The sequence below is a fragment of the Anarhichas minor genome, unplaced genomic scaffold (assembly GCF_050575085.1).
Source record: "Anarhichas minor isolate MPS153535 unplaced genomic scaffold, ASM5057508v1 ptg000045l, whole genome shotgun sequence".
Lineage (NCBI taxonomy): Eukaryota > Metazoa > Chordata > Actinopteri > Perciformes > Anarhichadidae > Anarhichas > Anarhichas minor.
Window position 1 is genome coordinate 8109912 of NW_027466491.1, and position 71251 is coordinate 8181162.

Here is a 71251-nt window from a genome sequence, read left to right on the forward strand (position 1 = left end):
TAATGAACTACTTTTTTTTGCTCGATATAAGAGGGGATCCATCTCTATAATCATGGATGGATGGATGGATGGATGGATCAATTTAGCTAATCATACTCGCTCCGTTCCTATTTTCTACTTAAGATGTTGAACTGACTCGGAAAAAAACTGATGAAAGTGATATTGTCCTGCGAATACCGTTAGGAGTCCTTTAGGAGGCTATTATAAGAACGATGTAAAAGAGCATGGCGCTGAATACAATAGTTAAATCTCTCCTTATTCAACAGCTAGAAATGTTTCATACTTTTACTTTAAGCCTGAAGGTCACAGTGTTTCCTTTAACTATACTACCCAAACTACAAAGGAAAGAGAAAGAAGTAAGCAGAAAAAAAAGGAAAAAGCCTCAGTGCTTGGCCTTGCCCACACGGATCTCAAATGGAGCCCCGTAATAGAGCAATTTCAGCTCTGCCTGGAGCACGCCAGTGCCTTTATTCATGTAGTCTGTGCACAGGCACAGGGAGAGAGATTCCCCCTCCCTGATAGGGTAAAATGAAAGAAGATGGTCGAGCCGCGAGGTTTCTGGATAGGCACAGCACAGAGAGCAGAGAGCATTACGGATGCTAATGGACTGTTTGTGTGCCCGGCTCCCTCTCTGCTCATTCGGCGGGTTCTCAGGGCGCCGCACCTCACTCCAAGGTCACAGGGGCTTAGCGCTGCTCCATCCGGAGAGTTGAGAGGAGGAGGAGGACAAAAGAGAGCTGTGGCCTGGGATTCAGAGCGTGGCAGAGGGATGGAGGATGTGTTGTTGAGACAAATGTTTGGAGAAATACGTGTAAAGAATCAGAAAACCTGGGGGCGAAATAAAATATCTATTTATGCTGTAGTATATATGTTTTTATTCCAACAACCATATCATTGGAATAACCCTTTTTGTTCCGATAATTATTGTGCATTAGTTACTGCAAAGACGCAATAAAGAAACAAAACTAATGTTTACGGCTCTCCCATTTTACAGCACGTAGTCAAACTCTTACATTCATTTATTATTGATTCACGTCAGAGAAACATATCAGACACCGGCTCTGTTGGTTTCATGATTTGTTGTTTGTTTATTTGTTTGCCTCCCCGGTGGGTCCAGACCACTGAGGGGGTCTCAGTCTGGAGCACAATAATCCCCAAAGGTTTATAGACTGAAAAATCACATCTACTGTAAAGAAATATGAAATACACAAAATGCAGTAGGCAAGAGATGCCACGGGCAAGTATGGTCACAAAGAAACTAGAGCAGGATGAGCTGTTGTGTTGGAAATCGATTGAGACAGCAGCGAGCAGCAGGTAGAGGCAGCGAGTCCATAATCAGCGCCGCTGGTATGATGAGTCAGAATCTGTTTATTTATTTGATCTTTCTTTAACTAGGAACTCTCTTTAGACTCGAGGGACCTGGCCATAACGAGTTAAGACGAGACTCTGGGGACATTATAAAAGACACTAGGGACTTATGACAGTATGTGATAATTAAAAATGCCTCGCTGTCTTCATTAAATGATGCTTGTCTACGTCTGGAAAAGTTTCAGAATGATTCATTTCCAGACCTTGAGAAGTGTAGAAATGTGTGTGAAAGTAGCCCCGCTGCTGCAGCCACACGAGTCCTGTGAGGATTTGGACGGCGTGCTCGTGTGTGCTCTGACCTCCACTGGGCTCCGGAGTTTGGCTCTGTGTGGCGGCGGTCCGCCGGCCTCTTCTCTGTCTGATCGGATTGGGCCGCGATTGAATGACACAACTGCTTGCCGGTGCCCAGCGGAGGCCGACTGGCATTAAGCTCGTGCCAAACTGGCTCTCCGCGGAGACGTCTCACTGGGAAAATGTCCCTCCAATCCAGCTCCACCGCTCAAATCTCCTGCTGTTTACCAAAAATAAGAATTATCACAGCTGCACATCCTGCCTCAAACTGTCACCTCTCATAATTTGAATTACCAAATGGCACTTATGCTTAGTTAATTACATTTTTTATTTCCAAGTCCTGATTTTAATAAGACGTTTATAAAAATCAGGCCGAAACTGACAGGGTGGTAAACAGCTAAAGAAAGCTGCTCTTGCTTACGCTGCATTTGCTCATAACGGATCTATTCTGTGCGTTATGGTGTTGGGAACTGCTCAACGAGCTTTTGTGGATCTGCAACCCCTCTGGACTTCCTTTTCCTTTGTGTTGTTGTTTCTGTGAGTTTTTCCAGCTGGCCAGCTGCAGCGCTTTTCGAACCAGAATTCGGGAAATGAAGAGCATCAGTGTCGGCTGTTGCTGGGGACGGATGTCAGGAAGGATCGCACACTGGAGCTGGCAAGCCCTGACATGCCATCCTCTATAAGAAGAAAGTAATTGGCCTCCTAATTGCTCTCAGAGGCATGTTTCACCGACCGAGCCAGTTCCCGGGCCTGCCTTCAGCCTCGGTACAAGTCCAGTGTCAGCCCTGTGTGATCTGACCTGAACACCAGACAGAAAAAAAAAGCGTCTCTTTCTTCTTCCTCTGGCTTCCTCGTTTTTTCTCTCCACCCATTATACTCCACCAGCGCTGTCACTCTGTGTCCGCAGCTCTGTTTATCTCCCTCAGGGGGCACTCTCTTCTCCAGCCCAACACCCCAATCAGTGAGCTGACTTGAATCAATAGGAGCTCCATTTCTACCGCCGCTTAAAGCGTCCTCGCTGGAGACACACCTTGAGGATCTTGTCTTCAGCTTTCCTGTCTCTTTAAACTTAAAAAATACATTAGATAATCTCTGATATAACTTGTCTTTTCATCTTGCCGGCTAATTAGAGCTGAAATCCAACAGAAAAATAAACTTTTGCCGTGAATTTCTTTGGGTTTATGGGTAACAGGTGGTTAGGAAGATAACGTTTTATGCTTTAGAGCATAAAAAAGGTAAGTTTGAACACCTGGAGAAACGATATTTGACTTGTCATTCACCATCACATTGTTGATTGTCCCCAGGGCAACAAACATGTTTTACTTATTGCCCCATTAATCAGCAGCCCGTTGACTTTTATACTGTGGGTGATTATTCCGTTCTGGATTTGAAAATGTAGACAAAAGGCTGAAGTGTTTGCAGCATCTGCTCGTCATCTCGTAGCTTTAGTCATCTGTGAAAGCTTTTTGCGCTGCATGTGAATGAGCAAACGTCTCATTTGAATCCATGTGGAATCTTCATGCTTGTTCCTTGTGGAAAAAAATAAAAATAAAGTGTTGATGGAGCAGCTATAAATGGGGGATCGGTGAAGTCAGAAGGCTCAGTGACTCATGAGAAGCCATGACAGAGAGCTTTATACGGGTGTGGGGGGGGGGGGGGGGGGGGGGGGGGGGGATTTCAACAGCCCACTTGGGATTAAGACATGCAGTGAAATTGGATGTGTACGGGGGTTTTGGTCCTGGGCCTGATCCACTCTGACAGGGTGGTGTGTCAGATGCAGTTCCCTGCAAAGTTGCGCAGATTGGAGTTTACTTACTTACAAATTCTGTGGCAGAGCTTCTCTGGAGGCAGGAATCATCTCAAGTGTTGTGTAACTGAGCTGGCAGAGCCAACAAAAAAAAAAATCACAACTTAGTACAAGATGGCAGCTGAAACGTTCCCCTTCTAATATCCAGTCGTTGTGTCCAAGAATGCCTTGAAAACTGGACGGCTCATATAGAATTAGATAATGACTAAATATATTGACGGATAGTGTGGGTGATTTGGATTTGGCGACAGGCTAAGCTACCTAGCGGATAATGTAGATTACTTGTAATAAAAGTGAAAAAAGAACTGTGTAGGATTTAAATATTGCTAAACCGTGATTGGAGCACAAAAGTATGTGACACACCCCTTTTTTCATTTGAGCCCAGCCCACTTCAACCCAGTGAGAATAGGTGAGGCAAAACAGTAAAGACAGAAAATGAATGCAAAGCTTTGCAGAGAACGGCAGGTTATGTAGGACCCGTAACTCAAATGTATAACTGATTGTGGTTTCAGTACATTTACACCTACGTCTCGCTCTGTGCCGTGTAATGTCTGCTACAAACATATAAAATGGTCATTGATGTTTTAATTCACCCATTAGTTCTAAGTAGCTCTTCCTGTTTAACGTAAAGTACTTTATGCCTCTTCAGCACTACGGACAGCTCCCGTGACAGTGCTCATAGTATCTGCAGTATACAAACACGTTCAGATTACTCAATGAAGATAAGTTTACCAAATTAACGAGAGGCAGTCTTGATTTCAAATAACATACACCCCCACAGACCTCGTTTATTTTAATCACAGGACCATGCAGTACCCAAAACTCACTGGAGCGTTGAAAGGACATGGCAGCGTGAACGGCTCCGCCACAGCCAGCAGTGATAATTATCTTGTGGGCCGTGGGAGGTGGGAGGTGGGAGGTGGGGAGGCTTCTCTGTTGTTGCCTGGAGGTACGATTACAGCAGATGTTTTGGTTTGGAGCCGTGTCTGCCAATACTGGGATCATCATGATTATGATTATGTCTCCAAGTGTCAAGACCAGTAAGTCGGTCGTAGAGGTCGGAGGTCGGTGGCTGGTTGTGGAAGAGGAGCAGCGATACATTACCTTCTAATGTGTTTCTGATATGCCTCCGTCTGTCCATCCGTCTCCCTTGTCAAGCGAAAGCTGACAGAAAAGGCTTTTGAATGTGAAATCACGGGCAATTAATCGACTGATTGAGCAACAGCAGTTTTTAATGGTCGCCCAATAATTGCTTTAAGCCATTTCTCAAACGTTCAAAGTGTGAGCTTTTTAAATGTCAGGATTTGCTGGTTTCGTGTGTGTTGTAACACCATTAATTGGTTTCGCCGGTTCAAAACAAGCAATTTAATGACATCAACATTTGACATTTTACAGCCCAAATAATAACTAGTTATTTAAAGATAATCATCGGTGCCAGCCGGAGTTGTCTTGTCCTGTCTGCTTAGAGAAAGCAGTAAAACAGGGTCAACTGCAAGGGACACCTCTGTAAGCATGGAGGCAGTTAGCATATTGTCCTATTCTTACCCTCCGTATGCCACCAAACGTCCATCTTAGTGCTCCATCTCTCTATCGCACAGCAGACTGTAGAATCCAAGAGCAATTTCAACCCAATTTCATGATATTGCTGCATCTGATCCAAATCTACACACTTGATGCTCACAGGAACAGAAATCTCTTTGATGGTATCAAGTCGCTGAAACCCAACATCACCTGTGCTATGCCCCTCATCTGAGCTGTGAGGATGAGATATATCAAAGCACTAGAAAGAAATATATACGACTGACACATCTGTCTCTTCTCTCCTTTCTCTTCCTGCTCCGTCTCTCTGCGCCTCTGGAGCTTTATTCTCAACCTGAGGTCACGACAATAACAGCAGCATGCAAATGAGAGAGTCGCTCTCAGAACGGATAAAATCAGAACTCGCGCTGCACGCCTGATGGCAAACGATAAGCTGAAAGATTGTTGGTCAATGTCACCCTCACAATGTTATCTTATCAAGCTGCCACCACTGTCAATGAGTTCAGTCTCACTCTTCATGCCACCCTGCCACTGTGGAGTATGATTTAGGGAGGCTGTTGTGTTAAATGACAGCGCCAGTAAGATCCCATCTGATAGCTCACTCTGGTTCAATGATGGAAAATGATTGCATCTTTTTATTTTGCCGCCTCTCCAAAAAGGTCAAATTCCCATTCACTGGATATTCATCAGATACTTCTGATGTCAATTTCTTACTTTGTGCTGCTGGGAAGAAAACTGAGCACAGCTAAATTATTATTTGTGACAATTATTGAGCTAGTTGGACATTGGCAGGCATGCTGCTTTTCAAACAAAGTGTGTGGGTGGAAACGTTGCGAGAGGCTGTAGGCGTATAAAAGGATGCCCGGGGGGGGGGGGGGGGCTTTCTAATGGACGGACAAGGAGAAAGGGACAACATCAAAGTGTGCGATGGAAACAGACACGATGAGGAGACACATGAATTGAGGGAAAAGCGAGCGTGTGAAGCTTCATATCCTGATCAGCTCATTCTCCCCCATTGTGCCGCACCGATCTATTCACATCTGCTTGAAATGGCAGATCGGTGACATTTGGACTGTTATTTCTCAAGCTGAATATTTTGTCACCTTCCGATCACACGCTCGCATCGCACCTTTATGGGATTAGGAATATGTCACCTTTGTGTGTAAGTGTGATTGTGTGTGTATTAAAAAAATAAGGGGTTCAGACATCCTGTGACTCAAATGTGAAATCAGACCACCAATCTGTTGCAAAGTGTCAATTAGACTCAGGAAGTGGGTGTTTGTGGCGAAGGCTTCCTGGACGAGCTGATTTATTCCGTCGCTGAGTCGAATGCGGATGTTTGGTGACCCGAAATTCACCCCGACTCAAATGGGTTCTGACGCTGTGTGATTTAGCCCCTCGGCATAAACTCTTGAAACTCACACAGTCCGTCCATTTTTGTCAAGTAGCGAGTCAGAGAAGGCAGTGCAGGTTAACGTTTTATTTTGGACTACTGCTGAGAAGGAAGTTTGAGTGAGGTCATCGCCAAGTGTGGGATGAGAACGGCCTCTTCTCTTAAACGCACAACTTAGCCGAAAAAAAACCCTCCTCTTTGCATTTTGAATCACTTTTTCAAGTGAGAACTGTGATGAGACGGCGCATATTCATCGGCTTAGTCACCGGGTGCTTAAACCATTCCTTGTTTGAGCCAGTCCAGGGCGACATCATCAGTAAACTGCACACACTCCACTCTCTCAACAGAATTAAAAGGTCAGCTGCCAAGTGTCTGGAAAGAGCACTTGAAGGTCCGTCTGTTTGAGAACATTAACAGCTGTGGGGACGTGTCTTTTTGACACGGACGCAGAAAAGGGGTGTGCAGCGGCTGAGTCTGCTCCGTCATCTGTAACCAAAGAAGCAACAAACGGGGAAGAAAGAACAGATCGCTTCCTCCTCATGGAAGTTTCCCAGATCTCCAAACATTTACCGCGTCCATCTCTTTATTTGTATTGGCAAGCAAAAGAGTATTTTTAAAATTTGGAGACTCTTGAGGTGATAGTGACCCTTGGTGTTCTTGAAATGAGTTGCTGCCGTTTGAAGTCCAGACTTCACGCAATAATTCCCTTCCAGATTATTTGCCTTGATAAACCGCGTCAGTTGTGATATCTGTGGCGGAGCCCTGCGGGAGGCAGGGTGCTGCGGAGGGAGGTGTGAAGGAGTGGGCAGGAGGAAGAAGAAGAAGAAGAAGAAGAAGAAGAAGAAGAAGAAGAAGCTGGAGGGTGGAAGCTAAATAACATCAAAGCTGCAAGGCATTTATTCTACGTTGTCCCTGAGATGAAGCACTCCAAAAACATTCATGTCTTTCTAATCACAATTAGATGGAAAGATGTTTTGAGTTTGGATTATCATAGGTTAGCAGCACAGTCCTACATCTTCAATGACGTACTCTATTACTCTGTGGAGTATCTATTGCCCCGCTCAAGGGTTAGTCTCGCTCCTTGACCTTTAAAACCCCGTCATTCACTCTGTGCCTCTCCCAGTTTGTCACAGAGCCAGCGGTTGCCGGGCAGATTTCCCTCAAGGGTGACCCTGCAGGCAGGAAGTGGTTGAGCTACTAGCCTCCCTTTATCTGTGTGACTCACCTACCAGTAGTCCCACCATGGCCCCTGGCATGGCCTCCCACATCAGCCTGATTGCAACAGACAGGACTCCCCAGGCACTGCTGTATGAGACCTGGTCCTCAACCTCCCCTCCAGCCTCGCAGCCAACTAAGCACGCAACCAGGGCTAAGGGTCGCTGCATGTGGGAGGTGGGTTTTAAAAGTCCTTCAAACTGTATCTGCCAACGTAATAGAGAACAGAACAAGTCAGCCAGCCGACTGAAGTGTTTGATCCCTGTTTAACGAAGGCTGGGGCCGAGAAACGGTGGACCATTACAGATCTCCAGCAGTTACTGTGTGAGTAATTTGTGAGTTACGCGTCTTTGATGGCCAATCCGAAGCTCAAGGCTCAAATACAAAGAGAGATATCCCTACAGTATTTTCTCCTCATTACTGCAGGCTTTGCTTTTTGAATCGCACATCAGTGTGTGTGTGTGTGTGTGTGAGTGTGTGTGTGTGTGTGTGTGTGTGTGTAGCTGCTCAAATCTAAATAACAAAAATCACATTGAAGAGAAGTAGAGTGGTGTAACCTTGACCATTGAGGCTCATATTAAATCGAGTTCTCCTCTAATAAAGGCCACAATAGTCGCAGTATTCAAATCACGGCGACATCATTTAATGCCATCTGAATGTACGAACGACCTCATCGGGTTTACTCTACTCCCCAGCCTCTCATTTAGCCCCGGCCTGACGGGCCCATTTGCCAGTGGGTGTGCCTTCCTTGCGATGTTTGTCGTATAAATAGACTGAACGTATCCACCGACAACTCAGGCATTGTGTCGGACCTGCGCTGTGTGAGGAACAAGAGAAGACGATAAGAGCTGCTGAGATTTGAGGCCCACGAGTCTTTCTCTCCGGCTGCTACTTCTAACTTTCCTCACTGCTTCGGAAGCAGTAATTGAAAATGGGGGAATCTTTGTGCACTGGCTTAATAGAGCTGTCATGCCTTTGCTGCAAAGCGGGGTTAATAACTTTTTCCAGTTCCATTACCCCCTGAGATTGGCTTCAGGTGAGTAAAGAGGCTGCGCTGGACAAGGGGAAGTGGCCACGGGGGCCTCCTCAGCCTCCTCTTATCTCGCTGCAGGCAGCTCACCTAACAATCATTTATTTGACTTATTATATACAAAGAAGACCCCCCCCCCCCCCCCCCCCCCTTGTGTGTATGTGAGTGTGATCCCAATGTCTGGAAGTACACTACCCTGTTGCAAATGACTGTCCGGCAGATTGTGGTGAAGACTTGACTGACATTAATGTGCCAGTTCACTAACTCGTGTCCTCCTCAAACACTTCCACAAAGTTTAGCTGCACTGTGAGGCTTTCTGCCTGCAACAGCACTTTGGAGTTTATTGGGCTGAATTGGTTTGATGTTCTTACGTGCGCCGGTGCCAGTTGACTTCATGGAACTTTTCGTTTTTTCTTGTGAAGCAGCAGTGACACAGCAAATGGTTTGATGATGGTTGATTGGAAGATTGCCGACTGTGCTTTACGCATGAACGGCTTTTTCTACCTGGATGACCAAACAGACTCATTAGTAACATTTATATGCACAAGTACAACAGCTTTTGGCTTAAACTTTGGTTAAGGTCTTTTTTCCTTACAATAATCGCATGGTTGCCATTAAGAAACCAATTAGTACTAACCAGTCTATCAGCAAATATGAGTGAAGAGACTCAACCCCTTTGTATTTGGAGTTTGGAGTGGAAATAACTGTTTCTAAAGTAAAGGGATTCTTTTGTTGTTTTGTTAAATTGTGCCCTTCATCTTGTAGGAGTGCAAATTTGTGCAGACTGTAAAATACAAATACAAATAAGTGGAAAGATTGAGATGCAAAAGCTGTTCTTTGTTATCCAAGCATGTCTCAGCCCAAAACAAGTTCACGATCTGAACCGTTCACAAAACAATATACTGTTAAACATCACAGCCGTTAAATGACATTGATGACCAAGACCAGACCTGAATGGCACTTGTTCTTCGACACGTTATATTGAGCCACATTCATTCAATAAAGATCACGTGAATCATTACTGTTGGATAGTGAAATGGCCTATAAAGCATTGAATTACTTTTTCATTTCAAATTCATCTGCAGCACTTTATTATGCACGCAAACACAAGCTTTAATTCGCTTAGAGTTTATTTTGTCTAATTCATTGTCAATTACACTGTTCGCGTTCCCTTCGGATCAAAACAGCGTCCTTGTTAGTGTTTGAGTGTCTTCCTCAGGATTACTTTAAACATCAGGAATTCCCATGCTCTCCACCTGCGACTGGTTTTACATCTCTCAGCAACTGTTACAAGTCGCAGTTATGTGTCGGAAAGCACATAATGTGACTTCATTAGCATTTAATTGTTATGAAGGGAATATTAACCACCGATTCTGGATTCAAATCAAATGTGCGCACTTATTTCTGGCTCCTGTATTTGCCTAAGACTCAAGAGCAGAGTCTCTGTTTGCTGGTTTAATCAAAGCACTTCCCTATTGATCCGGACCGTTGATCCCTGCACTACGGCAGCATTTGTGAGTCCCGCGCTGCTTTTGATTCGTCTTTCACGAAACATTTACGCCCACTATTAGTCTCCTCCTGTTTAAAAAGTAAAAAAAACAATATACAGACTATTTCCCTTCGGAAGAAAAATAGCTGTAATTGCAGATAATGGTTTTAAACACATGCTTCTTTTGATCCTAACTTTGATAAGCTTCAGGCTAAAACACGATGACCTAACAATCTTAACCATGTTGTACATGTAGATGATAAGCTCTCTCATATCGGCTTCATCGCTTTCTACTGTGGCGTCTCTGCGTACATGTATTAAATTGGTTAGAATTAGGTTGATATATAACAACTGTCACGTCATTTTGTTACGATTAGCAGATAATTCTTGATAAAATGGGTTTAATTTGTGATTCACTGGATGATTAACTTGTGGAACCCGATACAATTAGAAGAGGGTCGTGTTATTGGCTAAAGGCCACCTCTGTGTCTTGCTCTCCTTACTGTACCACACGGCTGTGATCTGTGAAATATATTGAATTTGATGATGAAAGGGGAAGCATTGCTCCTGGGTGGGGCTGACTTTTTGGGAGCTTTATCACTTCGTCTAACAGCGTGTACCCGGCACTCTGAGAATGCACCAACACCGTGTCCAAATGTGGACTCAGGAAATCTTTTACGTCTCCAGGTTAGCTCTTAATCTATCCATTGTAATGGTCATGTTAATGCTACTACAAATGCCCAGATTGGGAAGACAAAATTCCATTGGTGAGGGGTGGAAAAAACATTAAAGGATGACGGAGGAGATAGCAGGAAGGGTAGAAGGAGGTAGAGAGCGAGGGAGCTGACCCAGTTAGAGGTAGAGAGAGAAAGATGAAGAGAGAGAGAGAGAGGTGATTGGAGGGAGCTGAGTGCCAGCCTCGCTACTGCATTGGGGACCTGCTGGGCCATCTGGCGGCCCTGTAATTAGGTTGGGGTTTTGCACCTGAGCGGCACACCTCCAAAGAGATGGTTGGAGCAAAAAAAAAAGAAAGAAAGAGGAAACAAGCGGTGTAGTGAGGGTGGGTTGACAATAGGTTACATGTAGATCAATTCATACCCTAGTTTCTCCTGAATTTACATTCATATTTTATATCAAATTAGCTTTTAGATCAAAGGTCACAATATGGGAAGATCCAATGTCATTGGATTGGAAAGGACATGCTGCAGTCTGACTGTGAGAGGAAAGCGCGGCCATTTTGTGCTAAAACAACATTATTCAAAGCTGTCTTCCAAGTGGGTCATAATAGTGACAGTACAGATATGAATACCTGTGTTGCAGTGGATATACTGTACAGTATGATTGCATACTGTCGCGATAGAAAGGGAAAAAGGTCAACGGGGCTCTCAGGTTTTCCATAAAGATAAATGAAGCCAGATCCACTTGCTCTTCGAGTGGGCCGCCTGCTGTGAGGTACTGCAGACAACGCAGGTCATACGGAGGTTGTTCTCTTATTCTTGAAGGGGCCAAGTACTCATTAGGTGCAAATATTGAGCTGAATTAATGTTTCATTTTTGCCAGTGATGTGAGGCACATCACACATACTGCTCACATGTTGGCAGTCTCCCGTTTGACATTTCGATTCGGAGATTGAGACGCATCAGCCTCGCACAATCCTCAGGAAAACGATGTGATTTAAACATTATCTCATTCAGATGCATGTCTCAGTCTGAAAGGGCTCTAATTCACTGGAATGGTGTCATTAGCATCCACTGCCTGCTGAATTCTTCAGGGCAATTATTGTCTTTTCAGAATGTAGCTCCTTGTGTATTACACATCCTTGTGCAAACATGGGAAACCATCATGTTTGCATTTTTGTCCCTTAACTTAAACCAGACGCTCGCTTGGAAATATTGAGTGAAAGCCTACGTGAACCCCCCTCTCGTCACAGCGTGATCAACTCTTTTTCTATAGAGGAAGCCTCCCACATGCGCTCTGCAGAGCGTCATTGTGCTCCCTAAAAGTCCTCGCCTGTGTTGAAGTATCTCTGTCACTGCCTCTCAATGGCTCAGCCCCCACACTAACCTTGTAGCATTTCAAAGGGAGACCAAGGGGAGGCTGAGTGAACATGGACATGCGTAGGTGTCCACGCAACACAGGGGCTGAGAGGGCCGAGTTCACCAATGGCTGCTTTGTCAACAGCAGCAGACGGTTCCTTGAAACTCTCAACATTAAGTTAAATGCACTTTAATTAATTATTCCTGCTCAGAATCTAGTTTTTTTTAAACTAGTTACTGCATTTTTTTTGTCTCTCCTTGGCAGTATTTTTGCAGCGGCAGCAGCTAACCGCATGACACGTCTTAAAAATGCTGACAGACAAAGATGAGGGAGCGAGTATTGGTTGTTAGCCTATTACCTCCTTATGTCAGTTGTGTAAGTACACAAAACAATGAACTTTCATCAGCAACCAGTGATTCATATTAGCTTTGCTACCTAGCGACTGTTACCAAGTTATAAACAGAGCAAATGATTTACAGTGTTACTACGTCACCGATCACACGACCACATGTGTTTTATGTCACAGTCATTTGTTTCTCTTGGCAACAGCTGCCCTTCTCTTTCCCCTCTGACCGTCCTTGTGTGTTGTATCTCCGGAACCTAAAAATACAATTCATGCAAAACAATTCAATTCATTCATAAAGTTGACATTCAAATTCTTCATCAACATTCAAACACTACCTCATCTTTGGAGGCTGGTCTGGATTGTTGCTTCACTAAATGTGTTTTGGGATTAGGCCACTATTAGTCTCCTCCTGCTTCCTCTCCAGCCGGTGTTTGTATTGGAATAATGGTATTGGCTCTAGTTCTTTGATGTTGTGTGTTCTTTGCTCCGTATGCGTCTCCCTGAGTGATTTCTGTTGTACACCATGTAATGGCCGTACATGTAATGTAATGTCTGTGTTGGGATTCAGACCTGTTCACACAAAGACTTTGATTTAAGTCCTTTCCTGGAAACAGTTCACCTCGTACTGCTGATAATTATACTTGCAGAACATTGTTCTCCATATGTATACACACACACACACACACAACTATAACTACATTGATGTCATTGCTGGTCATTCATTACTGTTGAAGCAGTATGTTGGTTTGATGTGTCCGTGGTGCTGACTGGGAGGTTGTTGTGTGACATTTGCAGCACTGACGTCTTTCTGCTCTTTGATAGATATGCATGATCTGCTGACAGAGGAAATGGCAGTGTGCATTAGTGTCCATTAATGTCATTCATGTCATGTTGCTATACGCTTGCTAATGCACATCCCAAAAAAACACCTCTAAAATCTGTTTATACCACTTTCCCAGTGTATAGTCCATGTCGACTGTGTGTTCAGTTTGATGTCAATGTAGCATCAGATGACATCATCGTCTTGTGACGCACAGATAAAGATATTCTAGACATTTTGACAGCTTTTTTTACTTGTTGTCTTCAAACTACCAGGTAAAATATTTACCCACTTTTGCTCCAATAAGTGGGAATAATTCCTTTATATCGGGCCTTTTCTCCAGGCAACAGCTTTAATAAAGGCAAATCATTTCGCTCAAAGTTTCTCAAGAACAATCTTTCATGTTGGCGATGGCCGATTGATTGGTGCATGAATGACTCTTTCTAGATCAGAGGGCGATAGGAAATATCTGATTTGGGAGATGGAAGCGACACAGTGGCAACATTAGCTCAGAGTATGTTTCTTCATTTTTAAATGATTGTGAATCTATCAGCACGACATCTGCTTTGTCTTGATGAATTCAGGTAGACTGAAACTGTGTCTGAGGAGCACACACATGGAAAAGACACTTCGTAGCTCTGCTGTAATTCAGTCGAAAGTGCCTCGCTGCTTCTGGAAACCTCATTTTATACATTCAGAGAAACATGAATTGGATTTCAGCTCTTTGAAGCTTTCTTTTAAGATAATATAAGAATGATTTGCCACCACATTCTGAGCTGAGCTCTCTGAGGTTTAGAAACAGATATCACAGATTGAGATTTTTCAATTACATAGAACCCTTTAAAAGAGTTTTTGCTGGCAGCAGTGAAATGCCCCTCGTGACACAATACTATAATTGGAAAATGCGAGTTTCATGAGCACTGTACTGTGGCAAAGTAGGAGAATTAGGCCGTCAACCTCCACTGTGTACTGGTGGAAGCACTCTACAGCTTTAGTGTGCCATTATCCTCTTTGATTGCTCTGGTGACAGAGCCAAATTACAACCTGCACAGAAGGAGTGGACAGTATATAGATCCTGGTTGCAGTAGATATGTCACAATGATGCAGCTTTTATCAACGGTTGTGTATCACGATACTAAGTACACAACACTGGAAAAACAAAGAAAGATGCCTGTTTTCCTGTTTTCCATTTTCATAGAAGTTACATATTGTAATGATGTATATTGTAAGCATGAAAGGCATCGGTAATACAAATACTCTCACAGTTTGCTTTACTCGTTTGCTTACAAAGCTCAAACAAACAAAAAATTAACTATTTTGCTAATTTATTTTAGCCTTTTAATCATCTTTTCAAGCAAAAATACAAAACATTTACTGGTTCCAGCTTCTCAAATGTGAAGTTTTGCTGCCTTTTTTTTTGTCACATATGACAGAAAATGAAATCTCCCTCGGTTTTGGACCGCTGGTCAGACAAATCAAGACACTAGAAGATGTCAGCGTGAACTCTTGGAAGTTTCTAGACATGACAATACTTTTAAAAAGAAAGCTTGATTTCAACCGAAATGATGACCAACATGCTGCTATATACTGTACATTAAAGCATTGCACATGCATGGACACATGACTGGATCCACACACACACACACACACACACACTCTGGTTAACATAAGCGACACATTGTTTCCTTCTTCCTCCCTTCACAAAAGACCTGACTGCTAAGTAAATACACCTGTTGTGTACAAAGAGCTCGGTGTGATAAGATAGTGGGTGAGTAATCCTCTGTGCACCGCGACATTATTTACTGTACTTGTTTCGCTTGACTTCTAACAGCCCAGAATTTAAATTAAGCCCGTAGCAGTGCTGAGATTTGCTGCCTGTGTTGTATGAGAGTAATAAATAATCATTTTATCTCTGCTCTGTGATGCTAATCTGGAGTTTAAGCAATGAGTGAGTAGCTTTGTTCTGAATTCAGCTGCTGGCCAATTCATTCTGGACCACAGCTGATGTTTACCCAGGCTGAGCCCAGCAGCTGCTCACACGGTCTGCGTCAACTCAGTCAACTGACAAGGCGAGCGCACTGCCTCTGACATGCATCTGTCACAGCGAGGAGGGAGGGGGGGAACAATAATCTAACCCACTCTGTTGTGTCTTTCTCTTTCTCCACTTGTTCAGCATCTGCCTGGCTGCCCAGCATCGGCGCAATGAGTGAGAGTCGAAGGGAAGCGCTGGCGGCGCCCGAGCCCGAGCCCACCACCGCCTCCTCCTCCACGGCCGGCTCCAACACCACCAACATGGCCGGCCCGGGCACCGGCGAGAAGGACGAGGCCTTCTCCAAGCTGAAGGACAAGTTCATGAATGAGCTGAACAAAATCCCATGTGAGTGTGTTTACACTACTTTTCTAGAGCTGAAACAAGAAGAGCAACAACTTATATCGTCAACTAATCATTTTAGTTATTTGTTTTTAAGCAAAAATGACAAAAATATTCTTTGCTCCAGTCTTTCAAAATTAAATATCTGCCTTTTTTTTCTCTCTAGGGAAGCCCTGAGAGGCAAAAGATTAAAAAAATTCTGGCGATCCATTTTCTAAGTTCCTTAAATTATCTATTTTTCATCTATGAAACAGGTCTGTAAAATAATCGTAAGTTGCAGTCCTGGACAACTTTCAATACATGATGCGTTTGAGCCGCTGCAAACACTGGAGTTTTATGCAACAACCAGGTTGTGTTGATTATCGTGCATTTATTAAGATGGATGCTGTGATAATTAAGGAAGTGTCTGATTTGAAATAAGCTAATCAAGTGTAATACTTGACATGTAATGTATAAACCAATAGGCTGAAAGTAGAGATGTTCTCATTTCTCCTTCCCAATAAGATACAGAGTACCGATCTGATACCAGCACAATAAAAACAACATATAAAGAATGAATGCCATAGATCTTATTATCTAGTTTGACCGTTTTAACTGTAAAACATTGCCAAATTGCTGACATTTAGCTCGCTCTGGCTAACGTTACACTCTCTGCTAGCACCTGCCCGATCGGTATTTCACATGTGCAACTCCCTACAGAGATGAGAAAGAAGCAAGATGGCTCAACCTTTAGCTCCTTCCATCATCGATTTTTGGATGCAGATGCAACGAGCGAGCCATCTTGCTTCTTTCTCATCGCTGTTGAAAGTTGCACATGTGCAGGAGTGATTGGGTGTACGGATCGTGTGGTGAGTGACACATGCTGTGGTTCCTGCGTAGCATAAATGAGCTTGTAAATGATATCATAGCGTGATACCTGATCGGTTCGTAGACTTGCGATCCAGTATTTAAGGCTGTATCAGTGGCATTTACAATACTGGTATCGGTATTGGAAGAACTCCAGCTGATAGGCTCTGAGGTTACAGGCATGGTTAACCACCCAGAAAGAGAAACGTCTAAGAACTCAAGCACATTGATCTCAAACAGAAAGACGTGATTGCATTGCAAGGCTTCACACCTTTTCATAAACGCTGTTTTTCAGTCGCCGTGCAACAACATGTGATGTGTCTGTAATTGCACTCCCTCTGGTTCGAAACCACTCAACCCATTCAGTGGAACCATGACTCAAAAAATAATCGGATGTGCGTGAACTTTTGCCGATGACGCACAAGAAACAGTCAGTGTTCCTTCAGCTCTGATAAGACTTTCAACGAATCAGGTGAACAAATGATTCACCACATCTTTCATTTCGTTGCTCGAGTCAACAGCAAATTCAAGTAGTTAATGCATTGAACGGTTTCCATGGAATTGTCTGAATGAATTACTTGAAGTGGAGAATAAACATCTGGCAACAATAAGTCAAATGTTTGACATGGTAAATTATGCATAACTGGATTTATTATTTGCTGTTCAGTTCAGGTTTTCTATCTTACTTGTGCTTTCAGTCAAAACTGTGTCTTCTATTCCACATAATAAAAACACATCATCCCCCTTTTTATCACCAAACGTTCCAACCAAAAACCTCCTCAAATGTGCATTTGTCCACAGAGGAAGCTTTATTTCTACTACATCCGGCCCAAACCTGACAACTCTTCCACATCATCTTTAAAAGTAAAGGACATGAGTAATTACTTCTTCTACATGTTGGCATTGTTATCTGGAGAAGAAAAATAAATGTGCGCTTCTTTTGTTTACCCCGGGCAGAAAAATTTTCTGAGAACAGACAGAGTTTTAAATTACTGTTTTCTCACCTCATCCCCTCAATCAAAAGCAATGTTTGCTCCCCGGTGCTGCCAAGCTGATGATGAACGCCCCGGGTCTGCTTTACTCCGCAGAATATCGATACTGTCTGGAGAGTCGGTCCGGCAGCAGATTCAACAAGAAATGTGTGAGAAGAAGAAGCTGCATGCTCAGCTATTGCTGCTGCAGAAGGCAGAAGGCTTATAACCTGGTTTAAGCCCCCGCGGGCTTTGAGGCTGGTCGCATGGGGCTGTCAGACTGGCCAAACTTGTTGGAGAATTTTTCTGTCCATCAGGATCTGCAGGACATACTGTATCTCTGAGCCGGGGATTTCACCTCAGCCACAGCTGCTGGCTGATGGCTCAAGCCTCCAAAAAAAGCAGAAGGCTTTATCGCAGTCTTACATTTACCGTGCTCGCTTTTTTTCCAATTTAAATTTTTCAAGGAAAAGCCACAAAAATATGTTCGCATGCATATTTCATCCGGTTATCTCACCTATTCTGCATTCCAGTTTGGTAAATATTGATTACGAGGTAGTTTGGTTATGGTGGAGCTAACGTTTTTTTGAAATGTATTTTGGGACAGCAGTTTATAGTTTACAGTTTTATTATAAAACATACATCAGGAAAAAAGGCAGTTTTATTTCCTCTGGCTCTCTTCAGGAGGGACACTTAAGAATAAAAGTCAATAAGGTTTCCTAAACATTACAGGGTCATTTATTTAATACCTCCACAACATCGTATTTGACCCACTTGGTCTAGAATTTCATGAAACAGAGACAGAGAAAAAGAGTAATCTTTTCCATAATGTCATTTACTATTTCCATCTGCTCCTGTACTGTGCAAAAAAAACAAATCTTAATATTTTATTGAGCATTTCTCCATTAGTCTGTCAATAGCTAGTGTATAAAATGTATATTACGAGTTCTTAGAGCTTGTGTGACGTCTTGAAATTGCTTATTTTTTTTGTACAAAACCCAGAGATATTCTATTTACAAAGAGTTAAAAACCAAGGACAGCACCAAATCCTCACATAAGAAAAGCCCAAGCAACTTTTTTTGGCTGGATATACAAACTGAATTAAATATCATTTGAAGAAGTAGAGCAAAACACCCACTACTGCGATGGAAATCAGAGGCAATGAATGGTAATTAAATTGATTGTTTTGCACCAAGTGTGTGAAGAGTAGCTCCTTAAACAAAAACAAAGCCGTCTAATTAATTTGTGAATGATCCCTCCACGTCCACAGAAACATGAGCACACACTCCCCGACACACACACACACACACACACACACACACACACACTGAGGTCTGACTTTTAATCACACTAAACCATATTGTGACTTTAGAGCCGAGAGGTTGCCTCAAAGGAAACCAGTGTATTGAATTTCTCCGTACGTTATTTAAACACCCAAGGCTTTACTTCCCGATAACAATTAACCTCTGAGCACAGAAGCTGTTTGATCCATGACTGTTGGCTCCACCGGCCGTTATTTCAAATAACACAGACAAGCGATTGACATTTCAGGGAAATAAATCTCTTCTTTTTTTTTAAATCAGCGTCTTTCTGCTTTTAGGCAGCCAAAGGCACTCACAAACATTTTTAAAGCTGCAAAAAGGTTTAATTAAAAGATATATTTCCCCTCTAGTGGAGCAATCCGTCATAATTAATACATTTTATTTTAATTATTTTTTGATTTGACAAAATCCAGGCAACATTTAACTTAAGTTTAAGTTGTCTTTATACAACAAAGCTGTTTCTTGAGCACTCTGGGACTGATCTGTCGGTGGTACGAGTGTCGTACAGCTGCTGGTTGCAGCTAATAATATAGTAATATTAGACTACATGACTAAAATACTTTGTGGTGTAACTTTAGACAAAGAAAAACAAAGAGCTGAAAGAAAAATAGGAAGCGATGCATCAGAAACTTGACTTTGTGGCTGCTCACAGTCAACAGACAGCGAGTTAGTGAAGGGGGGGATTACAGTGGTGGATCAGCAGAGCCTTTCGTCAGATGGGGAACAGATCCTCCATCTTCTCTGAGATTTTGTCGGCATTCGAGGGTCACGTATATGTTATGAGTGGAGCTTTTGTAAGCACGATGATATATGATATAGAGCTGTCGCACTCTTCTTTGTGCAGCGCATTAAAACTGCTCTACTTTTCTTTGTGCCTCGAAATTACAATCAGTGCTCTTCTCTCTGCTGTCGTCTGCTGTTGTAACTCCACCTCCTGCACTCTTAATGTAGCGTCACTTCAACTCAGGATGCATTGTGTCGCTGCGTCTACATGTTCTCATGATAATCTGAATAATGGAGCCGACGAGACAGAATAGAAATAATTTAACCAAATCACAAAGAGATAGACCGGCCCTTTCTGGGGACAGTTTTCATTATCATCAGCTCTCATTGTTGCAGATAGTTATGAGATGCTCCCTGCTGCAGACATTATGTTTGCTTAAAACAAGCCACAGCGCAGACAGAGTGTTGCTCTCATAAGCGTAACAAGATGTAATGTCAAGGTTAATTGACCAACAGGGTCCTGCCACATTGGATTAGTGTGCGCTGCTGGAAGTGGATATAACCCAGATGCTATATATTACACACACACACACGCGTACCCTTTTAAATGCATCCATCAAACTCTGTCCAGTTCATAAAAGCTTTCTGTCGAATGTAAAGTGCTGTATATTACCAGGGATGGAGCGGAGAAGCTCCTTTTTAAATACAGAGTTGAGTCAGAGCAGAGGCATCCTGGGGCGCTGGCATCAATCTTCATGGCATTCATCTGAAGGATCCATCAATGTAAGTGACAAACTAATGCTGATCACAGTCGATATATATATTAATGCTTTTCTTCAAAGGATGCACAATCGCACTACAAGCTCTATTCAGTAGCTGTTCTGAGTAACTGTCTATGCAGATGGAGGCGCCCAGTAATGGAAATGATGGATGTAGGTAGATGTTGAGCACCTTAATAACTTCTCATCGACGTTGGATTAAATGCATTCACAGCAAACACAATGCAGAGACTTCATTCATTTGACCGTAATACACTGAAACGGTCGTTTATCAAGTTAAATCTACTTCATTTAAAATACTAATAAAGGTTTATTAACACTTGGGTCTCATTTTCAGAGTTGTTGCCGTCATTTCTATTAGTAACACTTTGTCCTACACCCCTACGGGCTAAATGCATGTGAAGTTGATGTATGTTGGATGATCTGCATATTCATCTGCCATCACTCACTATGGCACAGTCCCAAATACAGTAGGAATGACTCATAGATGACTCATGCTTATTAATACTTTCCTTTCTCTTACTGTATGTATATTTCCACGTTATTCAGTGGAATGAATCCGTCTACTGGTATACCAGGAACCACTTAAATGTCCTACGAAGTAATATTAATGTATATATGTTACTCACTGTGTCTGAAGTGTTTTTAAGGTTTCTCAGTGGTTCCTGCTCCAGTGCCAGACACCATTTCAATGACAGCGTTGAGCTTTGAGGAACAGCAAACGTGGGTTCCATCATGCGCAGCCCTCCCGTTAGAGAAACTCCATTTTCCTTGACATGCCGCTCAGCGGAACAGGAGATAAGTGCTGGGAGTTGAAGTGCAGCGCGCATGCTGCCAATACTCCCTCTCGCCTCTCTCTCTCTCTCTCTCTCTCTCTCTCTCTCTCTCTCTCTCTCTCCCTCCCTCCCTCTCTCTCTCTCTCTTTCAAGAGAAGACACTCACACAATGTAGTTAATTAGGAGATGCTTTTACAGCTTTTTGGGACTCAGGTTTCTTTGATTAAGGAGCACAGAAGTTTCTTTCACTGGAAGACGCACGCTTGATGAATAAGATATAAGGGCTGGATTTATGCACTGGTTTCCACTGTAACCGGCTAAATGACATTCCATCAGACGCCGTGGGCTTTGTATGTTGGAGATTTGTCTCAGAGCCACTGTGACACTTTTTCAGAAGGTCAGCGGCCAAACAATCCAACCAGTCCGTGAGTGTGTTATTAACAATTAACAGAGCTATTAGGTATAGTTACTTCAAAGCCCTTTATAAATTGTGTCAAATTAAAAAGCGTCACCACAAACCTGTATGACAAATCTAAATGTAAGTGCAATAGTTTGACTTTGTCTGTCTTTTAACATTGAACTGCTAAATAACAAGGATCCCAGTGGGATTCAGTCTCTTTTTCATGTCTCTAAAGCCCAAGAAACTCGACCTGACTCAGTTTATTCTCAGTATAGTTTCAAGTTTTCAGAGGAAATGCTGTCAGTTGTGGATGGCTCATTGTAAACGAGACCAATCCAGTGTCACCTCCATCAGTACACCGCTCCGGGGCAAGGCCAAAGCTGGAGATCCTGAAGTTATTTTAGAGCATCACTCACTGTTTTTCCTCGGAGGAGAGTGCTTATTGATTTTGTCAACAGAGCATCGATTTCCCTCCTCTCTCTCTCTCTCTCTCTCTCTCTCTCTCTCTCCCCTCGGCGAAGAAACCACAGCTGAATGCTGGCGAGCAAAACCCCAGAGTGATATACTGTAATATACTTTTTCTGTTTTGATGGGTCTTTTTGGAGTTTTAGATAAAGTCTTCAAAGGACCTATTTGATCTGTTTTGTTGGATTTGTGACCCCCATCGGGCTGCTTCCTAAAATGAACCATGACGAGAACTATATGTTGTCTTTCTCAAGAAGAAGATGGATATTTGTTTCTTCAGTATTGCATATTTTTCAGATGTGGCAAATGTATGGAGGCCTTTTTTTCCCCTTACAAAACTTTCCTCTCAGGGATTCCGTAAAATTACAGTCAGAAGTTGTCCTTATTTCCTTTCAGAGTATAAGCACCGAAAAAAACAAAATCATGCTCCAAAATTGGCTCATTTGTCTGTTATTCCTCTCTATTAAAATGAAGGGTGGGCTGACACGTGCTTGGTGTCTGCTGAGTAGAATAAAGGAACAGCGATTACGAATGCTGAAGGGAGAAGTCTGTTGCGAGGTCTCTCATTATTTTCAGCCCATCTGGACTGTACGTCGTCTCTCTGGTGCTTAAAGCAACCCGCTCCTCCTTCCGTCAGTGTGTGTGTGTGTGTGTGTGTGTGGTGTATACTGTAGCTGTATGCATGCATCAGGGAGCACTAGCTATAGTCTGCTGATTATAGCTGAGAAAGGTGTCACTGTGTTTGCAGCAAGCTGCTAGAGCTGTCTGACGGTCTGTAGGTGACCGAGTTAACTGCCGGTCCAATAGCTCCAGTCAGGTCCACACAGTATAGGGCAACAACATTTGGTGGAGGAAACAAGAAGAAATGTGCCTCTTTTAATTATAATAATGTAGCTGAGCAGCGTATCTTCGGGTCTTGAAAGGTCTTAAAAAGCCCAGACTTCGTGTCCAACAATAACTTTAATAAAAAACACACCACAGATTAATGAACATGTCTCTCCGACCTTCCAGCAGGCAACTGAATGCACCATCAAGGGAGAGTTGGCCTTTGGCATAAACACAATAAAGTGACATTGTCCAAAGTAAAAGAAGACGTCTAGTTCTGGATTTAGTTTCAAGACTCTTGGTTGATTTTTATGTTGCGTTGAAGGTTAAAAAAACATACAGATGTGAAAATCAAAACTTAAATCCTTACGGTTATAACAACACATGTCAAGCTGTGAGAGCAGCGGCTGAGTTCTCGTCACACAAACACAACGTGGCTCAGCTGGAGGGCATAAAACAAATGTTTCGACTGGAAACATTGATTATACGGCTGTGGGATCACACTATTTTAAATTAAAGAAACCCTCTCACTCTTGTTCTCTAACTTCCCCTGGCACTGAACTCTAAATGTTCAGGTTTAATTCAACCAATAAGATTAGGCTTCTTTCTTTCAAGCAGCTCTGCCTCTGAGAAAGGTTTTTCTGTAATCAGTAAGAAACTCAAAGCCTTAAATCTCAACACAAAAGACTCATTTCATGCTGTTTTTATTAAAGGTAAAGCAGCAGCAGAGATCATGTGAACGATGTGTGTCAAACCCCCGTGAATCTGTTTGATTTTACTGCGTCATTGCCTCGTCATGGTCGTACCGCCGCTAATGCCTCTCAAGCCCACCCGGTAAAATTACCACCGCTCTCGGTCCCGGCTCGAGTTCTGTGTCGCCGGTGATTGCCGTGAAAGTGTCAGCTGTCCGAGAATCCTTTGTTTAAATGGCAAGTGGAAAATGCCAACATCTGTTACCTCCACTAAATTGGCTGAAGCTGTTGAGTCGGGTCTTGTCCTGCTGGTCGGGGACCGATCGTTAGGAGTCTGCCACCTCTTGATGGACCGAGACGCTGGCTTAGGTGCTGATCCAGTGTCCCAACTCTGCAGGCCGACACCTTTTATCTCACCTCAAGTGAAGTTCTAACCCAAACTCTTTCCCGTTTGCTCTCTCCCCAGTGCCGTCATGGGCCATCGTCTCGATCGCCTTCGTGGCCATCATCCTGGTGTTAGCATGCTGCTTCTGCGTCTGCAAAAAATGGATATTCAAGAAGAAAAACAAAAAGAAGGGCAAAGACAAGGGCAAAAATGCCATCAACATGATGGACGTCAAGGATGGAGCCAAAACCGAGGTAAAGACTTTGACCTTTTGTCGCTTAGAATTTGGAAACATATCCTCGAACAATTAGTCTTTGCTGGATCTTGCACGATGTTAAGGTAAAAGTAAAACTAATATTTGTCCAGAAATATATCCTATGACGTTTAGTGTTTTTAAGTTTTTTTTGCTCTATTCGACATTTTCTTTTAATATTTTTAGTGTTTCTAATGCTGTATTATGACAGATTTGATTGATCACATTTGCAGTTGCATCAACACAATAAGGTGTGTGTCCACCAACAGAATGAGAGTAATGTCGCTGCAAATGTGGCGATCAAAAACCTCCCTATTTTTTTCTGCATTTACTGTTACCGTATGTATTTTGTATGTCTTATGTATTCATTCTTGCCAGAGATATACATACAGTATTACTTACTATGATATTTCACTTACTTAAAAGTAGAATTCAGTCTAATTACAGGAGAGTCAATGGAAGCCATTTAAATGGCTTCAGATTGAAGAGAGAGTGTTTCAATCTCTCTCTTTTTCTCCTACTTTTCGTTTCCTGTGAGTGTTCCTTTTTGTCATATGAGGACCTGCTCACATGTTGAAGAGTGTGAGTAACGTTTGCCGTGTAATGAAGTGGTATCCACCCAGAGAAATGACATCACCGAACCATAAACAAACGGGAGGGGAAAATGTAATCGAACCCTTTCACCAGTACAGAACGGGGAGCGATGAAAAGCCCCGACACTTCAAATGGCGTTAGTGCACTAATTGCTGAGGCGGCGCATCATTATACCGCCGTCTTCAGTGGAATCATGCACAAAGTGTGTTAAATTTGCCGCAACACCTCTTCTATTAGAGGTGGATCCGAATCGTAGACGGAAACCGCTGATTACTTATTGTAGAAGAAAGCACGAATTAAGATGTAGATGTTAAAGACTCGTTTATTTTCTAACGTGACAGAGAGCAGCTTTAACAGCCAGCGTGGTCGAACAAATAGCTGCACTACAGCACATCACTTGTGCTTGTTAGAGGAGAAGATTTCCCATTAATTTCCAATATTCCGGCCGCCTTAGAAGCATCCATCTTTTTCATATTTTCAAATAGCCATTAATCAAAATAAAAGACCCCAGTTATTGGTCGCCCCTCGTACCTAATCTCTGAGATCGGTGAATATGCCACTTCCGAGGCAAGCGGTCATTTCTCCTGGTGTGCCCAGACTCTGGTGTGTTAACTCCTGCGTGTGGTTGTTTTAATTTGTGTTTCTTCCTTCTATGTCCTCCTTATCTGTGTTGTGTCTGATGACTGTTCGGGATGGTCACTGGCGGTAGGTTCCAAATTGCTGTTGGATCTTCTTAAGCCTGCTGCTCTGATGTTTTATTTTTTTATAGCCTCTTGACAACAACTTACTCCCATAGAACCAAATATATGTAACTATGCATACAGTACATGTATATCTGCTGTATATATATATGTGTGTACAACCTGCACATATATATGTATGAACGAAACACTGGGTGCGCATTGACAAGGTTGAACCGTGCTGATTGTTGGTGCCAAGCTAAAGTCTCCTGCCTTTTGAATCTTTAATTTACATTTCAAACGAGGGGCGGCGAGCGACCGTAGAATGATTGAGAGGCTCTACAAGTAAACGCTCCTTTGAAACTGCGGATGAAAAGGAAGCTTTTGACGTAATTTGCATTCACACCTGTCGACCCACGTGAAACGGATCGCACCTTTCCTGCAGCACTGGATGCGCAGAAATTGGATTAACCTTATAAATTCACAGGTTTGATAAATTAGAGGGATTTTATTTCCTCAATCATTTTACCTGCTCTACTTATTAAGAAAACCAACAAAAAAACACTCAATTCAGATTTCCTCCCAAAAGGCAGAGAGCAAAGTGGCTCAGCGTAAAATATAAAAAAAAACAATCAGTGTTGTTCAGCCTTTTTGCTTTCACATGAGCAACTTGACAAACTAATAGGAGCAGCCCCCCCCCCCCCCCCCCGTATACATCATAACCCCTTTTACCAACACCTAACCACCCACTGCTGGCATGATGCTTCTAGCTACCATCGACGTGGGGGATCACATAAGAGCTTTAGGGGTTATGGTGACAATGCGACTGTTTGTCTTGAGGGCGTAACCAGATTTGGGGAATGGGGGAAATCACACGGGAGCACTGGTTTGTATGACAGAGAATGCTCTGCATGACGAAAGTGACATCTTGGAAGGCAACTTTTGACGCTGAATGAATGATCTTGAGAGCTAGTCTTTTGCCTCTTCAATCGCATGTTGGTCTTATAACAAACTCCCCCACCAGCACCCCTCCTCTCCTTCCCCCCCTCCAGCACCAGCACCACCACCAATGCTCCTCCCCCTGCTGCCTTTACCTCAGTGCCAGGCTAGCGATAGCAACTTCACTTCTCACTCTCTGCCACTATCAGACTTGTCTTGCTGTGATCTTTCCTGGAAGCATCTCTCTCTCTCTCTCTCTCTCTCTCTCTCTCTCTCTCTCTCTCTCTCTCTCTCTCTCTCTCTCTTCCAACTGTCCTCTCTCTGTGTCTCTTTACATGGGCTGTACCCGAGTAAGAATTTATTGAAATTGGTTTCGGCTATTTGTTCCTTTTTTATCTGGCAATCCGGAAATCCAGTGACATGAGTCTCAGTGATGATTTTGACCACACTGACATGTCAAATGCGGCTCGCCGTAGTTTTATAATGAACATTTAACATTTCTCAATGGGCGGGGTCCGATGGATTCATTCATTCATTCAGCAGCTCGGGGAAGATCCCATCACGGGACCTCTCCCCGGGACGCTGGCCCTCGCCGGGCGCATTTCCGACTCGGGGTGAACGTCGCTCGCCCAGACGGAGTTCGCTGCAAACCCACTCGTCTTTAAGACACGCTTTACAATGCTTTGTGGGTGTAACTATTTTGCCGTGAAACCAAAATTCATATCTATACAATCCATATGTTCATGTTTAGATTGTTAATAGGACCACCAAGTTCTTTATAGATATTAAAAAAAATAAAAAATGGCTCGACTTGAAGATTTTCAAGTCGCCTGAGGGTTCGTCTCTGTTTGATTCGACTCCTCGACTTTCAGGGAGCAGCCCTTCTCTTTATTCTCTCCTCTTCTTCCTCTATTGCCTGCCCATCGCTCTTATCTCTGGCCACATCATTTGATCTTTCCTCCCTTTAGACAGAAACACCCAGAGATTGATAGGAAAGCATCTTCAGGGGAACAGGCCCGGCGCTTTAGTGCATCACAGAGCATGTCCTGGTGTTAACTGCTATGGTGTTTTAGTGCTTGCTCCCCCCCTTATTACACCATAAAACAAGTGGCAGCTTTTACAGGAGTAGGTCCGGTGGCAGGACCTGGGCGGGGAACGGCTGGCTGGGTGCTAGCACCAGCGACAAACAGGCGACACTGACTCTTGGTGGGTGTCTCCTTCAGGCCTTGAAGGATGAGGAGGAAGCAGAGACAGGGCTGACTGAAACGGAGACAGAGGCAGAGCCCAAGGAGGACCAGAAACTGGGCAAATTACAATACTCCCTGGATTACAATTTCACCGAGAATACGGTAAGGGTCTGTTCTCCGAATCTCCCTGTGTGTGGTGTCGTTGTTGCGAAAGGTCCTCCTTCGTAAGTATGGTTCACGCCCGACTTCTGAGGGGGTCCAACTTTTCATCTCTCCAGAGATTAAACAGGACCCAACCCAGGTTTTGCACAACATTCTCCTTTTGTTGCGTCGCCACTGCTGTTTGATCACTGAAGCTTGAGAGCAATCTCACAGGGATATCACGCTGGTCGAGTTTGTTCATTCGCTACTGAGCCTTGTGAAAGATACAGTAGGCTATTGGGATTTGGTTAGTCTCTGAATTTGTTTGTTTCTTTCTACTTGATTGAAAACAGCCCCTGCAGAAACCCATCTGCTTTATTCTTTTTCCAGCAGGCTGAGTTAAAAAAAAAAAAAAAAGAAGCAGAATGAGGAAGCACATCAACTTTGCTGCCGCCAGATGTTGTGTGACAGATAATAGACACGGTGCGTGAACACAGCGCTGTCCCTCACTGGGCTAGCTAACTCCCCATTATGAACAGAACTGACAGCCAGAGATTAGACGGTTACACTGCTCATGTACACACCGAGTCACACACACCGGCTTAGATACATCTCCCTTACAATAACTAAAAGACTAATAAAAATGTTCTCATGTTTGTGTCCCCTTCAATCATCAATAATTATTAGCACCTAACCTGTCATCAATGCACAGACTAATTGGTGTTCAGACACCCAGGCCCTTATTTCTTTTAGAGGGAAAGGTATTGAGTCATTTCATAACAAAAAGGGATATTATGTGGACAATATTACATTTCACAGAGGGATCTGTCATCTAGTGGGAGGCAATGACAGGTCTCTCTATAAGGTTCTTGATTACACTGGTAATAGGCTCCACAGTGGAGCTAAAGTGTAATGAATGGGTGACAGTTTTCACACCGCACACGGCTCATTGCCGCTCTGAAGCTAAAGAAGCTCACAACAGACGGACCTAAAAAAAAAACCCGGGCAGGCAGCCGTTCATCTGACCCACTTTCGGCTCAGTGACGGACACAGTGGCCTTCAGGAAATGTTTATTTTTCCTCCTCAGGCTTTGAGGCCCATGCAATCAATGTGAGCGCCACAGAACTGCTGGAGGGGAACTGACACGGGGGGGGGGGGATCGGTTTGATGCCGCGGCTGTAGCTTCCTTTACAAAGTAGAAGGCTGCGTGTGAACTACTGAATACGTGGCAGCTGTTAAAGAGAGGATATCACAGAGAACAGGGAGTCTTGGGATAATTTGCAGTCAGAGATTATATTCGATCACAACTGAAGCATGACGATGGTACTTTTCAGTGCCTCCCTTTCTTTTTGACGAGATGAAATTTCATTGTTCAAGCCCAGTGTCCCTAGAAATTAGGTTGGTGTTGGACGGTTCTACAGCACGCGATTTAAGGACAGAGAATGCCCGATGTGAAAAACTCAATGTGATGTCCGAACCACATCTAAAGGCAAAAGTGTTTGTGTCTTTGCTGAAAGGATCGACTCAAAGTGACAACATTAGACATCGCAGTGCCAATGTAGAACGTCTTCTTCCCTTTATGCAGTGAAGTCGGGGTGATAGATGGGTTGCATGTTCAACCCTCATATTGGAGACTGCCATTTGCGTCCCATCACAGACCAATACTTCTTGCATTATTTGCCCTGTAACTATGATGTTTTTATAACCCTGAGCAAGAGTTTTGGTTACTTAACTAAAACGTAATGTGGATGTTAATTTGCCTCGTCTGTTCTGTAGTTGCAATGCACCGATGCAGAATTAAATGAGATATTAGCAGGTAAGAGGTGGTCACAAATCTTAATGTGATCTGCAGGGTTTTGCAGGATTATCCTATTTAAATCTTCAGTCTGGGTTAGAAAGTGATATTCAGTATCTAACTCCTAATTTAGGGTCTGAACCAGATGTTGTATCCATTTAGATATGATATGTCAACACGCATATATTTTGTGTCATACCAATTTGTCTCAAAAATTAGAAAACACGCCTCGTTTAACATGCTGCCGTAAGCGCTATTAAATGTCCCCTTCATGGCTTAAGAGATCTGTCGCTAAATGTTCCATCGTGCCAAGAAAAAAGGGGGGAACACTGGTTTGTGTGTGTGCGGAGACTGAGGCAAGATCAGACTTAAGTGTGAGGAGACGAGCAGATTAATGCCAGGTCCTCATGGCAAAGAGCTCCGGCTTTGTTTCCGTCTGTTAACCACCACAACTGGCTGCTTCCCCCGGTGTTGATGACTCTGAGTTTATACACTAATGAGACAAAAGGTTTTGTAAAAGATCCCAATCACTCGGGGGGCGACGACGCGGCTGCATCGGGCAAATGAACCACAAAGAGCCTCCTCAGCGCAGCAGGAAGGGAATTATAATGTCATTCCTACTTTCAACATCATTACCATATTCATTTGCAGGTCAAGACCAGGCCTATTGTATTGTGTCCAGTCAGAGTATGTGCAATTTGAACTCATCATTAAAAAGGGATGAATTTCAAAACATTCATGTTTCTTTTTTTTTTTTCATCATTTATTTCCAGAATTTCCCCCGAGACGGGTCATTTCTGAAATACAACACAAAGCTGCTTCGTTAAATATTAGTCATGAAAAGGACTATTGGTCCTCTTTGGAAGTGTGTGTGAAGTGGTCACAGCAGAGCCGTGATGCATTTGGGACAAAGCCGTCCAAGATGAGCTGCCAAGAGGCTGAATCACCGTCCTGCAGCTGCTCTGTGCTGCTCACTGGACTGAAGAGTAACAGACAAACAGAGACGGGTTAATACCAGCAGCTCTCTGTCTGCCGTGATAGAGTCTTTAGTTAAACAGAAACACCCACACAGATGTGCAAACATTTGATTTATTTAGTTTCGCTCTCAAAGGTGTGATGATCAAGGTGTTAGAGTTAGAAATAGAGGATTAGTTGATTAGTAGAACTACAGAGTTGTGAAGCGGAGAGGAGACAATAATTGAAAAGTGTTTATGTTCAGCTACCATATGTTACCAAAGTGTACCAACTGTATCGTTGATTTCAATTAGACAATATGTCCTTTAGTGTGGAGGATTCGGCACAAGCTTCCTAGTGGGAATTTCTTAAAAGTCTGTCACAGTCAATTTTCATATCTTAAAAAAGTAAAAAGTCTTTAGCAAAAAGAAGGATTTGACATGGAACATCGTGTTTGTGTGATGGTTTACAGCGTATGGGCACATTTCAGATTTTATGCATATTTATCATTTCTCTTCTCTCTGTTCGAATTCATTGTAAACTTCATACTTTTGGGTTTTTAAGCTGTTAGCCTGACAAAACAAGTAGATGCCACCTTGGGCTCAGAGGAGTGTTTTTCACAATGTTATGTCATATTTAATACTATAAATGATTAATGGGGAATGATTAATACATTGATAACTCACTTGACGTAAAAAGCTCTGGTCAGAATATGTAAACACACAGATATGGTTTATGCATTACTTAACGTTAAGTAGAAGCGCTCTCTGATTGGTTTGTTTGTGATTAAAAGGTGTTTGAGTTGTGAATGTCAGCCGTACGGTCGCGCACCAGGAGGGAAGACACGTCGACATTTCCAGCCGCTCCCTGCTCTTATCTCTCCTCTGAAGCTCCAGTGCCTCTCCCAGTAAAGACGCCGTGACATGCTGTGTCTGCTGGTGGACGGATGGGTGGAAATCACAAAGACAGCATGCGAGGATGAAATTGCTGCACTCAAAAATCGAAAGTGCCACTTCACAGCATTTCAGCGCAAAAACATGTTTACGTTTAAGTTTGGGTGAATGACAGCTAGAGTCTTTCATTTAGCCTCTCAGGTAGGCAAGGCAAGGCAAGTTTATTTGTATAGCACATTTCAACAACAAGGTAATTCAAAGTGCTTCACATAAAACCATTAAAAGCATCAAAACATAAGGCAAAAGAAAAGGAGATTTAAAAACAATTAAGAACATTCATTGAAACAATAAAAACAGTGTAAGAAATAAAATACAGTAAAATGCAGAAATGCAGGAAATTGATTAATATATTAATTGAATCTGGTTCAATTAAAGGCAGCAGCAAACAGAAAAGTCTTCAATCTTGATTTAAAGGAGCTGAGGGTCTCAGCAGGTACGTGACTATTAGGCGGCGAGTGGTCACAATGAGCTTCACACAGATGTGCGATCATATTGTATGTTATATTTATCGTGACAGAATCTCATTTCAGTGTTTGCGGTGTGTTTTCAAGGCGATGTCAAGAAAATGTTGTGCATAACCTGGGGAGCAGTAAATGAATCGAGGATACTCCATACTTTCCATGATGATCTCGTCTCGTGTTCACTATTGTCACGTGTGTGATGTTTGTGTGTGATTATAGTGTACGTGTGTGTGTGTGTGTGTGTGTGTATATGTGGTACATTTACTCCATCTCATGAAGACCTTTCCCTACTGGAATCTCATCACCATCCACTGCAGATCAGTACATATAGTAGTACTGAGACAAATACTGTATATTAAGGGAAATGGTAACGTTACACCTATTTGTAATGATGACAATGAAACTATTGATACTCACACACAGAGATAAAGAGCAGGGTCACGTAAGGTACATTTAGCTCTTTGGAGTTTTAGTTATGCAAAAAATGTGTCTGGGGAAGAGCTGCTCTGAAGGCAGAAATAATGTCATTAGTCAAATTAAACAGTGATGTGTGGAAGCAAATAGCAAGAGCTTCTTCTTTTTTTTTACTTCCACGCGGGCGACAGCCAGGCCAGAGGCCTTATGTTTTCAGGTCGTCCGTCTGTCCGTCCGTCCGTCCGTCCGTCCCATTCTCTGGAACGTGATGTCTCAGGAACGCCCGGAGGGAATTTCATTACATCTGGCACAAACATCCCCTCGGATTCAAGGAGGGACCGATTAGAATGCGTTGGTCTAAAGTCACTGTGACCTCCCAAAACATGTTCTTGTGAATAACTCAATAATTAATTTGCTAATTATGATATTTTCACACAAACGTTTAATAGGATAAAATGATGAAGTGGTGACACTTTGGACAGACATGGATGATTGGCGGAAGCGTACAGCCGTCTAGTTGAACTTCAGATGGAAGACAATAAAGAAGCAAAGCTGGAACTGTGAATGAATGACAAAGATGTTATTTTAGTTAATGAAACCAGGGCATCATCGTCAAAGCTCTGCAGGCTAGTGTAGCTAGATAACCTTTTTATGCTGGAAGGTCTGCCAGGCTAATTGTCTAGTATGACTACACTGCTTAGATTTAGCTTTGATTTAACAATCAGAACTCAAGGTCCTCTTACAAGCTTTTTTTCAAAGCTTTCAGACATATGATCTTCATCTAGTGTTGGTTACTTGCCTTATGGCGTTTACCAACTGCAGTTAATTGTCATTGTTTCCTACTTTTTCTATTTACCACTGCGTCGCCGGCAGCGCCGCAACCAGTAAACCGACGCCGCTGCCGACAGCTGCAGAGCTCCATGGCCGAGTGCCCTGGTCAGCCTCCAGATTGCTGCTTGATGGCTGCCTGATAGGAAGTTGATTGACTGACTAGCTGGGCCTCCTGAGAGGCCTTTGAGTTTTAGACTCTGACTGGCAGGTCAATCAGCCTCCCGGGCCCTCCATTGTGGTTATCAATTATCCGCCTTATGTGAAGAGAAACAGTCCTCTCATTCCTACCCTGACACATCCTGACCTTTTACGAACTCCTCAGCCGCTGTCAGGCTCTGCAGACATAACCTTCTAATAACGCTGCCATATCCCACAAAAAAATGACACTGAACCACCTTAAAACCCCAATTGCGGGAGACTGATTGCTCGTGATGTTAAAAGACAAGAACAATCTTATGTTCCTCAAGACTTTTAGAGATGATTCTAGACATTTCTTCAACATTATATGGTTTCTCTGTGAGGATGTTGGTGGGATGAAGGTGCAAATTGTGATAATTTGGATTAGGGGACGGTTTGACATGCCGTCCCTCACTGTTTTTACCCTTTCGTGTTCCACTTTCAGCTCATGGTGGGGATCATCCAGGCCGCAGAGCTGCCTGCTATGGACATGGGTGGCACATCCGACCCATACGTAAAGGTCTACCTGCTGCCTGACAAGAAGAAGAAGTTTGAGACCAAGGTCCACAGGAAGACCCTCAATCCTGTCTTCAATGAGCAGTTCACTTTCAAGGTACACCTCACAAGAGCTCGACTTCACTTGCTTCCGCAGGATGCTGAGAAACATTTGCTCCTTTTCAAGCCCATTTTATTTTTTTTGTAGCTGGAGATCTTTTTGTTCCGCTGACGATCTGATTTGCATGCAGCCATGAATGCTGGAAAGGTGTGGAGACAGTAACCAGCTGGCACATTAACAAGCTCCTGACAGAATATCTCTCTCACACACACACACACACACACAGAGGCTCAATGTGATTGGGATTAACACAGGCAGATGCACCGCTACACCGCGGCCTTGCCTCGGCCACAATAGATGCATGAATAGATGCATGAATGCAGCTCAGCAGTGGGGAAAGCTTTGTTATTCACTGGACAGAGAAGAGCGCAGGTGTTTGGTGTAAAGTCAAGCGTAATGTGATGTGATATCCATCTCAATACAAAGTTTATTTATGTGTTTTCTGTAATACTTAATTCCCAAACTGCGAGAAAGACAGGACAGGTAATTATAAGTGCTGTCAAGGACTTATCTTTCTCTCGCTCTCAAACAGGGCGTTTCCATTTAATAACTTTCATCCCAAAATGTAAGGCAAGCAAGGATCACAAGTGCTCACCTGTCTTTTACCCTTCTCAGGTTGCAGGTCTGATAATACCACCTGTCAGGTGTAGTGATTGATTTGGAAACAGAATCACCCACAACATCGACATCCACCCACTCCAAACACACACACACACACACACACACACACACACACACACACACACACACACACACACCTGACTCAGCTTGGCATTTCATTAACTGAAGAAACTTCACAAACTCTTCTGTGGAAGTTCAGGGCTGACGATATTAAATGAAATGTATGAAACTGAAGATTTTCGAGTATATATACCACAAAGCTTTTTAAACTCATTTTGATATAATACAGTCCTATAAAACAATACAGTAAACCAACACCTCTAACAAAGTCAACACAGACTCTCTTCGTCCTCCTCAGGTCCCCTACGTGGAGCTCGGGGGAAAGACACTGATAATGACGGTGTACGACTTTGACCGCTTCTCCAAACACGATGCCATCGGCGACATCAAGGTGACCATGAACAAGGTGGACTTCAGCCACGTAACGGAGGAGTGGCGGGATCTGCTGAGCGCTGAGAAGGAGGAGGTAAGACTTATGAAACCTCTGTAGGCCAACACACACACATGCCAAACGTTCAATCACTCCCTAGAAAATGTGAAATGAGAAGGTTTGAAATCATTCTGTGACACCGGTCAGGGCTCCGATTTGCACACCCGTCAGCTGCTGTTTTTAATAATAAGAGTATTTCTTTTGTCGCCGCTTGCATAAGTGATATCAAAATGATTGTTTTTGCTGTGTTCACTCAGCAAGTTGTGCTCGAAACACAAATGTGATGCCGTGGCGGAAGTAATCCGTCTCTCCTGGAAACTTAATCAGATGTCCACACTTCCCCTTCAATTAATAGAGGTGTGACTTCCCAGGCAGCAGTTCAGGAAATTCAATTTTCATGGTAAATGTCATGGCATACAGCACATGTTGCCTGGGGAACCTCGTTTTTAGCATTACGGTGGTTTGATTCAAAGGTTAATTATAGCGGCGTCGAATGGCTGGTGAAGTTGTTTGAGTTGAAGGGCATCACTATACTTATTAGCGTTTGGTCGCACAGCTGCACTTGATAATTTCACGTAAGGCTTGAAACACCGGAGCGACGCTTTGCCGTGTTCAAGCTCAGTGGAGAGCGGTAGTAGAGGCAGAGCATGGAAATCACTGCTCTACACCTTCCTACTGATGAAAAGCATTGAAATGTTCTACTACATTTAGTAATTTAATGCTCGAGTCATAATGCGGCTCTGAAAGGTAATTTGGAACAGTAACAATACATTGATCCATTTGTCAACAACCTTTTTAGATTTTGTGTTAAGATGCAAATGAACCTGCCACAGTGAAATGGACGCTTGGCAGCTCAGCCATTGTACCTTTTTGATGATTGCAATCAAAACTATGTAATTATTTCTGCAGAAGGTTTTAAGGTTAAAAGAAATACACGTATGTGTTCATTTACAAATAGTCGAAGCACATAACTCCCCCTGAAATATAGATCGATATAACTAATAAATAATATGTACATTTAGATATTTTATGGCTTTAATGTGTGTCAAGAGAAAAGAGGTGACAAGAAATAAGGTGACACACAAATGGGGAATAACAAACTGTGGACGTCGCTGTTGACAATCAGCTCCCTAAACTCCCAGATCACACAAAATTTCATTTCTTTCTGTTTTATCTATTTTTCGTGTGAAATACTGGATGCCTCTTCACGCCTCTCGAAATGTTCAAATCAAACCGTTTGAGGAGGAAAAATCACTCAGTTTTTCCCAAACCCAGAGATATGTGCAACTTGTGGAGGTCAAGTTTGGTTGAAGAGATAACAAGCCCAAAAGGTTTTATATATATATATATATAAAAAGAAAATAAAGCTCTGTCAGGAGAAAGCATATCGGTCCAAACACACAAAGAGACGCTCTCTCAGGTTTAAATCTTTTAGCCGTGAGCTCAGGGAGGATTTAATACTCCACCTGCACACAGGTAACGCAATCCTCTCTTATTTTAAGGTCATCGATGAAGTAGCAAGTTCCGAAAATGCCCTTTAAGTTGAGAGGCAGCGGTTGACATTTTTCAGTTCATAGTAAAATATTAAAGACGCTGGTCACTGCTCTCGACAGGCATAATTAGCCGTCGCTCCGTCTCTCGCAGGCGGGGAGGAAACACACTGCAACCAGCGCACTGACTCTGCATGAGGAAACAGGTCTTGATTGGAACGTGATGAAAGAATCCTGAAAAAAACAAAACAAAGGCTGATATTCAGCTCCAATTTGTTGCTCAGGTGTGACCTGAGGGAGAGTTATTGACTGCGTCTGCACCGAGCGTTGATAAGGGAGATAAGGAGAGAATATGAATCGCTGTCTGTTCGGCGCGTGATAATGAGGCTGTGTTTGTGATGGGGATTTGTCCGAACCAGTGAAGTGATTGCAGTCGGTGCTTCTCCAGCGGAGGGATGAGTGACGGACCAAAGAGGGAGCCGATATTAGAGAGCATTCAAACCCCAACAAGAGACCGAATCCATAGTGGATTGAAGACATGTAGGGACATATTGTGTAATTGATCGGCTATGACTCAGAGAGGCAGAGTGCGATGTGAAGCATTGACTTTGTGCTACTGTGTCTTTTTACCCACAACCAATTCCATATTAAAGTACAGTTTTCAATAGATTATAGTGTAACTACGAAGTACAGACAATATCATAAGTTGCCGCTGCAGTACTAGCAGGCCTTATTAGCTGTATTTCTAGGTACTTATATTGGAATTAAATGAAGTACTTAATTCTGGATAAATAAATGATTTGACATTATAAACCTTTTACAGCCGAGTTTCTCAGTTTAGAAAAAAATGTCTTTAAAAGTGTGTTTGTTGTGATTTACTTTGTCTGTACTTGTTTTTAAATGTGTACAATATATAGTTATTTGTATTAATACAATAAGACAGCAGACAGCTGGCTCACATGAGGACTAACCTTGTTAACAGCTCGTCCTGCAGACTGTTTTTAAATATATTAAGAAATATTTGTCTCCAAAAAAAAATACATTTAACCATTTATTATGAACTGCATGTTCTGGACCAAAGAATACCACTAAATCACATGCTCACTCCAACTGTCGTTTACTCAGACTGTGTATACTGAAGTATTGTTTTGTTTTACAGTTCTACATTACACTGAATTATTTATGCTGGTCTTTCTATGCGCATATTCTTCACTAGAAAGCATTAAATATACGCACTTAAAGCAATTACAAGAACATCTTTCTGTCGTTTATGTAGATTTCATGCATAAACGCGCCCTTATTCAAAGTGGACTCTGTAATTACTGTATCAACTCAATAACCCAATGTCAGTGTACTCTACTTTAACCTTTACTGCCATCACTTCTCACATAGAAACGTCTGCACTTTAAATGTTCATTAAAAAATCATTAAAAGTTGTCTTCTCTGTTTGTGGAGAGCACCACCAAATAAACGACACGTCTAGCGGGTTAAAAAAAAGGAAAACCAGCGCTTCAGATTTGGTCGACTGAACATTTCCTAATGTGCTTTGGAGAGGAATTACGACCTATTTATTGTGAGCATCTGCTGTGAGCATGTGATGCAGTAATTGTGGATTTATTAGTTGCTGTTTAAAACTCACCTCTGCGATGTGTCTGTTTGTCCAACAGCAAGAGAAGCTGGGCGATATCTGCTTCTCCCTGCGATACGTTCCCACCGCTGGCAAGTTGACCGTGGTCATCCTCGAGGCCAAAAACCTGAAGAAAATGGACGTGGGAGGCTTGTCAGGTGAGCAACAATTACAATGGTGTGCTTGTTCCCTTTGACTTTCACTCTGACAGGCCCTTTGTCTGTAATTATACATGCACTGCAGCACACACTCTCCCTTCTTTTTTAACAACCACCCAAACACATCACTGGTCACGGGGGACATTTGTCAAAGAACAACATGGCTTTGGCTGCAAGAAATAAAATAAAATCGTACAAATTGAGTACAGATGCAAAGGAAGACCTGAGATGCAAGTGTCTAAAAAAAACATCTGTAGATCTATTTATTAAGTCTGATCTAAATTGTATTCTCTCCAGCGTTTATGAGTTAATAACAGGTGAATAAAATGTGTCGGGATGATTTCAACAGGTGTTTGTTGTGGTAGTACATATGTTGGCCACATGAGGCTGAAGCGCACCAGTGTTCTAAATGGGACTAAAAGCTTTCATGTGTTTCCCCACGTGAGTTTTAATTTACATTACATTAACACATAATATATGTAAATTGTGTTTACTATGCATCGATGGATTGAAACTCACCTTGAAGACAATATGAATGTTAGTAGTGGTTCAGCCTCTTGTGACCAAAATTAGAATTTCAACAACAAACTCTTGCTTTTCACCCAAAATATTTGGGGGTGTGATGTTCAGATCGAGAAGAAGCCGCACAGTTCAGACTTAATGTTGTGTGAAACAACCACTAATGATGGTCGCATGCAGGAAAGACTGAAACCTACTCCTGCTGTGAGGTAGCAGCCGACAGTGAACCCATGTAGCATTAAGATCAATAGATGACATTTATCACAATGCAGTCAAGTCTGAATGGTGGGTCTGATGTCATGGTAACAGAATGTGCCACTTGCGTGGGCAAGGAGAGGGGTGGAAGTCATCGCACATGCAAACACCCACAGGTTCATGACTGGAGCACACGAACAACACGGACTCAGTTTCCATAAATCAACGAGGGAGCAATGTTTCATAAAGGGACAAAAAAAAAAAAGCATCGCTATCCCAGGACGATCAAGAATGCACAGTTGGAGTCTTATTTTCTTATTTTGCATATTACAGATTTAAATCAAAACACTGTGAACACTGAGGTTTATTTTGAAAAGACACTATGCAGGTAACGAGCGTTACCTATACTGTCACAGTTTGAAGCATAGGGACTCTAACCAAGCTGCCCTATTTGACGAGTTGGGAGTAAGATCGTGTTAGATAGTTACATTTTTTTCTCAATATTAGTGCTTCCGCCAGAGCCCCACATGCACTCACTCAAGCACACGAATCACACAACACGCCGGCCCGTCTCCCTCCCTGCCGCCTCTACTTTGACTTTCTGCGGTGGTTTCATTTTAAAGTCCCCGGTGTGCACTTTCCTCCCGCCTTCACTCTTCCTGCTGCAATTACCATACACCTGTGTCCACTCGCGTTCCGCCTGACAGCCCAGTCTCTCCACATAAGCCTAAACATCCTGCAGTACAGTAACACGGCCCACGTTAAAAGCCCACCGTTCCCTTTCATCTACCAGAGCAGCACAAGCAGCCATTTGGCAGGAAAAAAAGCCCTCCCCCGCTGCCATTTTATGCTACTGGCATTAGCGCTCACCTGTGCACATTTGCATCGGGGGGGACTGTCAGCCACTTTGACCAGCCAGTATGAAAAATGTGCTAATGTGTTCACTTTGAAGGCCAGGTTTCTCTTTTACAGAGAAGGGAAATGGCAGCGAAGCCAGACAGTTTGACACCACATACTGTATGTCACATTTAATTGAAGCGTGTTTTATCTCGGTGCACCGGTCTGTGGGTTTCAGGGTGAATTATTAGCATACAGTAAGAGCTGCTAGTTTGTAATTACACACGACCACCAGAATATGCTCTAAATTGCAGTTTTGATTTTCGTTGGTCGCGACTGCTTTTTCTGCTTAGAAAATGGAGCTAAAAGTGTAGCAGATGGATGAAATAATGGGCAGGTCCGTAATAACAATAATTAGCCTCCATCCACAGGGCGTCTCAGCCAGAGTTTAAGGAGGAGGACAAATAATTGATGGCCTGGGATCAGCCTTCTCCTCTATTGTCATCCTGTTTACCATGCCTAATTATGGCTCACAGAGGAAGACGTGGGTATTATCATTAACCAATGTATAATCAGAAATAATTCTTTTGATTGGCTCCTCATGAAACATCCCTCCAAATCTGCCTCCACGCTGCGTCTCTCACACAAAAAAAACACTTTTTAAATATTCTGTGTTTCTTAAAAGTACTCTTGATTTCTTTGGTGCTCCCTGTGATTGTTGCTTAAGTGCGATGATGCGCCGAGCACCATACTCTTTAGCTGTCGTCTCAAAATAATCCCAGCCTCATTGCAGACGAGTTGATTTCCTCTTTGTGCCGCGCCCCTCTCTCTGCTGTAGCCGACACCACAGCAAGGCCACGCTACAATACGGACAAACAGATGTATTGTGTCATTTTGTAACTATTTCAGTTCAAGCTACTGTAGCAAAGGTGAGTCAGACTCAAATATTGCGTCGGACACAAAGGCAAAGTGTCTGGAAGTGTCTCAGGATGAGGACATGAGGGTGTATAGAGGCAGCAACATAGTTTTGTCCCAGCGTCTATTTCTTTCACAGTTTTGCTTCAACATACACAAATTCAGAGATGTAGATAATGAGGAGCAGATGAGTTATGGGACGACTTCTATGCTTTCAGATAATTAAGATTCTCGTTGTACAAATGTACATTGTTCATGTGGGTCTGAGCCTCAGAGAAGAGCTCCACTGTAAACGCTTGTGTCTGTGTGGTATGTGTGCCATTCGCCGCTGAGTTGAGTGTGTGAAACTAAACCGACAGTTACCCCTGGATTCGCCCCACCGTGGCGAATCCAGAATGATGGGAGGAAAGCTAAGATGACAGCCAGGCTATATTTAACCCCGCTTGTATCGGTGTTCATTTGGCACAACTCTGCCTGCGCCCACAGTGGCCACACTCGATGAGCACGGAAATATTTGAGGAAGAAACAACTTCTTTGTTTTGGTGTTGTACGTCTGTGCGCATGATATAGTGATGCCTCAACTGTGAGAGGCACCACCCTCACCGAAATAACCCACATGAGTCACAGCTGGCAGTTATTCACAGCTTGAAACACAAACTATAAGTAACCACTTTAGAACTAGACAGCTTCAGTAGCTCAGAGCTTTAGTGGCTCAGAGCTCATCACTTATCCAGAAACCTGCTTCTAGCCCCGAATGTATGGACCACTGATGGTGCGTCGCCTCATAAAACCATGGCCGAGATCCAGGACTCAGATGAGTTACCTCAGGATTGGGTAGTGGAGTCTCTTTGCTGTACACATTATGTGAGGAAGCGCTGTTGCATCAGGAGCTCTGCCATTCATCCATGAAATGGGACAGATTACATCCGTCAGGGATAAGGCGGTAAAAAGGGGGCCGGATATGAGGTACGGCGAGTCTCCCAAAACTCAATAATGCCACACTCTCATCTGCCGGCCACAAAGATAAGGGGCGTCTGGATGGCAGTGATGTGGCGCCACAGGTGTGTTTCCTTTTTTATTTTATCTTGCATAATCCCATTCGGCTGTTGTATTGTGTTTATTCTGGCACAGTTGTAGCTATGGTGAAGGCATGACCAGCCCTGCTTTAGTCAGTCAGGCAGAGTTTTTGCATTTCTGTCCGTCTGAAATTTCGAGTGGTAAATTTCTCTCCGTTATCATTTAAAGTGCAAATGTGATGCAAGAACTGAAAGCTTGACTGGCAAATGTGACCAATATTCCTATTTTGAAATGGTTCTTTAAATTACTCTTTTTTTTTTCTGAAGCATAAATCCTACGGATCCCTTTTATAGACCCTCGTTGCCCTTTACTATTTCTCAGCTTTTGTGCTCGACTTTCTTTAGACCTTTGTGAATTTGATGAGACGGAGGTCTGCCTACGCAAGATTAGTTTGAATTAGGCAGAAGTAGAACCAAGGAGTGCAGACAAAGAGAACCTTGCAGAAACCGCACTCATGCAGACAATCCAACAAGGGGATGAATGTGACAGTAATGGCAACTGATTTGAGCGAGTTCGGTGCAGAAGCACTACAGAATAACACTGAGAATGTAAGATGGTGACTTGAGTCTGCAAGTTTCACAAAGTTAAGGCTTTTTGGTTTACATTTTCAATCATAGACCCTGATTTGACGGATACAATCAATGAATGAAGAGCTCGTATGCTGTTTGAAACCTTTTATTACATTTTAGTACACCAGAAATGGTTGCCATACTTTTTAGAATGTATTAACCGAGCCCTGAGTGGTGCAGCCGAGCTTCTCCAACTTCAAGTGAACCATTACCTCCTCAACCCAGCGGCTATTTATAGGGCGGGAGATAGACTTCCAATTATATCGAATGAGATGTCTCGCTAAAAGCAATAGCGTGGGCCCGGACTCGAGAGAGTTTCAGATCTCTGTTCAAAACCTGCTTGGCTTGGTTCAGGGTCTTTGGACGTATCGCACATCAACGAGAGAGTTTCAAAGACCGTAGCCTAAAATTGTCTCATTTTTGGACAGGCCTAAGATGAAGGAATAAGGGTCTTGGCTGCACCGTTGAGAGGTTGGATGAAATTCTGGATAGAGCTGGGCAAGCCTACACTCCTGGACAGATGCAGCCTTTGAATTATTTTGAATTATATCAAACTATACCTGACACATATGGAGGCTGTGTGGATGATTGCAATGGACGATTTCCAGATTTCATCTAAGATTCTCTCACCAAAGTCTTCCCATTTTCATTTAAGGTGCTCCAAAGAAGGCGAGGCGACCTTCAGTAAATCATCATAAATCTGAGATATAGAGCTTTGTTCAAATTGATAGGTAGCTGAGCGCAAACCAAGATACTATTGGATGCATTATGACAACACGCATGCAACCCTCATACACTGTTTTACTCCTCCCAGCTCTCCATCTCTTCTCAGCAGGAGAGTAATAATGGACGCCCACACTGTTAGAAGCCTGTTACCTCTGTCATCCATTTATTCTCCCTGCTTTTCTCCCTCTTACTCTGTTTGGTTGTGTCTATACATACATGTCAGCTGCACTGGACGAAGCAGTCTCCAGTCTCCAGTCAGGTTCTTGTCCCGCTAAATTGGATAAAAGATTAAGGGAGCTAAGCTTGTTCGGTCTTTGCTGTTGCTGAAAATCTCACAATCTTCCAGCTAAAATTATAGATTTATTCAACTGCAGCTCACACGTCACAAAAACAAGAAGCGCTATAAAGTCTTTGTGCATATGGGATCCAGAGATAAACACAGATTAGCAGAGCAAGCGGTCTTTCAACAACTAATTATAAGCTCTGATTTCAAAGTCTCACTCTTTATTCATTCTGATGCGCAGCTCTGAGGTTCAGGGAGAATAATGTTAGCCTCGGGCGAGAGGCTACCTCATTAGCGTCTCTGAGATTATTGTTGTTTGTTCTTTTCCTTCTCAAGCAGCGGGTTGTCTTATATGATGAATGACACAAAGTGGTTTTCATTCATTGCCCCCCTATAGCTGGTGCAGTCGTCGTGATTGTGGGCCGAGATCAGAGATCATTAAGCGTCATTATGCAGTCTTCGCATGTGGAACCAGAAATGTTCCACTATCTGGTCGACATTTTTCACCCTGCCGAGCACGGCCTGTGTTTTATGTCTTCATTTATTTTAGTTGTATGCATTGTTATGTGTTGTTTTTGTTGTTTTGACGAATTCTCTGACATTTATGTTATTTTATGTGTTGATAAGCTCAAGATGTAATAAGCACAAAGTGAAGAAAACCACTGATATGTGAGGGGCCAAGTGGGAGCCACCAAGAGGCTGATACTTGTGTCAATCTATTACACGCCCAAAACATTCTCCTCTTATATCCGTAGTGGAACAATAATTATAAAAATTGCCACCGATACATACTTACTTCCTGCTAAAATGAGTGAAAATAACTTTATTTAATCACAGAAGTTAATATATTAATACTGTGCTGTGACGTTGAAGTTTTTCTGTTCATTTCAATAGTGCACCCAAGAAACCAGGTTATTCAGATAAATCGGGTTAAGCAGTGTATTTACAAGCACTATTTACTCTAAATCTGCCTTTATATGCATCAGCAGTCTTTTTCATGCCTAAGTGCATGATTTTAAACCTGATTACTTGTGACCAAGAAATCATCCATCCTTCTCTTTTAATGCCTCAGTTACAGAAACCTGTTTTATTGTTTCCATGAAGAAATCAGATTACTGCATACAGTCGACTGTAACCTTGTTTCATGTCGGGTACGGGAAGTAAAAGTCTGCATCCACGTGGAGTCAGGCTGACGGTAAACTGGATGAATACCTGCGATGGTAACGGTAGACAGCATAGTTTAAATATTATAACATTTCGCCGTCCTCCATGACAGAATTTACAACCGGCTGTTATGCAGCTCACTCACACAGAATATTAAGAGAAACCTTCTCTGTAACGTGTAAATGATTGTAAAACTGTTCATTTCCCACTTTCTAAATGAATAAGGCCCAACGAACTGCAGCGATGGATTGTATTCAGGGAGAAGAAAATGTGAACGAATAAGAAGATTGCATATTCTTTGAACTGCAGCTATTATTGAATCCTCATTCTTCTTTTGGATCCTTTTTGTAAGCCTCAGAATATTACGGTGGAAGTTATTACATTCTTCGGCTGCCCATACTTTGGACTGATTAGGATCTCATGGTGCAAATTAAACAGCCTCACCTAGTCCCTTTTGATGGCCCAATTGAAGCCCCAAAAAAACATGGTATTTCTTTCATAATTTTGAAAAAGACGTTTGCTGCCGGCCCTCTTGTCCGTTTTCCCTCCGAGCCCAAACAAAGACACTAACTCTCCTCCTCTCCAATTTATTTTTGATGGCAATTTGTAGAATGCAAACAAATCAGGAGAAGCATTGTCACGTCATAAACGAAAGCGATGGGCGATTCGCTTTTTTCCCGACTCGCCCTGATTGCCAGAGAGTGGATGAGGGTGGATGAAGCGGACCACTTGGTTGCCACTTAGATAGCATTCGGACTGATGAAAATGAGGCTCTTGAGTTGGGAAGGTTAATTGAGTGATGTAAACAAACAGGACTGTCTTTGCCATGCTTTATTTAGAACCATTTATACACAGTGGAGCATTCAGCAGCTAAAGAGCCAGAGATTTTCCTCAGGAGTTGGTGGAGACCAAAAACAGAGCTGAAAGGAGAGAGCGACTATTGGGCTTCCATGCGTCACGTGGCCAGAAACATGACTTCAAATGGATGTTAATGTTGCTGTGTGTCTGTCACTGCAGATCCATATGCGAAGCTCCACCTGACGCAAAACGGCAAGAGGCTGAAGAAGAAGAAGACGACAATCAAGAAGAACACCCTCAACCCTTACTACAACGAGTCCTTTAGCTTTGAAGTCCCGTTTGAACAAATCCAGGTACGTCCTCTTCCATTGAGCACTTTATTAAACATCCATTCTCATAACTCTGAGATCTCTTAAAGGTAATGTGCTTTACTGTAGAGACAAGTAAGAACCAGCAAACAAGTGGAAGCTCATTTACCAAATAATCCGTTCAGAGGCTTTTCATCACAACAGAATAATCAAAGGCTCCTCGTTTCATATCAGCCTTGGTTTCGCAATTTGACGCCAATTGCTCGGTGGATGTTATTCTATGCACTTGTTATTGCCTGTAGCATTTACCTCAGTGCAATTTTTTGCACGTCTTACAATCATTACTAACATAATGTATACAGCATTAACTGCAGACAAAGAAGCGGAGGAATGGATAATGAATGCACAAACTTTGCCAGAAAGGAAAAGCAACAAACTACATTATCTCCTCATGTAAGACAGTAATTGAGTCAAATTGATTGAGCCTGTCACAGCTCACAAATTACGGGTTTGGGTCCATGAGCCTCATTTTCAATTTAAACTGTGTCGATCCCAATAAACCCTTATTTAGTAGTGCTGATACCAGTGTTACTGCTGACTTTACATTTATCATCTCATCATTGAGAGTCAGGTTAAATAATTAGGAGTGCCACTGATTAAATCATAAACTTGTCATCCTGAGTTTAAAACATACTTGAATGACCTAATTGGACTGTGACCAATCAGTCAAACTCCCAAGAGGTTGTAGTAAATGTTGTAAATGTTGTAAACCTTTAATTACAGACTTGCTCCTACAACCTCTGTGTATGTTGTAGGGAAAATGAATACAGCTCAATTCGATTTTTCCCATTCTGTATAACAAATTACAGAGATTGTGTGGGAATTACAATCAGTGCCTTTAATTGGTCTATTGCACTAGCAGACGGTGTATTATTGACTGAAGCAGTTCCACATCATCCTTAGTAAACACACACACAATTAGCTTTGCAGAACTCAGTGATAACATTTCGATTATTTTGTTTTCTCACTTTTTCCCCATGAAGACGAATTAAAACTGTGAAACTTTTGAGTCGTTAATACAAAAATCTGTCAATTTATATAGCAGATTGTATACCCAAAGCCGATTCACAGTGTTTAGATAATGTATAAAATACATTAAATGAAAAGTACAGTTCATAAGAAACAAAGTAGTATTAAGATTTAGTAAAAACTGGACAATAGATAGGAGGAAGTGCAGGATTTCAGCGTAATGTAGCTAATGGTGGCAATTTAAAGGAGCGGTTTAATTTAAGATGTTTTCAGGGGAGGTTATATGCAGGTGTTTCTTGGTGAACAACATCATATTGCAGTGACTCCCTGCAGCTTGTTGTCACAGTTACCAGGTTACCAGGTTTTGTATTATCAAGTTTGTAATATCAAGACTGGCAACCCACGCTGTAGTCAGACACTAGTCAGATTAATAAACACTGGCAATAAGCTAATGTCCTAAAATATTGAGCTGTTAGTGAATTCAGTGATAATGTGATTGTTAATCAATCACAGCAAGAAGAATAGAATCAGCAGAGCAATACTTATTGGTCAGTGATGATGAACGGAATAGTGTGCTAATCTAGAATAAAAGAAAGCCGTGATTCAATTAGCAAATTGTAGGTGAACTGTCCCTTTAAAGACCAACCAACCCCAACCAGCCATCTGGGAACCTTATTCAGTATTTCATTACATGGCGAATTAGACGCGCTCTTTTACAGCAGTGGCTCTGAGCTCATGCAGGTGGCAGTGTCCCCGTCTCAGTGTGCCAGTGGATCGAAACTTAATCAGAGCTCTTTGTGCACTAATTCATATTCTCTGCCAGAGATTGATGCCCAGGTCACTCCTCTTTGCAGTGTCACTTTGAATGAACACATGCCGAGGCTGACTCTTAGGCCTCTGAGTAATCAAACATTCTGCTGTGTTTGGCTCTGGTCAGTTACTGTTAATCAACATTAATGTCTGAAGGAGCAGCTCGTTCTGTACTAACCAGCAGTGCTTCATATAGATAAATGCACATAAAGCATTAACAGCGCATATGCTGACGACACCTCGACTTACGTTCTCTGTTCCTCTCCTACTTTTCCCTTTCTACAGAAAGTGCAAGTTGTTATAACTGTTCTGGACTATGACAAGATCGGCAAGAACGATGCCATTGGCAAGGTCTTTGTGGGCCTCAACAGCTCGGGGACGGAGCTCCGCCACTGGTCCGACATGCTGGCCAACCCCAGGAGACCCATCGCCCAGTGGCACGTGCTGAAGCCCGAGGAGGAGGTGGACGCTCAGCTCTCCACCAAGAAATAGGCAGGGCCCTTTCAGCACCTGCCTTGTAGTACTCTTTAGCCAGTATGTGTAAATACCTCAGTGATATATGAGTCCATCCATGTTACCCCCCCCCCCCTCTTTACCCCGCCTCTCAGTCTCATCCAGCTTCACCGCTCCTGATATCACAAACAGTCCTAATTGTTCAAACTTCCTGTGACCTCCCACCCTCTGCTTTTCTACTATCAGATTCCCTACTTTGTTTTGCTTTCTCTTTTGATTTTGTTCCTCTCTGATTCAGCAGTTTTTGTTCTTCATCTCTGTGCCCTTAACCGCCCCGACCAAATGCCCCCTTCTTTTAAGCAATATGATCTGTATAGATAGCGCATGACTGAAAGAATTTATTGTACCACAGTTGTATATATAAGTATGCAGACAAACATGATTTCTAGTTTATGTGTTTGTATGTTGTTACCCGTTTCCTAATCTGTGTATATCTTGATGTTTTTAATAAGATGTTCTATTTTAAATGATGTAAATGCAGATATAGAGGAAAGCCAATATTATATATCCCAGGATTTAAAGATTTTACCTTATTACCTTATTGCATTCCAGAAAAAAAGGAGAATTCCAACCTGCAAGACACTAGTGGAAATATATTCACGTTATAAAGGACAATGTCTGTTCAGCAAAGGATCATTGCAGAAAAGACAGATGAATATATACACTCAAAACTCCAAAACACAAGGCCATTAACTGCTATGGTTCTGAGGGGGAAATGATGCTGCTGGAAATTATACAAGCACATGATTTCTTACAACTTTTTGTACTTATTTCTCAATCAGAGGACCGATATGTTTAGCTCGAGGCACACTGTTACCAGAAACAATAGTTAATGCAAACCAGTTAGCATTTATTTGATCCATATTTGGCAGAATAAGTGAAATAGGTCCTCGTTTCAAAGGCCATCGTTCACTTAAACTGACTCCTTCTCTTTTTCAAAAGTGAAATAATATTGCCTCCAAACAAAGACTCATTTCTCAACCTTTAAAAAACCGACCCCATGTGAAAAAAGCACCAAGCTGTAGCCATTGTGTCCTTAACCTCGTTTAACAATATTTTGTTAACTGTTTACTTTGAACAGCCTTGTCCGAGGGTCCGATCTTTGAGAGGGAGTAAAGATAAGAAGAGAAAAAAAAGAGTTGTGACTCTGGTTTTAAGAGGACTATTTTTTAGAGCAATTCAACGTCTTGACTATTTTTCGTAAACTGCATGATTTTTTTTACAATCTTTACTAAAGGCTGGGACGAGCGGGAGATCTACTGACACCAGGGGCCGTCTCTTCTGATACAATCCCCTTGCCTTCAATCAGAGGAGAGCAAAGAAAAAACCAGAGTGACGTCTCAACGTTCAACGTATACGGTTATGTTGACGGAGGCGAAGCCAGTTCTAAACACTGCCATTTTCAGAGGAGACTTATGTAAAGATCCTCTCTTCATGCACACTCCCACTTGCTAGTGGTTGTAGCTTTGGTTTATTGGGAACAATGTCTTTGGCTGCAATGGTGCCCTGAATCGCAGTCTTTGCTTTGCGTTGCCTTCTCACAGTGACAAATAGAGCTAGCCATGTTTTACTGCCAATTTTAACTTTTATGTGGCTGCTGTTTTGCACTGGATGTCTTTGAACTAGCTTGTTGACTTCTTTAAGAACAATTTTTTTAGATAATTGCTGTGCTGGGCTTTAATTCAGGACACCTGCAGCGGGAGGCCAGAAATCCGCCTGCTCGATCGTCTTAACTAAAAAGAAAAAATGAAGAAAGCAATGATGACAAATCACGTTTCAGCCGACAGCAGTTACATCAGTTTTGTTTTCTTGTTGGCACAGGACTACACCACGAGCGAAATAACCGTAAAGTTAATGGTCTGCGTAGGCTCCATCGCGTCCTTTACTACGGGTCCGATTAGCAAAGGAAGTTTGAATCCATGAAAACCATGAAGTCTCTTATCTTGGAGGAACCTCTTGCATATACTCGATGCTATAGCTTCAGGAGGACTTTCTAAATGTTTTCAATGTTATTGTGTAGTTGATAGCACTAATATGAAAAAGCTACTTGTCATTCCATAGGAGTCTCTGAGGACTGCTTTGTGTATCACTGTGACTGCCGTGTGTGCTTAGAGATGTAGACTTATCAATAGGTAGCCAAACCAGTTTGTTCTGTAGTGATGTTGTAGCGTTTACTGCCATTTTCCCCTTCTACACGCAGAGAAAGAGCGCGAGAGAGAGAGAGAGCGCGCGTGCGTGGCGTCGCCAGACTGCACGCGGCAAAAAAATAAAAGGCAGAAAGACATTTTATCTGAGCGCGAGTGGGTCGTTTCACACAGCATTTTGTTGAGCACTGTGCACTACTTGTATGTTCATCCCATAGTGTTAACGTGGGTGGTGTTGCCCGAGGAAAAAAAAAAAGAAAAAAGATTCTAACCCTTGTGGGTGATTCCAGTCCAGATGTTTCTCCTTCCCAGTGAAACGGTTAGGACACAGCACAGCTTGACACCTTTCCACCTCTGTTTAGGGTTTCCTCCCTTCTCGCAGGTTCGTTATTTTTCTTCTTGCACACAGTTCCAGCATCAGAAGTTTCAGGGAGTATTAGTTAAATACCAAACAAGATTCTACATTTAAATATCCCCTTAAAATGCCGTGTATATATTTACATATTTGTGTCAAAAAAATGTATATCTAGAATAAATATAAAGTGACATGAATATGAATACTCAGCTGCAAATATCATTTTATCCATCTCTCGTCCATATACTATATCTCATCATCATTATTTCATTTTCATTAAGGACTTTCTTTTGTTTAACTGCCCTATTGGTTCAAAAAAATCCCTTTTATATTTGAGATGAAAACTCTGAATGTACAGTATGGACTGTGTTGGTGTAGATTAATTTAACCGTGAGATTAGATGTACTTTGCACTTTTTGTTGTAAAAACAAAATGTCCCTTTGTTTATTTTTTTCAACTAGGAATTTATTTCATAACCCTTTGGGGTAAAATCTCCCCTGTCTGATTGCATTCCGAAATCATACGTTTAATACAGCTGCACTTTTTTTATTTGACATGTTTTACATAATGTAGATTCATGAATTCCAGTACAGCTTCAGATTTAAATGAAAACAATGGATTAAAGTACAGGGTAAAGGCTTTATAAACAGGGCCTCAGCAATCTGATATTCATGCAAAAAAAGGTTGTACTTATGGAATTATCCGATCAAAGCTGAAAGAAAATCAGAGTTCCAACAGAAATAAATATGTATAAACCTATCAGGGAATTCAGTAACGGGCAGCATTGCGCAACCCATCGGATTGCAATGTGTGCGGAAAAAACCCCACAAAGCCATTACCTGCAACGCAATGCTCCTCTTATTGTGATTCCCTACCAAAGTATGCATGCATAATCAACACCCAAAAATTCTCCTCTTGTGTGACAATTCCCTCCAGTGGCTGTGACAAAAAGCCACGCTGACCTTTTGACCTTTCAAAAACAAAGCTGTGTAAAATATTAGAATCTGATGCTGTAGAAAGATCCTAGTTGCCTTTGTGTATATCAACTGCCTGCTTGAGTATTTTGTGTGTGGAAATTCTTCTCTGTAATCTCGTAGAACTGTTTGGGGTGTTTTTTCCTGCCATATCGCTCGCGGTGACGGCGAGCCGCTGACAGTTATATTTGCTGTGCATACCTTCATTTTTGACGAGGTGTTTTACAGTTTTGTTTCACTTTTGTGTAGTGATTCACTCTGTGGAGTTTTCTGACTGTTGTTATATAACTTCATATACACAAATGATCAATAAAAATGTTTTATTTCCTGTTGATACAGAAGCTTATCATGTCGTATTTTCAGTTGCGTTCATTTAAGTAGCTGTGACATGCCTCTAACAGTACCTTTAATAACAAAATCAACCTGTATTACTTTCACTACAGTGCTAGTATTGATTGGCAGAAGAAGAATGAGTCACTGCTCCTGCACGTATACCTCCTGTCACATCAAGAAGAAGTGTCTGCGTGACAAATTCTACTTTGAATGATGATGTTTGCTTCTTAACACTTTGTGGTGGCTGTGAAACATCCATACCAGCCTTTTAACAAGGCCACTACTGCCATCTAGAGGACACAAAGGCGCACGCCACGGCGTACGAGCACAACCACGACACAAAGAAAAAAGATTATGTTTTCCATTTTGCTTTATACACAGATCAATTTCTCTTAGGGAATATTCGCTGATGTCTACCAGAGCCAGACAAAAGGGACAGGTTTGTCCTCCCACCAAACGGATGACGTCACATTGATTTGAGGCTCTGAGTGAATTAGATGATGAGAGCACCCTGGGGTTGTAGATTTATAGATTTTAGGCTGCTGTCTTCAAATGAAAATCATTTTGGTGTTCAAGGCAAAACGACTCATCAGTAGATAATGTCATTAAACCCCTTAAAATCCAGTTTCCCTTCAATTACCCTTTATGCAGCTTAAAAATGTATTATATAATAATATATTCTTTATCAGCATCTTTGTTGAAGCAACATTATGTTTGGTTTATACTGAATGAAATATTCAAACCCAAGACTTCATGTTTTTATGGCTGCACCATTCTATCAAATGGAAATATAGGCTATATTGCATCATTTTAAACACATTTCTCCAATATAGCCTGACAAATTTGGTTTCTCTGCAATGGATTTGAATAAAGTTCTGTGGGTTTGAACAAAATTTGGCTGCACAAAATGAGTTTATACCAACTGCCCTGTCAGTGGGAGAGAGAAGGCTTAAGTAATAGAGAGCAAACTATGCCTGGAATATGCTGACAGTAAAGTTCTGTGGAAAATCATATATTTTGTTCAGTTTCTGACTTTAACTTTTTTGTAAAAAAGGAACTGATTTTGTGTCTAAATGGTGTCACATCAGTGAAATCTAAAATGCCAAACTGTGGCATCAAATATCAAAACAACTGTTTCTGATTATTTTGCCAATGGAAGACATTGTTTTAAACATATCCTTAAAACGTAGATTCATGATAAACCTTTTTGACCTATAGGGAAAATGTCACGGTCACAAAAGAAAGAACCAGAAAAGATGCACAGAACAGGTAAGTAACCTCAAAAACAAGATGCAATTATGAATCATAAAATAAAAAAATAATAAAAGCTATAGGTACTTTATGACAAACATAAATAGAAACTGCATTTTTGTCTGAGTGGAGCAGTAATTTACCCCTCGTAATTCTCCTCATGCACTTATTTTTATGCCAACTGTTAATTGTGGACTTTTATTCTAAGAAGTCCAAGCGTTTCCTTTATATTATTTATTTATTAGTTTTATTCTGGAAATCCAGGCCTGCCATGCGGAAGTGACGTTGAGTTTTAGCTTCAACAAGTTAGCTAGCATTTGCAATTATCATACCGGAAGTTGTGTTTATCAATTGACAAAATGTCAAGTCCGTATTGTTTCAGGGTATATAAACAAATAAAAACTATATATTATGAGTCATAAAATGTATTAGTTGGTATAGGTGGCTTGCTGGGTGTAATTTAAAGAAATGTACGCATATTTTTCAACGAATTAATGCTTTTATTTTCAAAAACAGTGACCGGATGAGTATATATGATCTAACTAGCCTGAGCTTGACAACCTTGCATGACACTGATAGTCGCAGTTGCAGTAAACTCATCTGCTGCTTTCTGCAACCTTTCAGTCGCCAGAACTAACAGAAAATGCTGTCCTACATCATTGGTGTAAGTACAACGTAGTGAGAAGTTGCCAGGTTTTGTTTGTTTCAGCTAATACCATTGCGTTAGCTTAGGCTAACGATAGCTAACATGTAACGCTAAGTTAGTTTTCATAACCCAAGTTGGTGGGGCCCTGCCCACAGATATGTGTATGACTCATTTATCCTGTTATGGATTAAACAAAAATGGCTTGACCCGAGTGAGACAACGCCCCACAGAGGTCTCAGACGTTTGATAGCTAATGCTAGCTGGTGGTCTGACTCATTCTCTCGTTTTCTGACCCTTTGTTGCAGTTGATCCGAGGTGGATTTGACAGCATCGTCAACTTGATCTTCAGACTTCTCTTCCGAAAGAGGAAACCAGCCCTCACCTTAGAGGACCCCGCCATTAAGTATGCACTGCGGCTGTTGGACAAACAGGTAACCACGTTGAAGATAACTTTATAAAACCTGCATTTTTATTTTATTTGCAAAAACTATGTTGGAGTGAATCAAGTCAGTGGCAGTAGGTTAAGTGGAAACTGCCCTAAACTGTAGCTGCTACTATTTGACTCTTCTCTTGCTAAATCGTCTGTTTGCAAACGCAGCAGGTGCGTTCAAGTACCACTGTTGCTCTCTGCTTTATATTGGCATGCTTTTTTTTTTTTTTGTGCAGATTGTCAGCCATGACACAAGGAAGTTCCGCTTTGCCCTTCCTTCCCCTGAACACATCCTTGGTCTCCCTATCGGTTAGTCTGTTCCCTCATTCAATCAATGTCAATAACTAACACATGGAAACAAGCAGTAGTCACAGTCATTGTGAGAGGGACTGTATAAGAACACAAAGACAAAACATAGTGCCAAGGAATTAGATGATATCATTACACACATGAGTGTTCAGTAATGTAGTCGGATGATACTGAGAGCAGTGGAAATATATTCATATTTACAATAAACATAAATTCTGTGTTTCCTCTCCAGGGCAGCATATCTATTTATCTGCGAGAATAGACGGGAAGCTGGTCGTCCGTCCGTATACGCCGGTGTCCAGTGATGATGACAAAGGCTATGTGGACTTAGTGGTGAAGGTACAGCCAGATGAAAAGTTGTTTCTATTATCTAAAGGTGGTGTTTTATTTTCCTAAACCCCTTTCTTTTGTTGTCCCTTGTCAACAGGTTTACTTTAAAGATGTCAACCCTAAATTCCCAGAGGGAGGGAAGATGAGTCAGTACTTGGAGAGCCTCAGGATCAACGACACTATTGATTTCAGAGGACCCAGTGGTCTCCTCGTTTACAAAGGCAAAGGTGAGCAACATACCCTCGTGTCCTCATTCAGTTGGTACTTGAGCTTCAGCTGCTGGATCTGATCTTGTAACTTTTTCTCCACAGGTGCTTTTGCCATTCAAGCAGATAAAAAGTCCACAGCAGACACCAAGACAGCTAAACATGTTGGCATGATTGCTGGAGGGACAGGTAAGAGAAACTTCTAGACTCGTCTTCAAAAGTCTCATTTTAGTTAGTAGAAACCATAGTTTCTCTTCACCTTAATGTCCCTTGTTCCATCTCAGTGACTCAAAAAGGCTCCATTGCCATGTTAGGCATTTAATTCCCTCCATCCAGGTCTTAGCTGTTATAACAACCAACCCTTTAAATCCTCACGCTGCCATGCCCTGACTAGCCTCCTCTGCTGTATTATAGATGCATGTTTGTCCCTCGTAGAACACCTGAAGTCTCGCCTGAATAAGGATTATATTCATTATCAATCAAACATCCACCCACTTTCCGCAGTCTCGTGACCCTGTATTCTTCTTTCTTTTGAAAGGCTCATCTCCTCCTTACTGCTTTGAAGCGATAGTGGTTCAGCTAGGTTGTTTACTCAGTCATATCTGATCAAACAACACCCACACAGTCCTTATGAAGCGGGCTGCACATGTATGTATTATGGAGAAATACTTTTTCGCTGTAAGACATTTGTTCTTTAGAACCAAGGGACACGCAGATGACCACATACTGTTTGTGTATTGAAGGTAGATCCATGTCTGAAGCCTCTTTCCTGTTGTCTTCCAGGGATCACGCCCATGTTGCAGCTCATCACAGCTGTGATGAAGGATCCACAGGACCAGACGGTGTGTTACCTGCTGTTCGCAAACCAGGTCAGTTTCATCAGCCGGGATCACACGATGAAGTGTTATGAAAGAGTTGTTTGTTTTTTCCTGTGTGATTGGGAAAGAGTGGTTCATACTTACACAGAGGTGGAACACAGAGTGCTGAAACTTGGTTCTTCCCGTCCTATCACAGACTGAGAAAGACATCTTGTTGCGACCGGAATTGGAAGAGATCCAGGTCAACAACCCGGACCGGTTCAAGCTGTGGTTCACCCTGGACAAAGCACCTGAAGGTGAGGTTACTCTAAATCTGAGAACATTCATTTTTGTCCCAAAACAAAATCTCAAAACAGTGCTGCTCTCGGCCATGGGCATAATGCGTGCGATTTGTTGAAAAATCACATTAGACACAACTTTACAGAGTTATCTTGTTCCCATTAACGTCACTGAGGATTGAGAAATACCAACAAAAAAATTGCAACATTTGTTTATGCCATAATTTGCCACAATGCCTTTATTGTACACTGGCTGGTGCAGATCCTGAAATGAAGTCATAGTATAGCGGTTGTTATACAAGAACAAAAACAGACACAACAGACTGCTGCTATCAGTAACACCTTTATTCTTCACTGAACAAACACTTAAAACAAACAGTTTGTTGACCATGTGCTTCTTATTGCCTGGCTTCTCAACTCGCAGTTCAGAAATTCAGTGTCTTTGGTCCGTCTTCCTTGCGTGTGTGTTTCAATGGAAAGAACGATTAGACATTGGGCGCAGTATAGCGTGTCGGAAAAAGCAAATAGTTACATTAAGTCGTCTTTAAACGTTGGTTCCTTTTCTGTCTTCCAGACTGGGAGTACAGCCAAGGCTTCATCAGTGAAGACATGGTGAGGGAACACCTGCCTCCTCCCAGTGACGACACTCTCGTCCTGATGTGTGGACCTCCGCCTATGATCCAGTTCGCCTGCAACCCCAATCTGGACAAAATCGGCCACTCCAGCAGCCGCAGGTTCAACTTCTAGAGGCCCGGGCGTATGAAGACGTTCAGTTATATACTCTCTACCCTGAAAGCATTAAAGCACTCGTACACTGGGTATTGCACACAATATATTCATCATGCAACAGCGTCACAGCACGGACCAATTAATGTAATCAGTAAGTGTCACTGAAGGGGAGGGGAAGGAAATGTGGATGTTTGCAATATTAGGAGTTGAGGTTTTCTGAGTGCCTTAACACATCGTCTAAGAATCGCAACCACCTGCTTCATTTATGCAGAATTGTGTTTAATCCATTATTGCTGTTCTGAATGTGTTGGTTAAACCTGCCTTCTGTCTATCGTCACGTCAAAGATGTCTATTTTGCGATGTGGTTACTGACATGAAGTCTTTGCTGCTACTTGTGTTCGGATATGCAATATTAAAAAGAATTGCTAAAGCTCTCCCTCATTTACAAGTGTCTGATCATAACTGTGTTGTAACATCTCTGAGCTGTAAAAATGAAGACAAAGAAAAGCGTTTTCTCCTTTTTTATTAACATTTAAAAAACAAGACTTTGGTTTTCAGGTTTACTTTCACATTTGGCTTCCATGCCAAGATTTAGAGTCAGGAGCTTATTAGTTTAGCATGAAGAGAGGACGCAACGGGAAACGTTTAAAACTGCACCTACAATGCTCACTAACATTCTTATTTGTGCTTTTAGGGAGTCATGTGGTGTTTGGATTATAGAACAAAGATAAGTTAGTGAGCTTTAGGGAGGGCCAGGCCTCCAGTCTTTATGCTAAGCTAATTGCTCAACCAAGGGTTGAAGCTTCACCTCAAACGTTAGCATATTACTCAATGTCAAACCATTATTTTATAAGCAAAACATTTTCTCACAGCATTGAATCCCAAAACTACGTGGCTAGATACCACTAGAAGTAAAGTGAGGATGTTCGCTGTAATCCTAAAGATAACTTTACGTACCACATGAATCTGACTGCAGCTTAGGACGTGAAAACAGAATTCAAATGTTTCAATAATAAGGTACATTAATGCAATCAAACCTTGCATTTTTAGTTCATGCGTTATATTTTGGACAGCCTTAATAAATATAAATATATGGTCATGAAAATACTGTAACAGTGGAGGTCTCATGTTCTACAAAGGTTGCTGGAAGGGGTTGGCACAGTTTGTTTTTCACAAAGCAAATCTCAAACACCAGAGTTGTGACTGGTTTCTGCTGCGTCGCCCTCATGAAAAAACTCATCTTCCTTCAGCATGCTCTGAAACACAAAGAGACAATGACTCAGGTTTGTACTCTTGTTGGTCATTGTTCTACCCCATGAATGTTAAAAACAAACAGTTTATTGTCTTGTACGGTCAGTATCTCACTGTGAGATTGTTGATTTCCTCAGAAAATTCTCCTATCTGTCTCACGGTCCCTTCAGAGTCTTCCATCTGCCAAAAACATACACAAACAGAGGGTCGAGACACATTCTAAATACTCCGATTCATGATATGTTGTCAGGGAATATCTCCGTACCTGTTCCAGGTGTTCCTCATAGATCCGGACGCCCGTCTGGAAGCTGCTGCTTTTGGGCATTTCCACGTTCATGGGGCAGACGTACTCGTCGCTATCGTCCTGACGTTTCTTCCTCAAAGTGCCAAAACCACCGAATGAGAGGCGTCGAGGCTGCAGGAGGAAAAAGGAGACGATCAGCAGCGGAACATCACGGGTTCATATTCAAGTAGAGCTGAAACAATTCATTGATGTGTTGTTATTTGTTTGTGTCGAGTGGACGGGCAGATACCTTGATCTTGGCGGTGGCGCTGAGGACGACGTAGTCGGGGTTCTCCAGACAGTCCTGTTTGAGCCGCTGCGCCTCGGAGCCCACGAGCAGGTGGAAATGTGTTGCCAGGTGGCGTCTCAGCAGGGTTTTGTTGGGAGGAATGTTGAGCAGGAGGGCGAGTGCTTCCACGTTGAAGCGGGGCTCCAACACCTTTTGGAGCGTGAAGACATTTGAGAAAACATCATGGTGAGAGGTCACAGAAGAGAAGTCTGATGCGGGGCGGCATCAATAATAAATAGCATTTCAAACATTTGTTTTCATCTCCTCCTGATCCCCTCACCATCAGTCCTCCATGAACACCGCTGCCCCTCAGATTGGGAGCGTATTCTGCCAAATCAACGGAGCGCAGCCACTCCATCACTCGGTGGTTGGTCCACTGGGAGATCTCTGCTGGTGTCATGTTGTTCTGGACAACACAGAGAATTTTAAATACAAAACCCAAAGCAGCTTTCAAACAAAAAGGGAGAAAAGAGTTGTGACTTCCTGTGTGATACCTCGTCAGAGGGCCGTCGCCTGAGACAGTTGGGTTCGTAGCAGTTGAGGCGGAGGACCTGGATCGCCCTCTTGATGCTGAGGTGATGGAGAACACTGCCCACCTTCAGAGACAGTAAGTCCTCCTGGGAAACAGCCACGGGATCAAACAACGGGAAAGTTCAGCCAGAATATTAAAGAAGGTAAAAAGCTTCCACAGGGGTTCTAATGCAACATGAAGGTTTTCAACGCACCACCGTCATGTAGTGCAGCATGCATCCATCAACACGAGCCTCGTCAAAGTGGCTTTTGTACTGCGGGAGGCCGATGTCATCCAGCCACCCTGAAAACACACATTTATTCATGAATTAAAACAGCCGAGGGGGGAAAATCTGTCGTTTGTATGAAGCAAGACGACGTCGCACTCACTGGTCACCCAGTTGTGGTCCAGTCTGCCCTTGAGGTCGTCCTCTGACCCGAGAGCCTGCAGAGCCAGCTGCAGCTTCTTCCTGTGGAGAGGGTGCTTCATGCACAACTCCTGAGCAGGGAAAACACAACATCATGTGCAGGAAACCTTTACAGCCTGCAGCAAGTGATCTAGTGTAGGGCTGCAACTAAAGATTATTTTCACTGTGGATTATGTTCTTGATTAATCGATTAGTTGTTTGGTCTTTAAAATGTCAGAAAATGGTGAAAAATGGGGATCAGCGTTTCTCAAATTCCTTTTTTGTCCACAACTCAAAGATATACAGATTCAAGAAGCTGGAAACAGAGAAATTTGCTTTCTTCTCTTAAAAACGTACAGAAATCGATTAATCGATTACCAAAACAGTTGTCAGAGTATGTTAACAGAGTTTTGGGCGTCTAAACTTGGGCTTTGGAAGCTAAAAATAATGTTAAAAAAAAACGACAGTTTGTGTCTTCAATAACCTCTTGATACTCATAACGTTTGCAGTGCAACAATAATTTAAATGTTGAGTTTCGGAACATGCGCATGCAGAGATTTGGGATAAATGAAACTGTGTCTTGCACCCTGAAACACAACTTTCCTACCTTCTCCAGATCGTGTTGTGACGCCCTCAGCAGCGTTTGTCCCGATTTGATCCAGCTCTGACCCTGAGCGACGTATAACCCGAGGCCCTGCTCATGCAGCCACGCACACACTTCATCTTTACTCCACCGCGAGAAAGGAACTTCAACAACGCTGACGGGGACAGAGAGGGAGTATTGACCGCCACGAATCAAACCGGTGCAGCCGTGACGTACAGAGACAACCGTCGCTAGTTAAGAACTGCATCGACGCCTACTTGTGTTTAGATTCACGCGACCAGCCGAGTCGAGGGCCGGCTGTGGCTCTGACTCCTCCCCTCCGGAACTCCATCTCTGCTTCATCGTCGAGGTTGAAGGAGCTGGAGTGACTCCTCTTTAGTCTGCAGCAGGATCACATCATAAATGAGCAAATAGATCATCGTCTTATGTTACCTTTAAGTACAGCTGGCACACCCTGAATGTTACCTGCCAAAGAACTTCATGAAGCCTTTGGACTTCTTTTTGGCTTCAGGTGAGGACGGCAGCAGGGCTCCATCGGGGGATTTCCGTGGAGGAGCGCCGGCCAAGTCCAGGTGCTCTGTGCCTCTACGTTCCGCCTCAGCTGTAAAAGTTATGACATACACGTTAACGTGACGTACCGCGACACAGCCGGGTCAGATCAGGGTTTACAGCTACAGACGCTCCACTACGACCCAATGTTAACAAACTAAAGAACAAAGAAGTTAACACGAGTATTACAACCGCTACCACCCATGCAAAAGAGTAGTAAACTACTACGACACAACTCACAGAGTTTCTCATTTACAGCGAATGAGAAATGCTTCACTACTTGACTGGAAAGTACCAACAGAAGGTCTTCATTGCAGATGGCTTAAAGTCATGGATAAGGGACAACTGGATGTTTAGTAAAGGAAATGATTTAGAGCACCTTTCTTGTTAAATAGTGTATAGTTTTAACTCTTCAAGCCATTCGATATGCGTCAAAGGAAACAGAATCATTATTTGTTGTGGCTCTGACAAGGTGCTCCATCAGTATGACAGCATGTGATCATCAGACTTCAGAAAGTTAAAATGGTCACATGGCTGCGTCACAGTCTTTATTCACATCCAGCTGTGTAATCCAGAGCTGCCATACTGCAGGCCGACAAGGCCACTCTGCTCTACCGTACCTAACGCAGGTGCACTGGCACTCCGGGTGCGATCTTCACAATTTACAAGAGCCGAGAAAGAAACACGAGGATCAGTAACGAAACATAAACACACATCTCAACATATAGAAAATATGTGATCATTTTCAAGGAGCTGAGAATCACCCAGGTTCGGAGAGCTGGTTGTCTGCTTGCCTCCACGCAGCTTGAAGAAGCCGCGGCCGAAAGAAGAACGGGCCTTCTTGGTACCAAAGCTCCCATCGCTGGTTCTGAGAGGAGATGAGGAACTGGGTCCTGCTTTATGTTTGGTCTGTGAAAAGAAAGAAAATACAGGAGTTTAGAGACGCTAGGACATTTAAAGATGAACCATTTCACCTTTAAATTCAAGAAGTACGAGAGAGAGAAAAGTGTAGTTGCACCATTTAACCACTAGGTGTCAGAGCAGGACAATCTCATACAGTGTGTCCTGTGTATATGAATATATTAATACACAGTCATTCACTCAAAACCAAGAGAACCTACTCGCATGGACAGATTCACAACCAACACTTTGAGTGTTTAAGTTATTGTGAATAACATGATAATGTGAGGCTCGTGTTACCTCGTCCTGCTCTTACCTGCTCGGTGCTGCTCGGCTGTGGGACGTCTGAGGAACTGAAATAACAACAAGTATTCAAGCGTTTAAAGCTTAAAGAGTCCTGAAATATCCTCACCATCAAGTACTGTAGAAATACTGTTACTTTGCAGACATACCGCATAATAAAAAGTCAGATCACTGGTGTAAAAATCGACTAAAAGACAAGAGTTTATATAGAAATGTAGCCATTTCCCTAAAAGGTTACATGAAAAAAGAACAAATAACACTTTGTGGTGTCAAAATAAAGAGACTAAAATTGAATGACAGCTTTCTGGCCATAAACTGCAACTACTTCCAAACTTTACAGTACATTTTAGATGTACCATGCACACACACACATTTCACAAGCTGCTCTTATCAGGACCGTGTGGGCGTGCACAGACTTTGTTTTCATTAACATCTTCTGGACTCTCCTCATATTGTACTATAATATGTAATGTGTATTATTGCTGCACTGAGTCTCCGCCCACCTTCTACCTGCACAGAGGTCTGATCAGCCAGGATGTAGATGTGATTTATATTTAGAGAACTGTTACTTTCACTGAACTTTAAACATCTAGCTGCTTTTTTCACCCACACGTCCAACTGTCCAAGACACGTTGGAGTCTTTCAGAAATGTCTGTGAACAAACTGTCCAAAGCATCTGCTAGAACTCATTCATATTTTGTTCATATATTCAGAGCATTTAATTTCACTCGGGAGAAGAGAGAAAGAGGGTTTAATCATATGCAGGAACTGAGTTTTACCTTTCGACTGCCTGTAACAGTTGTTCTATGTCCAGGTCGTTCATCTCAGAGAGCACTGCTATACATGGAATAGACTGACAAAACATGATTAATTGAACATATTTTTCCCAACAGCAGAACAAATAATAACCCAAACAGAAGTGGGAGAGAGGGAGGCTGAAATTGAGCTGTTCTAAAAGGAAGTGAGTCTGGGTTTCATCCTGTGTGCAGATTGTTCAGACAGAGGTTGTGTTTACCTCGCCAGAGCTTCTTCCTGCCTCCCCTTCCAGCGCCGGTGTGACCTGATCCACCTCCATGAAGACAGAAACCGAGGGATCATCTGGGATATCGTCATAGTCATCGTCTGAGGGAGGACAGGTAGGACGGTCATCAGGCTGCCATAAAGCATCGCGATATGAACTAACTGTATATTTAACATACAGGAACGGAGGCTCTTTCTTCTTCTTCTTTTCCTGAATAATGTCATTAATGTTTGAGATAAATGTATCCGTTTACTGTCCTTTATAAAGAATATAAAACATTGTATGTCAAATATTCTCATTGTTTCAGCTTATAAACTGATGTAGTGAAGTCATTATTTATGTTTCCACTAATACAGCGTATTATAAATAAAATGATGCTCTACATAATTCCACACACTGCCTTCTGCATTCATTGCTCTTTGTCAAATCTTGAGGAACTGACAGCTGCAGACTCTTTGATGAGAATTAAACAGACTGACCTTTTACCGGCTCCGGCACATCCTTGCACTTAGTGAGCGACTCCTCCAGCTCCTTTATCCTTTCCTCCTGCAGATAAACACGCACGACGTTCCAGTTACCACCGCTTTAAACAAATCAAAGCTGCTGCTGCTGCTACTGCTGCTGCTGCCGATGACCACAGCGTCACATCACACTGTACCTTCACGTCGTTGGCCGACGCCAGGGACTCCAACACCATCTTCATGTTCAACACTTCTGTATCTGGAGGAACAAAACACACACACACACACCCTTTATACTTTAAACTCCACCCTGGCTCTGAACCCGCTGGGGCTCAGTGTGCTGGTCAGCGCAGCTCTGGTTTCAGCTAGAACCACAACTTATCAAAAACAGACTTTCTGTGTGTTTCACCTGAAACGCTGCACCATTAAACACGTGCTAACCACTTGGTAATCTAATCCGAACCGTGTTTATCTACCGGGAGAACCTCAAGTGAACCGTGAAGCGTGTGTGCCACAGTAGAGCTCGTCCTTGCATTGAGGGAGATGAGTAGAGTTTGACACCATTTCATCCGTCAGAATCCCATTTTTTATCTTCTAATCAAATCTTAATCTTGTCAAATTAATTCTAACAACTTTAAAGCTTCAATAATCAATAACTTTACATTAACAATGGATCACAGTGTCAGTCACTCATTTCTGAGTCCAAGTCATTTCAAAATCATAATTTGTTTTGTTGCAGTCAGTTTGTTATTTTCTCAGACATGTGACCCGGTCAGGGGGCGGAGCTTTACAGATCTGATCTGGTCAGTGAACAAACAACCAGTGTCTGTACAGTGAGCTGGAAGACACAACACAAGCCTATCAGATTACACTGTAGAACACGTGTTTACAGCAGACTCCCCTTCATTTAGATCATGGCGTTCCTCTCCCATCAGAGAGGATTAGATAGGGCCGGCGGTGGGAGGAAGGAGGAAAACAGAGATGTTTGGTATGGAGCCGACAGACAGACAGATAAGTAAAAACAAAGGGCCTCACATCGCCTCATTATAGTTCAGACTGTCTGTGAAATAATAATGAATGGGGCGATCCGGATGAAAGCAAAGTAGCCATTATGTTTCCAGCAAGGATGCTGGAGGGGGATCTGGTGTTGTTGGAATGTGAACTGTCTGTTTGTCTAATCCCTGTAAGCCCGTTTGTATCATTAGACTCCATGGAACAGCACAAGAAGCTCCCAGACATTTCTCTAAAACAGCTCCCCACCTCTCTCTCCTCCCTCGGCTCCGTTGTGGCTCTCCACCCTCAGTCTGCTCTCGTCCTTCAGCCTCCTCAGCTCCTCCTCTCGCTCCTCCAGCTGCCTCTGCAGAAGCTGCAGCTCCTCCTACAAATCAGAGGAGACGCAAAGTCAGCATTCTGGGATTATCATCACTTTGTGTGCGTGTGTGTGTGTTAATGACACTTGGGGAGACGGATGCAATAAAAAAAAAATAACTTTTTAGTGTCCACTCGTGGTTTTAGAATAACAAGATGAACAGGAAAAAGGGAAGGACATGACAAACACGTATAATACAACACATCATCATCACTAATGCATGACATAGAAAACAGACAAATGCAGCAAACCCTGAGATCTGAGAAGGTAGAAGATGAGAATGTTTGGCTGTTTTGTTTAATAAATTACTCAACAAAGGACAGCCTCACAGAGCCTCTAGCTTCGCTGTAGACTCATAGTCTTGATATATTATATATGTTTAGTAGTAAACTGGATTTAATGTGTAAAATGAGTGCCCCCTTGCACACAAGATTAGTAAGACGTGTTAGTTTCTGTGCTCTATTCAACACACTGTGATTGGCTGTGAAGGGATTCAGTGGAAGCTCACACTATTCACTAAACTGTGGACATGCATATAAAACGACCACAAAGAGTCTCATCAACAGCAGATTCAGATAACAACCTGATTGAAAATTGACTGAAATTAAGAAGACGCACCGATTAACACGATGTGTAGCTTGGAAAAATGGTACTTTTAGTCACCTGAGTAAACAGTGTGATTCTGTAGATATGTTGTTTCAGTCTCCAGGTGTTGATACAAATAAAGAGCTTTAGAACCAGGTAGGAATCCTGAAACCGGTCCGGGTGAAAGCACTTACAGCGAGAGTGGAGAAAGTCGGGAAAGCAGTGTGCAGCAGTGGAGAAGCAGCAGGTTTAGAGGATCTTAAAGGGCCAGAAAGGAAGAAGAGGACAGGGCTGGAGGTTAAACCTCGGTCACCTCGTCGCCAGTGAACCGCTCACTGTTCCGCTTCGGACGCTTGACAGGTTAGCATGTTGCAGAAAGACGTTAAAACCACAGCAGAAAAAGGGGGGTAAAGAAAGGGAGCAGAGAATAGATGTCAGAGGGGAAATCACAGCGTTTTAAACACGTAATGAAGCGTCTCAAAGGATAATTCAGATCTGCCGTCATGGCCAAGTGTAAAAGAATAAAAGCGTCTGCTATCTGGAGCTTCAGCACACTCACTTTGGTAGCTTTGAGTTTCCTCTCACACTGCAGTCTTTCATTCTCTATGTCAGTCACCCTGAACCGCAGGTCCGTCACTTCCTGGTACAAGCCCTGGGGACGAGAAAGAGAACTCCCATGACCCATTAAGCTCAGAGAGAGACCTGCAGCGGGCGGGTTCATGGAGGCTGTGTGGGAGAGAGGTCAGAGGGAGAGAAGTCCTGCCAAGAGCACCAAACATTATTTTCAGGCCGACGTCCCATCGGAGAGAATTTGAGAAGCTAAATCCACAAATGAAGACGGATCCCGGACTGAAGGTGAAAACGTCACGGTCAACTGTTGTCAAACTGTTTTTATCTCAATCAATCAGCAGCACTGTAGGAGTCATAACGATGAATCCCTTTGTCTCTCCTGAATGGAAAGCGCGTCAGTTGATCCTGATTAGCATACAGTATGTAAATACCAAAGCCAATCCTCATCAAAGGGCACGAGACTGCAGCGCCGTGAACACACACAACAGACAAGTTGTAAGAAAGCGAAGTACTTTCTGTTATTTGATTTATTGCTGAAAAGCGAAATCTATTACTTGAAACGAGAGAAGAACATTGATTCATTATTAGATTATGCCTCGCTGAACTTTAATTGAATACTACTTAGTCTTAGGCTTAGTCCAACACAACACTCAGTCCTCTTTGAAGAAAGCAAACGAACTGTGACTGTAAACACGACTGTTCATTGGAAGGAGTTCTGACAGTACATGAGTTGTGACTGAGAAGGGTTAATAAATCAGGTGCTGCAGGTTTAAACAAATACAGAAATCAGAACACGTCAGCGTTGCCTGGATGGGACTGACCGGTTGTGTTCTTTAGGGCTCGATTTAAAGCTTAATGGGGAAAATGGAAACAAAAATAAATACACGCGGTTGCATTCAATTCGGACTTCAACTCCCTTCAGACGTCTACTGTCTGGAAACATAATATTCCCCAAATATATGTCCCGGCTAGTGGACGGAGTGTATGGAAACTATAACTCCCACAACCTTTTAGCCCCTTAGAGGGGGGAGAGAGGGGAGAGGGGGAGGTATGGGCGGAGGTGGGCTCTGGCAGGAAACAGCTGCTGGAGCACAAGGGGTGTTTAAGCCTCTTCTGTAACCCTTAAAGGAGTTCACCCTGAACCACATGACACATCTGAGTCCTCCAGTGGAGTGAGACCGACCTCTGTGACTTTAAAACAATGACCGGGTGGCTTCCAGGATCCAGAGTCACATGAAAGCGAGCTGCAGGTGCAGCGGAGAACTTCAGCTATACCTCTGCTGCGCTTCACACGGCGGTGCATTGTAAGGACGCGTTGGTACCTCATTGTCCCTGTGATCTCTCTCCACGGCCGTCAGCATCAGCTTCAGACTGGACACCTCGGTCATCAGCTCCAGCTTCTGGGTCTCCAGCGTTGTCCGCTTCAACAGCTCCTGTGGAGCAAGGTGCACACTGGGTAAAGCGGCATTCAAATATATTTCCTGGAGAGGTAGACATTTTGAAATGGACCGGGATTGGACTGTGTTACCTGCAGAACCGAGGCATGGTGACTCTATAGAGGCCTTACCTGCTGCAGCAGATCCTCAGTAGCATTTAGTTTCTGCCGATGATGATCCAGGCACGTGTCGAGGTCCCGAATCTTTTCACCCTGCACCTCGACCTGGTCTGTTAGAACACTCACCTGGACAACGGAGAGACATCGGCGTTAATCACACAAAGTACTCTGAGAGCACACGCTGTAGGTCCTAAAAAAAAACTACAGCTCCCAGCTGTTTTAGGAAATGATTCATTCCTCCTGGAGAATGAAGCGATGCACTCGTGGTGACCTCTGTTGTGAATGATGAATGCCTGTGGGGCTGAGTGCCACAGACAGGGCAGGGACGAGGGACAGGGTTGAGGGACGGATTGACAAATTGTTGGTTGTGTTGTTTTTCATGGGATTTGTAGACATAAAGAGACTAAGAGAGAAATCCATCACCATTTAGGTACAATGCCACCATTTCATTCATTTTGCAACTATTTAGAAAAAGGAAAACAGCATAGCTAACCTAAAAACTAATGAATAACATTTACTCTGCTCCTCAAACTATTCGGTCTTTTCCAACTATCAGAAAAGCTGTTCAGTCTTCATCGATTTGTTTTGAACTAAGGAACCCATGCTTTATAAAAAGGCCACGTGTAACAATACAGATCAATTGTTCCCATCCAATAAACAAACCAACAAATGGCTCTGAGAGGGTGGTCATTTCTCAGCCACGTAAAATACTGCTTAGCTGCGTATTCGGGAGCAGTTGTTGTGCTGCCTTGCAGCGACAATGAGGAGTTGTGCTCTCTAACCTGAAGAACAAGACACTCTTTGTCACACTCCAGCCGGGACAGACGTTCTTGGTAGACTGCTTCTGAGCCGTGGCCGTTGGTCTGAAATGAGAAACAACGTGTGCTGGTTTCTGTTGTCTGAACACATTTGCTGCATTTGTTGCACGACTTCCATAAGGTTTCCAACTGTTCTTTCTTATGAAACGGGAGCTCGTGAAAGAAGAGGGGGGGGGGGGGGGCGGGCCTTTGGCTGTCATGTTGAAATACGGTCCAGATGCAAACACACACCAGCCTTGAGCCACATGGATCTTCTAATGGGTGCACATCCCTTAAGTGGATAACTACATAACCTCCCTGACAATGAACTCACATGCTTTTCCCTTGAAAACCATGTGAGTTGAGTTTCCAGAGAAAAATGTGAGGGTCAATGTCACATGAAAGTGATTTGAAAATGGAATCAAAAGCGTCCTCGTCTCCCCAACTCACACACGGAGAGACGAGGCCGCGAGGGAAGAAAAACAAGCGCCTCGGCCAACTATCAACGTGCGTTTGGAGGATGGAAACTATTTGCAGCACGACTCCTATAGAACCTCCATCACTCATAAAGCACGTCATAACAGCCCTTCTACAGTAAACAGAGTCAGCGTAAAAAGGCAGCGGAGCCGATCAAGAGATGCAGAAGTTAGGAGGATGAGTCACACCAGGCCAGCTCTCAGAGACGCTGGTGTTATTAGACACAGACGCTTTATAATGACAGTGCTGTTTGAGATCTGCTCAAAAGCTCATTTGCAATAGCTGCGTCTGCGACCACGTTTGCGTTCGTTTATGGATGCTGGTGAGCTCGTGAGCAGAACTGTTATTGTTGTAGCTAAGATGCTGAAGGTTTGTGCCGCGATAAATCTCATCCGGCTCTCAAGCGGACACATGATATGACAAGTGTTAACGGCCCCGGAGTGAGAAAAGCTCCAGTATACACACACATCTCATCTTCTGTTTCAAACACGTGCAACAGCCACCACACCACCCGTCGAGGGTGAATAGACCTTTATAAATGGACCCGTTACCAGTCGTCCCTGCAGCCACTCTACCAGCCCGTCTGCGGTGGAATCGGGGATCTGACATCGCAGGTTGTTCCTCTCCTCGTTGTCCATGAGCTCCAGAACTCCGCGCAGGTCCTCCAGCAGGTGCAGCACCCGGAGGCCCCCCAAGAACGGCGAGGTGGGCGACTGGCAGTCAAAGAGCCCGTTGGAGTAGTCCATGGCCTTGGAGCCTGGAGGGAAAGAGAGGAAGAGTTAGATGTGAGATAACAATAAGAAGAACTCGTCACTCCACACAAATCATTGAGTGAAGTTCAGAAATATTATAGCTGCTGTTAATCTAATGTGTTCAATAATCAAAGTAATCAAAACGGCAGGTTTTATCATAAATAAATAACCTTTAGACAAACAATCGGATACACAGACAAAAACATATCTAATTTCTTACATTCCCTTATTTTTGTACTTGTATCTAAAAAAAAAAAAAAAAAGTATTTAAAATAAAAGATGGACTTAATTTCCTCTGAGAACATTCAGTTCTTCACTGAAGACATTGACTTTCATTTAGCATTCATATCACAAGTTCATGTTTTTGCAAAATAACAGCGTCAATAACTGTACTTAGGTGCTTAATGGTATTCTCTCCACCTCGGCATCATCACACACTCTCCTCGGCTTTTATCAAACATCATGTGACACAGTATAATCAATTAATGCCAATTAAATCTTCTCCTGTATCTGTGGAAACCACATTTTCTGATTTGTCTTGGAAGCAAACGCAGCAGCGTGTCGACTGATCTCGAGTGCATGATGTTCCCACCGTGTGCAGCCGCCTTCTCCTCACCATCTGTCATCCGTCCTAAATGCCACAACGAAGACGTCCAACGGTAACAAAGAGGGGGCTAAATACGTAAATATACAACAACAAAAAGCATGGCTTCCCCCACAGTAGCGAGGGAGCGGGGGGGGGGCTTGATGACGGCCGTGGGGGAACAGTGGGGATGTCATGTGATCGGCTGCCTCGCTCCCTGTTGGAAAGGTCGGCGCTATAATTACACACACCAGCGGAAAAAGTGGGGACTCTGAAAGTGAAGCCTGCTCTGCTCATCTGCAGCGGCACAAGTCCACAGTACGCCAAACTCACAGAGCTTGAATAATCATTAGTGTGCGTCACTGCGGGGACAATGGAAACTTTCTTGCATTTCTCATGGTGGAGGAATGCAGCGGCGGCAGAAAGGGCCAGTGATCCTGCGGCACACATTCAGCGTTATTCCAAACCGTTGTGTGTATTCAGGGGGATTACGTTAGGCTGCAGGTAGAAGGGGAAGGAGAAGGGAACATTGTGTAACCGTCTACCGTCAATGCTTTCCAGATGTGGGCCAGACTCTATAGTGTGCCATGCCCACTTTAAACAGTGCTATGGTCTTAAAGCCCAAGTGTAGGATGTGGTTACCTGCTATGATCCCGTCCATTTGCTCCAAGGCGGCGGCCAACATATCGCTGGCGTCGGACATCATCTTGTGCTCAATGAATCTGAAAAAAAAACATGAAAATATGTCATCCTCCAACAATGGTAAAAGCATTGTACATTAAAAAAAAGAGGATGTGGTATTAATATCTCAATTAGTCCTTAACAGGATTAGACAAATGGAAACTCATCTAACGTAAGATGTCATGACTGCTGGGAAACATCCATCTGCTAAAGAAGATCAAAACTCCGTAACAACCACTAAAAAGAACGTGTGATGAAAGGATGCATTAAACAAAATAATAACCTCTTCATGTGAAAGCAATAATCAGATTAATCAATAATGAATCATTAGTTTAAACTCTAATCCCGTGTATTTTTACAGGTCAAAGCGTTGCTTTAGTTCTGAACAAGCATCACTGTTAAACTTTAAGGTCACGGGTGCTCACGGGTGCTCTTGGGCGGGCTCCTATCTGGAATAGTGGCACTACTCTCCCAGTGGTCTCTGGCC

At 42.8% G+C, this 71251-nt stretch overlaps 3 protein-coding genes across 3 annotated transcripts in view; 2 read left to right on the forward strand and 1 right to left on the reverse strand.

The window, feature by feature from the left end:
• Positions 1-15537: 15537 nt before the first annotated feature.
• On the forward strand, positions 15538-48054 carry syt1a (synaptotagmin Ia). The gene is made up of 8 exons (XM_076111662.1): positions 15538-15712; positions 23972-24144; positions 27580-27705; positions 33715-33882; positions 34865-35032; positions 38154-38271; positions 45574-45707; positions 47787-48054. The coding sequence occupies exons 1-8, from the start codon at positions 15538-15540 to the stop codon at positions 47991-47993; spliced, it is 1269 nt and encodes a 422-aa protein (XP_075967777.1). The 3' UTR covers positions 47994-48054.
• A 5525-nt stretch (positions 48055-53579) lies between these two features.
• cyb5r3 (cytochrome b5 reductase 3) lies at positions 53580-57001 on the forward strand. The gene is made up of 9 exons (XM_076111686.1): positions 53580-53735; positions 54023-54148; positions 54384-54456; positions 54689-54795; positions 54884-55013; positions 55098-55181; positions 55776-55861; positions 56007-56106; positions 56663-57001. Exons 1-9 carry the CDS (start codon positions 53715-53717, stop codon positions 56833-56835), a joined length of 900 nt encoding a protein of 299 aa, XP_075967801.1. The 5' UTR covers positions 53580-53714; the 3' UTR covers positions 56836-57001.
• Positions 57002-57324: 323 nt separating this feature from the next.
• The window catches only part of LOC142971081 (liprin-beta-1-like), an 18695-nt gene continuing 4768 nt past the window's right edge, over positions 57325-71251 (reverse strand). Inside the window, exons 2-25 of the mRNA XM_076111684.1 lie at positions 70726-70805; positions 69300-69505; positions 68257-68337; positions 67487-67600; positions 67242-67352; positions 65909-66001; positions 64656-64773; positions 63593-63654; positions 63414-63480; positions 62929-63035; positions 62693-62766; positions 61927-61963; positions 61475-61619; positions 60627-60762; positions 60419-60541; positions 60165-60315; positions 59541-59649; positions 59366-59454; positions 59135-59257; positions 58921-59046; positions 58602-58790; positions 58334-58483; positions 58183-58248; positions 57325-58073 (exon numbers count right to left, since the gene is read on the reverse strand). Of these exons, the coding sequence (XP_075967799.1) occupies positions 58002-58073; positions 58183-58248; positions 58334-58483; positions 58602-58790; positions 58921-59046; positions 59135-59257; positions 59366-59454; positions 59541-59649; positions 60165-60315; positions 60419-60541; positions 60627-60762; positions 61475-61619; positions 61927-61963; positions 62693-62766; positions 62929-63035; positions 63414-63480; positions 63593-63654; positions 64656-64773; positions 65909-66001; positions 67242-67352; positions 67487-67600; positions 68257-68337; positions 69300-69505; positions 70726-70789 (2613 nt within the window). The 5' untranslated portion in view covers positions 70790-70805 and the 3' untranslated portion in view covers positions 57325-58001. The remainder of the gene's footprint in view (positions 58074-58182; positions 58249-58333; positions 58484-58601; positions 58791-58920; positions 59047-59134; positions 59258-59365; positions 59455-59540; positions 59650-60164; positions 60316-60418; positions 60542-60626; positions 60763-61474; positions 61620-61926; positions 61964-62692; positions 62767-62928; positions 63036-63413; positions 63481-63592; positions 63655-64655; positions 64774-65908; positions 66002-67241; positions 67353-67486; positions 67601-68256; positions 68338-69299; positions 69506-70725; positions 70806-71251) is intronic.

Bases quoted from the DNA above. Each gene is read 5' to 3' on its own strand.
- syt1a (XM_076111662.1), top strand. From the start codon at position 15,538: ATGAGTGAGAGTCGAAGGGAAGCGCTGGCGGCGCCCGAGCCCGAGCCC. The intron at 27,706-33,714 runs GTAAGGGTCTGT...TTCCACTTTCAG, and splicing joins ACAATTTCACCGAGAATACG to CTCATGGTGGGGATCATCCA. The intron at 45,708-47,786 runs GTACGTCCTCTT...CCCTTTCTACAG, and splicing joins TCCCGTTTGAACAAATCCAG to AAAGTGCAAGTTGTTATAAC.
- cyb5r3 (XM_076111686.1), top strand. From the start codon at position 53,715: ATGCTGTCCTACATCATTGGT. The intron at 54,796-54,883 runs GTACAGCCAGAT...CCTTGTCAACAG, and splicing joins ATGTGGACTTAGTGGTGAAG to GTTTACTTTAAAGATGTCAA. The intron at 55,182-55,775 runs GTAAGAGAAACT...GTTGTCTTCCAG, and splicing joins CATGATTGCTGGAGGGACAG to GGATCACGCCCATGTTGCAG.